Consider the following 60,948-nt stretch of genomic DNA (forward strand, 5'->3'; position numbering starts at 1 on the left):
TTGCAATAGGCTGACCTACACCCAAGAAAGGAAATTTGCAGCCCTGTGGATCTTAACGATGCAAGAAAATTCATACGTTTGCCTGCAGTAAGCAAGTTACCTTCTTAGCACCCGGCTAGCACAAATCAAGTTCACAGTGCAGCTGTATTAGGAAAAAAAAGAAAATCCTGTTAATACAGACAGGGCCAACGACGGGTAGCGATCCCACCAGGTCGCTTCCAACACGCAGTGTACTCGCAAGCACGGCGTACCATCGTTCAGCAGACGGAAAATCCTGCCCTCGGCGGGGCTCATCAGGTTACGCTCTGCGGCCGCGCTCGGGGGCTGCTCTCGGCAAGCCCCGGGCAGGGGTCCCCCCGCCAGAAGCAGCTCCAGGAGCGGAGGCCGTGCAGGAGCAGGGCCCCACGCTGTCAGCTCCTCTCACAGCAATCTCGTCACACAGCCCGCTTGCACTACTTAAATGGGAACAACGTGAGGGTTTTGTCAAAGCGTTGGCCGTTCATCGACAACTAAACCCTCGGTTCAAGCTTACAGAAATGTTACGAAGGGGTTGGGTTTGGTATCTTGGAATTCTGATAAACGTGAAAAATAAATTAACCAGGGAAAATTAAGCTGCAAGAACAAATGGTGTATCCCCCGAGTTGATACAATTTCCAGGTCTGTGTGATAGTAAAAAGATACTCTCCAAATATTTTCCTTTTACTTTCAAACATTTTTCTACTTTAAGTCCCAACAGCCTGCAACATATTAACATTATTTAGTTAAGAAGTTTTGAAATAGAAAGAGATTTGCGTAGATGTTTCCTCGGTGGCACTTTTGAAGTGTTATGTCTGGAAGAACCGGTAAAACCCCTAGAAGTCTGTACACTGCCAACATAAACAGAAAGTATATTTAAGGATGGGGGATTATCCATCCCCTGACAGGGCTGTGCTACGTACCACTAGCTGTCATACCTAGTCTGCTGTCAGTTCCTAGCAGCAATTGTGTCTGAAGTTCAGTCCAGCACAAATAGTGCTCAGATAGGCTTTTCTCCTGGAAAACAAACCCTTCAGACCTTCAAAAGGAGCTGTAAGGACTCATACGCGACCATCATCTTGGATGTATCTCAGAAACAGCGTGAGCCAGCAGAGATTTTTGAAGCTTTAGAAAGTTTTGTTTTCTTTGTGGAAAACCTGTTATGGCATTCCTGTCATCTTCTGGCCTGTGCGTGCGTCCTCCAGATGGCCGAGAGTACCACAGGGAAGCTGAAACCGGCGTTAACGGTTAACGTGAAACACGATGCTGTGTTCCTACCTGCGAATTCACTGGAGAATGACATTTCTCTGCAAATAAGGCTCAGCTGTTCTACATCAGCAACCAGTCTTTGAAGTTGGAAAACCTATGCTGTGGGTCCAGCTCATTAACTATGTTTAAATAAACCTCTGCGTTTCACGGAAGCTTTTCCCATCCCACGGCTCCGATGGATGGAGGTGCTGAGCGCTCCTGGCAGGGATGCTGGGCACTTGTCTCCCGTGCGCTCCCATCTACGTGTTCAGTATCTTCCAGAAAATAACTACGCTCCCCACTGCGCTCTGAACCCCAGCCGTGCCCACGTGTTCTCTAGATGGCCCAGGTTACCCCGGGCACCACTTTTACACTAGGCTAAGATCCACGAGGGATAACGCGGGGGAGACAAGAGCCACGCAGGAATACCTGCCAGCAGATGCGATGCCGTGAAGCACAGTTACAGCTGAAACGGCAGCCGTCGGCAGTGCCGGCAGCTCCTTGCGCGCTGCTGCGGCCGTGCTGCAATCCAGAGCAGGGCTGCGTGGGATGTTACGCCCAGAAAAGCACCAGGCTGCGCCGGGGCCGTGCCAGCAGCGGGACAGAGCCGAACCCCCTGCTGCCCTTTGCTCCGACACCCTCCGTCCCGGCGTGTCCTAGGGGGTCACGCAGCGGAGACCCACAGGCGGCCGCTGCCCGAGGGACGCTTGTGTCCTTCCTCACCGCTCACAGGCATGGGGTCAGAGCGGCGCATGTCTACGGCATCTTGAAATTAGCAGCCTCCCCGTTTCAGATTTGTGAGTTAGCGAGCTCTAACAGAACTGCGTTAAGCAAAACTTTACCTTTTGCCAAACAGGGGGTGAGCTGAGGTGAGGTCCTACCTGACCAGGGCTGGTGCCTGCGTGGGTCATGGTGGGGCAGCAGCGGGGCAATGGTGGGGTGGCAGTAAAAAAAAAAAAAAAAAAAAAGGTTGTAAAAAACCCAGGGCCTTTTAAAGCATTTCCAAATGCTGTCCTGATACTCCTGCTGGGTGTCAGGTTATAGGAACTAGACAATCCACTCGAAGCAGCTGCGGAGCAACGTCTAAAACTGCATCACCTGCTTGACAGAAAGAGCTGACAATAGCATTAGCATGAAACTAAAATTAGAGGCCTAATTGAGCTCTGCAGTCACTGAAATTGATGACAGTTCAGCAATTCATATCCCTGATTTTTCTTGACTGAAACAATCATAAAATCAGCTCCCATTCATGCTTCTCCCTGCTCCGTGAGGAAAAGCCCTGGTAGGCTGGCGTGCCTCACACTCGGGGAGCCCGTCCGACACCTCTCGCCCTTTCCAGCAGTTACCATGGCAGGAACAGTCCTGGAAAGAGATTGTGTGTCTGCAAATCAGCATCGTTTTACAACAACGGGATGCTATATTCAATGCCAGGGCATGGGAACCATCATTAGCCATCACCAGTGCAGGAATACGTACAAGATACAGTACGTTAGAAATGGACAAATAAAAACACGTGCAGGATAATGACAGAAGACGAGCAGCGATAAGACAGAAACAGAAGAAGTAAAGCTGCCAGCTACACGCTGAATCTCCAGCGCACGCAAGAGAGATGCTGTTAGTGCTGAGTTTGCCTCGTCGTTTGAGACTGAACGAATAGCTCTTTCTTTTACTTGGGCCATTCAAAAATGAGAATTCAAGAATCAGAGAGAAGGACGGGGTTGCAGGACGCACACCCGTGAGCACGCTTATTAGGTGTGTACTGGACAGCATCATCAGCTGTCCTGCTGCCAGGGCTGAGACGGGTTTCCCACTCCAAGTGCTCTGCTCTGCAGGACAGCTAGCTCAGTGCTGCATGTTCTTTCTCAAGCAGCAACTCGGATCATATGCTAGCTCTGGAAGTGACTTCCTTTTTTTGCATTAATATTTTTGGGATGCAGTTCTGGTCCACTGGCATTGAGTGAAAATTGATGAAAAATTTCAGATTGCTGTGGTTCTTGGATAATTTCATTAAACTAGTTCTTCACAAAATAAAGAGTTAAATAACATATAGTCTGAGAGACAATGAGTATAGGTTTACATTAATATTATTAAGACTACTTCCTTCACAAAAAGCAGGTCCTGCCTAGATCTAGGCAAGTTTCCTGTGTTGTTGCTACCACTTTCTCATGTGGTCTCCACAGCCGCAGGGTAAGAGAGCAGCAAGGACCCGATGGTGAGATGCAGTTCTGCGGCATCACTTGGTCCTACGTGCATGTGAATCTGGAAGCGATGTCAGGTTTGTGCTGCTGCTGCTCCTAACAAAACAGGGGGATGCTAATACTAACTAAGGAAGTGAAAGCTTCTCCTGCTAAACACCAGATCAGGGGGTCAGAGAGCCCAGCCTCTACGAACGCATCTTGTAAATACATCAGATCTTTTAAGGAGTACAATAAAATCTAATTAAAGGAACAGGAGCCTCTCCCTTGACCTCACTAGGGTATGTCACACATCTTAGGCAGAGGAAAATGCACCCCATTTAATTGTATATGTTATTTACAAGTTGAGGGAGTTGTTCTTTAAGATCCAGAACAAGAGACCTGTAGTTCCCAACATATTGCCATTACAGCTGCAAAGTCATAGCACTGAAGAAGAAAACAATTGCTCTGTTCCTATCTCAGAGAGAAAATGCGTTGAAGACCTGCTGTGAAGTGTATGGCAACATGCAGACTCTTGCAGGCTTTCAACGCAAGTACTCTGCGTACGCCCTGCCCGTGGTGTGCTCACCTGCAATTTGTGCGAGATTGCTACGGTTTTATTTTCACTTCATTGTTCTGTACAACATTTAGAGTTTCTGATCCATAAATACGTCTCCTCATGGTGGTACATCTGGAAAAGCCACAGGGTGCTCCCGCCTCCGCTCGCACCTGAAGTCTCTGATCACTGACAGCGCTGAGCTTCCGAACCAGTCCCTCTTCTGTTCTTTCCTCAGCATCTGGCTTGCTTTTGGTCTGGCCAGTAGTTTTATTATTTGAATCCTCTAGTCCAGATGCTGCCCATGGCTTTTCGTAAGAATCTCCCAATGCTGCTGTGACCCGTGTGGAAGGAAGGAGCGTGGTGCGAGGCCTGTTCTTCACTTCGACCGTGATAAGGACCTGCCTGCACAGCCAGGCCAGCATGGCTGAGCCGCCCCGGTGCTGCTCCTGCTCCGACGAGCAGCCGTGTAATTCAGTGCAATCACCAGGCAGCTCACTGCAGCTGGTCGGTCGTCTCTCCTCCTCCCTTCTTCCTACACTTGCTGCAGGCACAAAATGTTCCCAGGCTCCCGCAGTCATCCCCTGGGGTACGCCAAGTCCATATGTTGCTGTCCCCTTTTTTCACATGCATTTCCAAAGAGCCAAAAAATGCAGTCCGTGGAGATACGCTTCTTTGTGCACAGTCCATCAGGCAGAATGAAGAAACCTAGCCAAGACGGCCACAAAACCAGGTCATTGCTTAGTAAGACATCACTTGACATTCAGAGATATTATTTTGGGGTAAGGTAATATAACCAGCCCTATTTCCAACGTAACATGCCTAACTTTTTCTTAAGTAAAACCTTTTTATATTCTTTTTGAGAATTTTAAAGCAGTTTGACAGGAATAGAAATGTCCTTCCATATTATACTGCAGACATCCGTTCGTTCCACCATTTTTATCAGCGTTTAGGGCTATGATCAGAGGACTCTGACTTTACACTAGAAATTGTCCGTGTGTATTAGGAGCAATCAGGTCTCCATTTATTAAAAGTCTACAGTTTACGGCTTTCCTTGGCTGCCCCAGGTCCGGGCACGTGGAGGGGAACACGATGTCTCCCTGCCGCTGCCAACCGGTGGAGCAATGCTGGGGTCCATAACTCTCCCAGGGCCCGCTCCCCCTCTGCGGGCAGCACGGGTCCAGCAGCCGCTGAGCCCAGCTCTTCAGATGACTCTGTCCCTGAGGAGAGCATCGTCAAGTGGACCGAGGCTTTACTTAAAGCTGGCTGCAAAATATAGATCACTGATCATTTTAAGTGCCAGACTTTTTTTGACTGGCACTCCCAACTGATGGGTATGTTCACATTTTAAGGTAACATCACATTCGTCAGCGTCACAAATGATTGCTGCTTTAAACGTCATCAAAATATTTCCCTTTGTTAAGTTTCATCTGCAGAGTCCCCACATGCAGGAAGATGTCTGACACAATTCTGGAGGCATAATCAGCATACAGAACTGTGGTTTGAATGAAAGCTTAGACTTTGGGCTGGAAACGTCTTCTCCTGAGCAGCAGCAATTGCAGCTCACGTCACAACATTCTCGGCAACAACAGCTGAAGATCTCCATTTCAGAAGTGTCTGAATGTTATAATGCAAAGCTAAACACTCGCAGTCACGGCTGTGACAGCCTCATGGGGCTCATCTCCCTTTTGGTCTCTTAATGTATGTGAATTATCCTCCCAAATAGCTCCTTTTCTATCAGCAACATGCACCACACCTTTCCAAAGGCAAAGTGGAAATCCCTGCAAGTATTTCTGGTGCTGCTTCCAGCCAGAAATAACAGTAATCTGATCCATGAGCGAATTCCGTTTCTGTTGCTGAATTCCTTTGTAGAAAATATCTTGGAAAAGGTTTGGCAACAGCAAGAAACAGGCTAATTTTACTTATAAGGTGTGAACCAAAGAAGATTTGCAAATTTCTGAATCACAGAAAGGAAGCGTCTGTGGCCTCTCTTACCACTTCTAACTGTCGAGAGAAAACATCACAGTTCAGCTATTTTAGATGCAACTTGCTGCAGCCCTGCAGATCCCCACTTCCCGCCGCCCTCTCGCTCCCCCAAGCACAGCAACGTGGCCCAGTCCAGTGTCTTGTCTCGGTACCTGGGAAAATTCCAGCCTTACTCAAACCCTCTGTCATTAACAGGCTGCTTTACGATGTGCAAAATTTAGTCTGCAGTGTTAGAGAGTTGAGTAAACTATTAATTCAGGAGAACGCAGCAGACACTTGGTGAGAGAAATGGGTGACCAAGGAAAGGGTGAGCTACCTCCCTGCTGCATGGCACCCAGAGCCCTGGGAAGCTCAGGGACTAAGCTACAAACGCTGCTGCAGCAGAAGCACGGACTGGGTAGTGCCTATGGCCGGACCCCACTGCAATGTAAACGAAGGCCTACCATCAATTAACACCTTCTGTGCTCCCCTGCTGCAGAGAGAGCTCCCATCCAAGGCAAGGTTGTTCCGAGGACGGGGACAGCTCTGCCGCACTGGCTCCATCAGCCTCAGGGAACACGTACGGCCATTTGGCTCCGCTTCCTCCAGTCCCAAAGTTTTCACAACTTCCGAGACATCGTTCATGGCCACTTTTAGTCAACAGCTCAGCTGCAGGGGTCAGTAGCAAAACCCGAAACAATGGGAGTTTATTTCTGCCCAAGCTATTTGCCCGGCCAGCTTGCTTCTGCAGTCCCCGGGAAAAAGGCGCTGCCACCCCTCATGGTCGGGCAGGGTGCTGGGGCCAGAGCTGCTGCAAGCGCTCCTCTAACGCTTCCTCCCTTCATCCACTGCTTACGACAGACTTGATCTCCTCTGGCCCTGCAGGGACAACGCCGAGGGCCGGGAGGCTTTGACCTGCCTTTCCAGCACCGCTGCTCATTGCTCTCCAGCCTCTAACACACCATTTCACTGCCCTGCCCCAGCTCACGGCTGAACGACACCGCATCTTCTTTCTTAAAGCAGGTCCTGAGGTCTGTAGGTGACAGGCACAGTATAAAAATTAACCAGCATTGTTTACAGGAGTGGAGGGTCCTCCATCTCCCAGCAGTCTGTGGGATCTTGCATTGAATATATGGGCAAATTCTCCCATAGAAAAACAGTATCAGGCATGCTTAATCTTGCTTAATTATTTTTGTACACTGCCGCGCTGCAGCCTGACAGTTCATCTTCCGCACAGCTCCATGGCAGATCACAGCCATTTGTCAAACCAAATTGTTCCCTGACAGGCTGCAGAGACATGTATTTACCATCTGCAATCTATTCCTCGGTTTCTGGCGCATATTTTCAGTGCTTTCTTTTGAAAGCTGTTTCAGATTTCCATGGGCTTCTTCATAACCTCTACTAGGAAAGCCAAACACAGTTTAATTGTTGACAGCTGTGTCACAAGCAGTACTTTATGTTTCTTTTGTTGTGCCTCTTACTGCATACATACGAGTTGCTATGTTCAGGACTGCTTGGCTGTGTAACACGCACCAGGATGCCAAAAGCTGAGGATGACTTCTGAGAGTTTTATTGAGGGGTTTGTTACAATTTTACAGAGATAGTTGCAGCTCCGTACATTAAAAGACTGACAAGTAAAAGGCACTTGAGCAAACAGGTGTGAAGCTCTGAAATTACAGGTTATTGATAAGCAACTACAGAGTTAATTAGTCTGAGCACGTTACCTACAGTCATTAGACAGCTACGGGTCATTTCACAAGGGAAAATCCAGTGCTAGTGACACATTCATCAGTCAGGAAAACTTGCAAAGTTACCTTTTCCTGCGGAAGCTCCGTGGACCAGCGGGGTCCATCTGCCTGACAAAGGCGCTGCGGCACGCTGCGGCACGCTGGCTGTGCACAGCAGGCAGCTGGTACTGGGGGTAAGCCAAGCAAGGCTACAGGACCTCTGCTCGCACCTAACTGTGCCGCAGGCAGAAGAAAGGGGCCACAGCCATATTTCCAGCCCAGAAGCAGAAGAGCCTGGTACGGGCAGCATCTGTGCCTCTCGGGCCTGAAGCCGAGCCGCACCGTGACTCGTGCTGTCCTTGATGCTTCCTGTACCTGCAGAAAGTCTCGCTCCAAAGCAGTCAGACACGCACCGAGATGCAAAAAGCTCCATGTGTGTAGCAAATATCAGCATTAATAAAACGTTCGGGTCCTGGCCCCTGTGACTCTTAGGACACTCAACACCCTCTACCCACACATGTTACTCAGTAGTGTCACATGAGAAGTACGAGGCTGGATAAAAGTGAATCTCTCTTTCCCTTCAAAGACTTTGCATTTCAGATTCATGGTAAAGAAAAATCTAGTTAAAAAAAGTCACTGCTGATTCCACACCCCACCCCACCCCCCCAGCAGAAAAGGGGGTGCAAATATCTGCAGAAGATGTGGTATCTGAGAGCGTATCTAGGAGATGTGAGGTTGTGGTAATACTACAAAAGGATGGAAAATGCTGGGGACTAGACTGTTCTCTCTTTTCTGCCAGGCTGAACTCAAATCTGAAACATCTGTTCCCATAGCTTGACATGAGCTCTCACAGTCAAGTAACATAAGCACAAATTCTTCCTGACATCACTGCAGAACAATTATCAGTTAGCTTTCCGTGGAAATCTAACAATCCAGACACTTCTGATGTTCCCTACAAGCACAGAATAACAGTATGTTTTCACAACCAGCAAATCACTTGCAGAGAAAAATTAGCACTGTTTACAAGCATTCTAAATCCTGATATCTCTGTTTTTTTCCTCAAGCTAAGTAGTACACATTGTCCTTTAGGAGCTATTCAAACTGACCAGTAACAGCTATATATAACATATCTCAGCCCAGCACAATTGGCACTTGAACAGTGGGCCTTAATTCAGCCTATTACAAATATAAAAGGTCAGTGGAAAATACTCAGTTTTGAACATGTACTACCTCTATTAAAAGCACAGTCCAAAGGGCAGAGAGTAGGATTTTAGCTGAAAGTCTTGAGGACAGAATTTACATGCAGAATTTGCCACCAGCCCTCGGTTCAGGGCTCACATCCCTCATCGCATCCTCAGGCTTGGTAGAAGAGGGATCCAGGTTTTACGCAGGGCTCCATTCTCATATAAACGCCTGTGTATACTTACACAAGAGATACTTCTCTAGCTATCTAAGATAAAGTTCAGAAACGGCACAGTGGCAAATCAAGACAAAGACGTATAACCATGTGCTATCTAGAGCTTTTACCTGCTTCTGCAGCTCCAAAAGCAAGCATTGCCTGCAGCCCTCTGCCTTCAACGTGTTTTGGTGAATGAACCTCCTCCTGCCAGGGAAAGGGACTAGAAATCAGGGTCAGCATCTGTCTGGTTCTGCTCCTGATTCTATATGTGCATCTCAAATCCTTTGTCTGCCTCGCCTGCTTCACGATGGCGAAGTGGGGACTGTCCCCAGCTATGTACCTGCACAGTATCCAAGGCAAGGAACTGGATTTGAACTGGAGGGCTCTAAAAGCCACAGGAAAAAAAAAAAAGAAAAAAAGAAAAAGAAAAAAAAAAAGTAGTACATGGTATCCAGTAGCTTTTCAGTGTGTGTGTGCAGGAAGGCCCTTCTAGTTATTTTTGCCTTCTCTTTGTACAACAGTAGATGGAGCTCTCCTTTCACCAGCTTCATGAGTCCATTAATGCCTGCAGTATTACGAATTCGAGCACTGTAATTATTCTGTCAGCACCTGCTAGGGCTGCTGCATGTGACATATCTGTGGTGGTTACAAAGGAGGGATCTCGGGCTCCACGGCTGCCTGCTTGACATCATTCAGCAGCATGAAATTTTCCAAAACTTGTAAATGACAAAAGCGTTTGATTAACCACAGTATTGCCTTTCCTTCCAGTTAAACATTGTGTAATATTCTTCCTTTCTTTTGTAAATTGTTACCAGGATTACATGGAATTCAGCACAATTTGGGAAATAAGGCATCTTTTGCAGAACATGGCAAGAAAAGTTTGTCATTTCTTATTTAGAGAGAACATATATGAAAATAGTTTCATGTCCGTGAGCACCAAAAACTACGTTATCCAGAGGATTTTACAGGAACTAAAAGTCAAGGGATCTGTGGCCAATTTCTCAACCACTGCCTGCAGATCTAACGCCTGCAATCCGTATATAACAGCAGGACAGAGGAGGAGGGATGAGGGGGAACACTGGCATTTACTCACATCTCTGCAAGCTGGGAAAAATTACATATGCGTATGTTGATTTTCTCTCCTTCCCCGTCTTCATGTGCTACTGCAAGTGACTGCAGGAGGATGCTGCATGGACGCAACGTCGTGCATCACAGGACCAGAACCACAGGCTGCAGTTTAGGACGTGTTAGGCAGCTCTTCTGCAACAACAGGTGACCAGTTAAATACTTCAGAGAAGTGGGAGCAAAATTAGGCTGGGGTTTTCTGGGTTTGTTTTTTTTATTTGATAATGCACCATTCACAACCTGCTTCATTCTGCTGCACATCCAAGTGCAGGCTTGACTTCAAACAAGAATAATCACATGCTACTGACTGCCAGGGAAGGCCATCTTCAAAGCCAGTGTACAACTTGTTATTCTCTGGAAACATGTACTGCTATATAAGCAGTATATAAAAACATATTTTGACTTTTTTTTTTTAGATTCTTTGAAGAAAATTTCATATTATGCGTGTAAAAAACCTGAGAATATTGTAGAGTTACACGAGATGCTGGAAATTATATTTGCCAGTAAGGTAATTCAATATACATCTATTCTGGCATTCAATAATTAAAGAGAGGCCCCCAGCAGTGAATAGCTGGGTGATTATCTCACAGCAGCAGCTATCCTCAGCCACCAGAGAAGTGCCAGCACCTGCAGACAGGCACTGGCAACTGCACACCCCATCTTCACAGTCAGGCACTGAAATGCAAGCGGGCAGGACTTCTAGCAGAGCTGATTTTTCCTTTCTATTAACTTTTATTCAGAGAAAAAGAGAGACTAGACACCCATCTCTGCAGACAGGGGTTTTCTACTGATTAGCCTAGTAGCAACTGACTTTCTGGATTTAAGACTTTATCTGGACTCTGATTCTATGTAGATATAATAGCCTGTTCAGATCTGTGCTTCAAGCTTAATGGAGCAAAAATCTAGGTAAGGACTTCGAGGTTTGGTCTTTAATGAATAGAAGCCAACAGCTGACAAATTAAATACTTCAGAGAAGTGAAAATTAAACAGTCCTGCAGTCACGAGTGTTGGCATATGGAAAGCTGCCACTGAGCTAATAATAGAAGCGTCTACCGCAGCAGAGAGGGAGGTCCCGGCGTCCTAGAGCAAGCCATACATCTGGGCACTGGGAAGACAGCCATTAGGCAATATATGTTTAAGTAGCACATACTTGCTACCTTCCTGCCAGCTATTCATCTTTTGCAACCACAGGCCGAGGGCAGCAGTCCACAAGCAATAATGCTGCACTGGGGACAAAAACCAGCTTGGGCTCTGCCCACCAGGCTCTCATTTTAGCAGAAGAGTTTCCTGTAGACACAGAAACACAGGAGGGTCCTTCACCAGCACACTGCCTGGTTGAGTACAACTGTTCTACTTAATTCACCAAAAAAACCAGACAGCTGGTTCATTTGTCACACACTTGCATTGGTGTATTCTGGACACCAGCCACTTTCTCTGGTTACTTCAGGTATCTATGAAGAGCATAAAACCACCCAGGGACAGAGTCTTCCTTGCTCACTCCAGCCTGACCCCTGCATAATTTCCTTACGCACAACAGAGCCACGCTGCTGAGAAATGGGAGAACAACCAGGGTCATTACGTGGAAGATAAACAAAGCATGCAGATATTACTTATAACCAGAAATGGAAAATGATTTACAGACAGGTGGTTATGAACCTAATCAATAGTGCTTGCACGAGGCATTCGCCCGTTAATGAGTGATAGAGAAAAGCAAATCAGGATGGCGGAACTGCAGACAGACAGCAGCCAGGCTACTTAGCTTTAGTTGTCTACAAAAAGCCACCCAAGTAGATATGGAAAGACTAAAGTATGTGACGTGCTACGGTAGCCAGCAGCAAGACCATGTATATATTATACTGCTCTAGGAGAAGCACACTCATGTGAAACATGCATCACCCACACATGCGTAGCTCTCCGAGATGACAGACAAGGTTGATTCACAGCACTCCTCCTAAATACTGTCCTTACACTCTGTAATGCAGATAGTTGACAAGAGATAATGGGCACTAAAGAGCTGAACAGAGATAAAGCACTAAAGAGAAGAGGGAGATAAAGTGCTGAAGGAGATATGCATGAGTACACGTACACACAGAGGAACAAGCTCTAGTATAAAGTACAGGCAGGCTCTGCCAGCTTCACCATTGAATCACTACTTCTCTTCCTAGAGTATCTGGCCCGTGTACTTTAGAAGACTTTGAAAGGTACCAAGCTGCAGAAGCTTTTGGCTGCATCACTACTGAGCAAGCTGGATAAAGAGGGGCAAACTGAGCGGAGAGAGAGCACCTCTGCTGATGTTAAGGACCCGTCAGTCTAGGGAAGAGCAGGTCTTGGTGGCCAAGGGCAGCAAGGAAGCCAAAGGGAAGGGAACTCTCCAGCAAGTTTCTTGGCTGTCTCGTTCCGTACCCACTGACATCCGCTGCAAGGGGCACTTGCTGGCTCAAGATGCTGCACCATCAGTTGGGTGATGACTACAGAAGGGATAATCAGGCCATCTTCCCTCTTTGACAGGAAAAGAGGCCTGAGTATCTCAGATACACTAAAGGGGATTTCTGTCCAACTGTCCCTTTCAGAACATCTGTGAAAACAGCAGCCCTAGGAGCTATCAGCACCTTGTTCTCCAAGTTTGCGCACAAAACGCCTGGTGCACACACACACACAAGCTGCTTTTCAGTGAAGCCCAATAGTGATTGCCCATAACGATGGGAGATGCACCCAGGAATATTCTCCAGAAAAATCCAGTCCTCTTTGCCTCCGATTGTAGCAAGAAAAAAAATAACCTCAAAACAAACCTGCAAGTTCTTCTATTTAATGTTTCAGCACTTCCTGGTCAGAGCTGTTCGGATCAGAAGCAAAGAGACTGTCTGACAGTTCTGCATCTTCTAGCTGCTTCTAGCATCTATAGGTGCCATCTTCCACACGTGTAAGGCTTCCACAAGCAGAATTTAGCTGACAATTTCGTCCTTACAGAGACTTCACCTATCAGTACTGCATCACCCATCAGTAGAATAAGGCTTTTATGTCATGCCTGATTGGAAACAAGAGCTCCGAAAAGCTCAGAGCTTCATTAGGTGAGTTTATTGCTAGTCTTTTGCTAATGTCCCTTCAAGCTTGCCAGAGCAGGTTTGACTCCTGCAGTACTGACTACAGGGAATGCACCTGGGATGGATTTCTTCAGGGCTGGCCAGGTTCCTCCACCCACGAGGAGGAAAGGACAGCTCTTTCTCCTTGCTCAGTGTACAGACCACTGTGGCCAGGTTTGTCACCAGCCAGGAAGGATAGGGAATACTTCTGAAGGCCCTTCATCCCTCAGCACAGGGTGCTGACCACAGCCACAGAAAGATTTTTGTCACCAAGGATGGTGCCCTGGCCTTCTCTACCTACTGCTCCCATCCCTTTGGTCCCTTTATGCCCTCCTCTTCTGCTGCCTCCTTCAGTCTCTGTGCTCGCCTGCCCCTGCTTTGGCTTGAGCCACGTGCAATACAGCAAAGCATGAAGAGCAGGAGGCAGACGGAGGGAGTACTGGGAGGGCTCGTGCCCTCTTACTCCCTTCATGCCTCTCCAGGGAAGGTGACACTTGACCACGCATAGCAATGGTGTTTATGCCACACAGGGCAGCGACTCACAAATTAAAATAGCAGCAACACTGACAGTACTCACAGGTGTCAGAAAAGAAAGGTGATGTGGAATTGGCTTGTTCATCTTTTCCATGACAGGAAACATTTCAACCCGTTACCAGCACAAACATTGTCTGCTTCAACCATTCTTTGAAACTCACAATACTCTGCATCAGGACCACACAAATAAGGAAAACCACAGTACTCTTTCTGCTTTCTACAGAAAGAGCTCAAAATGCAATAAAAATCCAACCTCTGTGCTGTTCTTTGTATGCTCTGAAGCATTCAGCTACTTTTCACTTATTGTGTTACATCCTATGGATGTACCAACCTTCTAAGTAAAGCAAGCTGGTCACCCAGCCGTCAGCTGCTGCGGTGACTGAGGGACAGGCAGTCTGTCTGTCCAGGAGCCAGAAGCTGATGGGCCAGCAGAGGCTGCCAGTGACAGCGCCAAGAGGAGCTGTCAGCCAGCCTGCCTCAGCGAAACAAGAATCTTCCGTTTTCTATCCAAATCCATTAATGGCAGAGTAAAGAGGCAAGAAGGAGGAAGGGTAACCAGCTCTCTCAAGTACATACACAGTACTGTCTTAAGCTACCACTTTTCAATTACTTTTCTGCTTTATGGCCCTTAGCACAAGAGGAGAAATGGAGGCAAAACGCAGATAGCAATCAGTTTCTTTCAGCTACTCATACATTCCCACGAAACTGGAGCTTGGATCAGGGGCACCCCCAAGAAGTACTGGAAACATGTTCAAAGCTTTGTGAAAAATTGTTTTTACAGGACACAGGTAATTTTGGAAATTACAAGCAAAGGGCACTAAAGCATAACAACTTTTTGAAAGGTACCCTCATCAGAAAACTCCTATGGCATTTCAGACACCCAAAATAAAAGTTTATGACTTCATAATGTTAATCAGAATACCTTAAAGAAGCCTTACTGGAAGTCACAAGTGAATCCTGGGGACTTTGATATAAACTGTAATTTGGCTGTTTCAAGACTTGCTGCAGAAAGGCTCATAATCCTGAAAACAACAGAAAGGACATAGCAATGAAGCATGTGAAAGAATAAGATCCATAAAGGGGGCAGGGGGAGATCTGGTTTAGTAAAACCGTGTCGGAATAGGACTTAACCTTTTTTTAAATGATTCTGAGCTGCAAAGCCCCTTCATGTGTTGCTCCGAGGCAGCCTGCCTGCATTTTGCTTTGCCCTGAAGGACCGTGGCCCAGACACCCCGAAAGGGAGGGCAACGTCGACTTTCCCAGCGCTGCCCGAAATCCCCTGCCTGCCACCTCCAGCAAGCTGCGGGGCACACACAGCAGCAGTGCTACTCTCCCACCCCTTCTAAATTCTCTGGGGGGTGTGTGGGGGAGATCAATCAATCTTCAGACCCCAGTTATAGCAGACCCCCAAATGCCGCTGCACTGACCCAGCAGCCAGGTCCGTGCAGCAGCCTGCCAGCACCCCGAGGGATGGCCAGGCGCTGGCTTCCTCCCCTGCGGCTGCAGGCCCAGCACAGGGAGCATGGCACGGACCCCATCCCTGCATGTATAGGCTGCGCAGAGCTTTCCATCCGCTCCATCCCCGGGACAGGGGGGCAGAAGCATGGCTGCTGCCAGGCACACCTGCAGCCCCTTGCCCCAGCCCCTGTTCTGCACAGCCATTGAGACAGGGACCCTTGGAGAGGTGGCTCCCTGCCATTGTGCCTGACTGAGCCTGACCCCCCAGCAGCACGAGACCAATCTCCGAGGCATGCTCCCAGCCATCCCTTCCACGACCTTGGTTACGAAAGCACGAGGAGCAAACGTGAACGCGAGGCCGCTGCACCAGCCACAGCTCCCTGAGGGGCCTGATGCCCTGGCCCAAGACAGGCCTGGGAGAAAGCACGGCAGCTTGGATGAACAGGAGGGTCTTGCCTCCAACACATCCTGCGCTGTCACCGTGGTGCTCGTCCCCATGACCTGCCCGGCAGCATCACAGCCAACGTCCTGGGAAGGCCGCTGGTGACGCAGGGCCCTGCTGCGCTTGGGCCACCTCCCCCAGGCACAGCCCACAGCGGGTCACAGCGTGACGCAGAGGCAAAGCAGCCTCTTGGCTCACTGCATTCGGAGATTCCTGCGTGCGCCCCAGGCAGCCCGAGGGGAGGGTGGAGAGGCTCCAGATGTACAAGCCACGGGCCCTGAGGCCAGCTGCTCAAGTGCAGATGGCCAGGACATGCTCGGACCAGTCCACGCGGGTACCCTCTCACAGGGGACAGCTACCAGGCCGATGTGTGCCAACGTACCCCATGCCCAAGGCAAGGGAACAGTTTCCTAAAGCCCACGCAGGTGCCGAGAAACACGTAGAGTAGTCCAGAACCCTCTGCTGTGCAAAACAGCGAGCCAAAGTAGCAGAGTGCTCCAAAGCCTGTGCCCAGCTTCAGGAGGTCTGCAGCACCCCATGGGCCCTGGTGTCAGCTCCTCGCCTTCCCAGGCCTTCCATGGGAAGGCCAGGAGGGGACAGACAGCTCCAAGACAGAAAGCGTGCTGCCAGCACCACGACACACACGTGCAGATCTCCTCTGGAGACCCCTCCCTCAAGCCACGCTGCCTGTTACCACCCCCGAGAGCCAGCGGGACCCCACCACTGCGAGCAGTCAGTGGGCTGCTTGCCTCCCACACACCTCAGCACTCCATGCTCCAGTTTAAAAAGTCTTTGTTAAGTACTGAAATACCCCATTTTTTCCTGGGTGCATGATGCACACACAGTCCTGGATGCTATTGGGAATACTAAGGAGGAAGCAGCGGTAAAGGCCATTTCCCTTCCCACAAATGGCTTGAACTTCCTTTTTTGCATTAGCTTTTGGTTCATTTGGCTGTACTCTAAATTCAGACAATTAAGTAGATTTTTTTAATGATCAAATTCTTTGTATTTCTCATTAAAAGTTGGCTCAAACAGCATTGTCTTTAGTGACTGCATACATGGCTTTTTGGCCGTTACGTACCTGCGTTTGGCCAAATGGCTTAGCTTGCCTCTTTACTGCAAGCGAAGGTTTTCCAGAGGGAAACAGCATTTGCAGTAACAGGCTGTCTCTTAGGGCCCAACAGCACAAACTGTAGTTTACTGTAACGTACCAGCTGTTCCAGATTTCTTTCTAACCTACATTATATACAGCACGGAGGTTTCAGCAGCTGTAATTTTACTTCATGCAGAATGTGATTTTCTTTCACGCATCAAGCACCAGCTTGCACGATAACCCAGCAGCCCCATAACTGGGCTCCTGATTTCACAGGTTAGAGTGACGTCTCCAGCCCCAGTCCCAGGGCGTCACAAGAATCAGATATTTGTGTATATGACTGTGGTGCATAGTTACCCCAAAGCTGGTACATGCCTGTGCAGCCTGGAAAAACAAAATGCAGAGTTTTGATAAAAACTTGGCCATCAAAACATGAAAGAAGGAGAATATACGAGTAGAAATCTAATTTCAGATCACAGTAAATGCGTGTTAGTTTTATGGGTATTAGTTATCTGCGTGGGCCTTGAAAAACACTTGTATGGAATAAAGCAGCAAAGAGGTCCCATAGTTTTCCTTACCACCCAAAGACTAGTTGTGAAGCAAGTGTAAAGCAGCAGCTTTGGTGATTTACTTTCCCAAATTCCTTAGATTATTACATAGGGAGACGAGAGACAACCACGACAGACATCTCACTACCTGCCTCTCCTCCTCTCTGTACTCTGGCCCTCTCTCAGCTGAGCGCTTCCTTTCTCTTTCCTCCAGCCCTGACTTCACGTTACTGCCAGTTCTGGTTTTCCTCCCAGATGGCAAACATTCATCTCCTGGCTGCATTTGCTTGCAAGAAGAAACAAGCCTTCTGCCTTGCTCTGCACAGTATTAAAACAAGTGACAGCAGACTAAACTTCACTGCTATCCATAAATGCATCTAAGCCACTAAAGAGCTGAGGGACCATGTTTGCAGGGCAGGCTGCTCTCAGAAGCCTGTGGGTAAAATGCAGAGCACCAGTTTTAAGAGTATTTTATGTGGTACATGGAGGCTGCTCATTCAGCATACTAGAGGTAGACAAACACTGAAGCAGCATTAGCAGCTGATCATTTCCACAATGGGAGAGATTTATCCTGTACCACTAGATTAAAGTCTTTACATAGTATGCCACCTACTCAATAAACCCAAGATCAGCACCAAGATCAGAAGATGCTGGCACACATGTAGAGATGACAATAAAAAGACATCCTTAACTCCCATCACGAGAGCCAGACAAGGATGGAGGCTGGAAGCGCTCTGTTCAGTGTGCATGCCCCCCCCCCCCCCAGTCACCACTATGCTCCCTCCTTTGGGGGGTTCTCACCTGGGTAAACACCACCCATCTGAGTGAAAGCAGGGAGCTCTCTCATAAGAGGCAACAGCAAAGGCCAGCACAAGAGCATGCAAGCCTAAAGCCACGAGTCTAAAGTTAGTTGAAGACACGAGCATATACGGAAAAAGCTTCTGGTTTAAAACATGGGTTATAAACGCCAAACAGTTGTGCCCAGTACTGCGATCAAATGCCATCCTTATTCCATCGGAGCTTAAAATAGGTTGAGTAACAAGGCAAACAACTGTAAAAATCCCGAGCTGCTGCCAAGGGACACGCAGCAGGCAGCGGCTTCGTACTGTTTTGCTTCACTTCCAACGACCATGGTGTTCATAGAAGGAAAGCCTCCATTATGATTCAGGAACACGTTGAGCTGAGTGTTGATACGACAAGAACTTCATCAGTATACTACACACTGCAGAGGATCCACAGACCACAGCATTAAACCAAGCCAGCCCCAGCGTTACAGGCAGTGCGTGCACACGCAGCGTGGCTAGCCTCTCGAGAGCACCCTTAGCTGCCAGCACACAGGAGCCCCCTCATTTCATTTACCCAATCCACAGGACAAAAACTGGGTTCAAGTTCATGATCTTCCCAGATCCTCCAAATTCCCTCTGCCAAGCCCAGGTAGTTTTCATATTTTAGCTATTGACTGCACAGGCTTTGTTAGTGCTGGAGGCTGAGGCTTTGTAACAAGCCCCGGGAGTTCGGTACATTCTGTTCAGAGTGCCAAAGGCTCTGAATAACCACTTACATTTGCATTTGCCTAAACATAGCCTAAACGTACTGCAAGCAAATAGCAGGAATAGGTTTAGCACTCGAGAGCACAATTAAAAGCAAAAAACCACCCATCAATAATTTGGTACTTTTCCAGAAAGACCAGAAAAAGCCAATATGAATCAGAATCATTGAAATGGTATTTTTGTACTGCAGCAAAAAACCCAAAGAATATGAAGTTCGACATGTTTGCCAAGAACTTTAAAACCTATTTTTAACCAGTCAGTACATTTTATGAGCTTATCTGTAGATAAGATAAACTGCTAAATACTGTTTCTGGGGTTTAGACTTTTTGCTACAGACGTATGCAATCTCCGTTGCTGCCTCAGCCTGACTGCTTTTCTCTGCAGCAGCAGCTCACAGAGAGGTAGCCAGCCTTACAGCAGAACTGCTGCATTATGAATCAGATCATGCTCACCAGGAAAAAGGCAGGCTGTAATGTTTAGGGTGGGCTAGAGACAGCCAAGAGACTTGGGGTGCTATTCTTGGCATTGCCAGTGATTCGCCATCTGACCTTGTGAAAGTGACTTAATCGTTGCATACATCAGCTTCTCAGCCTCGTCACGTTAAACATCCGTAGTACTGCAAAACACCCCAGAGGCTGCTCGCTTTAAGAAGAAAGGGAGAAAAACAATTAGACTATTTGAAAAAGAAAGGAAATAATGTGGTGCACATCTGGGTGCAGACACATTTCTGATTTCAAAGGCAGTTTGGACTGTGTTTGGAACAAAGGCTCTAACCCAAGCAATAAAAGAGAAATTAAGTGTTAAAAAAGGAACAGCATCCCCTTACAATTATTTTGTCCCTCTGCGTGTTTGATGAGGCAGACGTTACTATAATCAAATGCCTGTGAGGTGTCTGGATGCTGTGGAAGTAGATGCCTCTGATATACCTGACTAGATTCATCCTCACAGCATCCCCGTGCGAGGGAAGTAGGATGCCGAGCACTATTTGGTGTGGAGATGGTTAGAGAATACTCCCATAGTTAAAGATAGCCCGTGTCACTGGATCTGGTGATGGATGCCAGAGATTTTTTTAAAGAAGCTCTGCCTGGTAACAGCACGGGATGCAACCTACCGGCAGCAGAGAGAATTCCCACTCAGAAGTGATGTTACACCAAGCCCTGGGCAGCAGCTCAGGGAGCGCGCTGGTGCTGACACAGCCCTTGCCAACAGGCATATCAGCCAGCCCATGGCGCGGTATGATGTCAGCTGAAGTGTCTCATCAACCGGAGTTTCACTGAAACTCTCTCAGCTGTGCCAGACAGCACGTCATTTGATCCGGCACGCCCTGTACCGGCCTGCAATGATCTGTGCTATAGACATGCAACAGCCTCCACAAGGAAGCACCAGATTATGTCGAAACCTGAAAGGTCCTTAGTTCACACAAGCCTTCAGCAGGTAGTTTGTGGAAGAAGGTTAAAAGAAAAAAGGATACATACACCACGAGCATCAGAAACCTTCGTGTTTCCTCTCCTGAGGCTTCCAAAGCAGCAAACGCCCAGAAAATACCAGAAGAAAGTTCTGCCGCAGCTGGTGTAGGCAAGGCAGGGAGAAGCCCAGGAGAAGGCTCTGCACCAGCACCCCCCACAGCACAGCAGGCTCTGTGGGACTGCCCTGCCTGAAATGCAGGCCTCAGCCTCCACTGCGATAAACGGGGAGCCTCCGCAGCAGAGAAACAAGAGTCCATCTGCTGTCTTCAGGGGTGGGTTTTTTGGTCCTTTAACTACATTCATGAACCCATTGTCATCAGATACATATGTCTGTGGTAAAGCCCTTTTCCAAAATACTGGCAGCAGACAACACGACTACTGTCCAATTACCACATACACTGTTACAGCTCAGGCAGATCCTGGATTGCATCCTGCAGACCAGATTCGCAGCTCCACCTCAACATGCCACCTCATGGTTTATCGGGACGAGCTGCCGCCTCTTTCTGCACACCACACAATCTCACACTTACTGTTTTCACTCCTTTACTTCTGGGTTAGCTGTACCTTTGCCGAACAGAAATACTGTGATTCCCAAGAAAGGAATTGTGACAAATTGCTTCAGACAGCAGCTCTGACTGCTAACACATGGTATGGTGAGGCTTCCGGACGGGGACTGTTGTTCCCATTTTACAGACAGGAAAATAAGCTCCTCCTGAAGGCAAAGATGCAAAATGGCAGTTTCTCAATCACCAGATCAGCTGCTTTTGAATGTTAATAATCACTTGTGTTTGTTCTGCATTTACCCCACAGGAACACAAGCCACTGACTCTCTCCCCCTCTCTGCTCCTTAACAGCCACAGTTCCCACCTCACCCCTTGCTCAGTCACCAGACACCCCTTTCATTGGACACCCTCTCTAACAAGTCAATTACATGATTAACTCAATTCAGATAAACTCAGAGCAATTACTGTACCTATACCCAGCTTGAAGTCCTCTGCTGCTTCTCCAGAGGGCTTTGTGTGCCTCCTACGCTCTTTTTTTCCCCCCTAACTGTATCAGTAGAGCAAATAGAAAACAGCGTCTCAAAGCATCTCTGCAGTGGAGCAGCGACCACAAGTTACAACGGTCCCACCACCGCAGTATTTCATCATTGCCAAAGATATTTATAAAAACCCAGAGCTGCAGATTACACAAAACCTAATGTAAAGAAAACCGCTTGTGCCACTGGACTGGCATGTCTGATGGCATCCCCACTGCCGCAGAGTGATCTGGCATGGGGCTTGGAGCCAGCCTGCCTGAAGAAGTCAGCTCACAGTGAGCTACAGCATAAAAAGACAGCAGAGAAATTCCTCACACAGACATCCTCAGCATGCGCTGGGTGAAAGGCAGCTTACTCCACCATCAGACACTGTCCATAGACAACTTAGGATAACTTGTGAGCTACATGTTCATGTTCTGGCATCCTGCACATGAAGTTATCCATGTGGAGATACTCTGAGGATCCTGGCTGTGCTTGCAGAGCTGGCAGAAAGAGATGAGGAAAAAAAAATCCAAACCAAAAGAAACCCAACCCTGCTAAACCTTTCCGCTGCCCCCCAAAACCGTGCCTCACAATGCAACACAGCCTCTGCACAGCCAAGCTAGCTCACGTCTTTATGTGCTCTCCTCCAGCTGCCTGCCCCACCAGTGCGCTAACATGGACATGGCAGTCATCAAAAGGTCATACATCGGGGACTCCACCGGGCCCTCGTGACAAAACGACTTCCCAGAATAGAGCTACGCTTGCTGGAACCTGGTCAAGATCAATGAGCAAGGGGAAGATTAAGACAAGGACTGAAACCCTTCTGATTTACACTACTCAATTCTGGCCACCACACACAAACCCCTATTTTAGTTTTGCTACTTCTCCCATTTAGAGAAGCCTCTTTGACCAGTGCACGCTGTGGTTCCTCCAAACCCATAATAACCTCAGCTGTTTGTGAGACAAGTTCTCTATCTACAGATGGATCAAATGGGTGCTAACTTCACCACCACAGCCAGAAGCAGGATTTTTTTTTTTTCCTCTAGGATTTCCTAAATCTTTTAATCTTCTACCTCTGAAATCTGTAATTCTACTTTTTAAAGTCTATGTTCATGAAGGGAGATTGAAGTGACCAACCTGCTGGTACCAGGGAGAGAAGAAATCCTATTTTTCATTCTTCGGCTGCAGTTCATGACATCTCATTTCAGTCACCAGCCAGGAAAAGGCTTACATAAGAGTTAATACAGAGAGTGAAGTGACTTACAGAGCATTTCCCTACAAGAAAAACACCCTGCAAAGCACCAAGAACTGTATTTGTGTACGTTACTCTTGTTAGGGAACAGAACAGCAGTTGGGACTGGTGTGATCTCAAGATTTGGCAATATTAAACATCACTTAGTACCAGAGAGACTTGGACATACCAGATGGAGTCCAACGAAAGGATGATGAAGGGACAGAAGTACATGACATACGGGGAGAGGCTGAGAGAGCTGGGAGCATGCAGGCTTGAGAAGAGAAGGCTCAGGGGGATTTTATTAATGTATAAGTACTGATGGGGGGAGTAAACGGGACAGAGCCAAACTCTTCTCAGTGGTGTGCAGCATCAGAACAACAGGTTACCAGGGAGGCTGTGCAAGTCTCCATGCTCGGGAGATACTCTGCATAACCTGCTGTAGATATCCCTGCTTTGAAGGGAAGAGTTGGACTAGATGATCTCCAGAGGTCCCTTCCAACCTCAGCTGTCCTTCAGTTTTGTGAGAAACAGGAAGGATGTGACTTGTTTAGTCTAGAATGAGAAAGCCGAGGGTGGGCATAACAGATCCTTTTGAAGAAGACAGCAATCCATGTTTCTTCTTCCCAGTACAGCTCAAGAAGTTACAGGCTAGTTTTGAGGAAGAGATGTAGGTTGAGTTTCTACAGGTAGGACTATCCAAGTGCTGGAACAGACCATGGCATTCTAACAGCAGCAGATTTAAAGAAGAAAACAGGTGAACAGCTATCCAGATTGCGTAGGTATTACTGATCTTGCTTCAGAGGGGACCCGACTTCCTATCATATTTCAGGGATTTAAATGACATCTACCCCTCTGCCCCAATCTGCTGCTCCCCCACAACCCCAAACTTCTGTGCTCCAACCTTTTTTTTTTTTTTGTATCTGTAGCATGTGAAAAGCTCCGAAATGGCTTTGTAAAGGCTCAGAAGAACAATGCATCTTTAGAAAAACTATTCCAGTTGCATTGGTAGATTTCATTATTTCAGAGCTAGAAAAGCTGATTAAAAAAAAAAAACAGTGTAAGTCACAACCTTCTGAAAGCTGGAAACTCACATTTTCCCAATTTATACCCTACGGTCAATGAAGACATAATTCAATCCAGTCTATGAATGCCTCAAAAACTGCTTGGAGTTTTAAAAAATTAGTTTTCAGTTCATTTAGTTAAAACTAAAATCTACAGAAGCATGGCTTTGTTATATGCTGTTCAAATATGTGTGGTTTATTATAACCCAAGGTAAGCTTTGGTTATCTGAATCACACCTACTGGCTTCTCGCTCTTTGGCACTTAGGCCAGTATCTTCCTGCCTGGTTCCACAAAACTGTGCAAATCACGGAACAGAATTGACAAACCCTCCCGCTTGTGACGTGTTTCTGCAAATCAGCCTGTGGGCAGGCTGGCCACAATAGCACTGCTTTTGCATTTGAGCAATACTCAACCAATAGTCACTGTAGCTAGACCACAGAATCCCAGACTGGTTTGGGTTGGAAGGGACCTCACAGCCCACCCAGTGCCACCCCTGCCATGGGCAGGGACACCCTCCACTAGCCCAGCTTGCCCAAAGCCCCATCCAGTCTGGCCTTGAACACTGCCAGGGAGCCAGGGGCAGCCACAGCTTCTCTGGGCACCCTGTGCCAGGGCCTCAGCACCCTCAGCATAAAAAAAATTTCTTCTTTATATCTAGTCTGAATCTCCCCTCTTTTAGTCTAAAACCATTACCCCTTGTCCTATTGCTACAGGCCCTACTAAAAAGTCTGTGCCCATCTTCTTATAAGTGCCCTTTAAGTACTGAAAGGCTGCAATAAAGTGTCCCCGCAGCCTTCTCTTCTCCCGGCTGAACAACCCCAACTCTCTCAGCCTGTCGTCATAGGAGCTGTAGGATGTTGCTTACTAGCTCGCCCTCTTCTTCCCTCTGATCAACCGAGTTTAGTCGTTATGATCCTACCTGGCATGAGCAGGTTGTGGCATAGTATGTCTATGGTTAAGGAAAAGACAGTCAAGGTGAAGCTCTAGTGCATGCTGCCAGATGGACCACCTAAGTGAACGGGAAGCTTCGCCTCCTTGCTCAAGCTCACACCGCTGCTGCCTGTGACTTAAGCCCAGCCCTAGATAGCACACTAACAGTGAAACAAATCTCTGCTGCAAACATAGCAGGAATCACAGCAAGAGCATAGAAATATTTCATCAACCTTGTAAGCAAAACACTGTTGGGCTTAAAGGCTTCAGTGGCAAACACGAGATAAGTATCTGGTAGCACGTACCAGCAGCCAGTTCACTGACGTACCTGACATGTCACCGCTGTCGAAGGCATTACTGCAGGCCCCTGCACACCTGATGATTATTATAGTACGAAGGCTTACTTTCACCATTTCCGTAGTGTAACAGGAACGCATTACTGTAGGTAAAGTCACTTTCTCATCACTTCATTCAATACGCCGAGCACAAATTTTCTGAGTCCATGGATTTGTGTCTTGGCCTCAGTAGTAGCAGTTTCATATAGTAAGAGAAGCAAAAGCAACATCAAAAACTAAGTGCAAGCGATTTCTTTTTTTGAAGCAAGAGTTTGGGCCCCATTCTTTGCTGAACTAGAGCTCCTCTGCTTCTCATTGGACTTCAGCCCCTGCTTCAGTCCTTCCCGCTGCCTCAGGATGCAGAACGACTGCAAAGCTTCCCCAAGTGATGAGCTGAGGATTGCTTTGTAGACAAGGCCACCAGCAGCACCTAGTCACTCTCTGCTCTCGGCTTGGCTCCACCCTATACCAAGAGAGCTCAGAAAAACACTGACCATGAACACATCCAGAGCCCTGCTGCTCCTCAGAGCTGCCAGTCCACATTGACGCACAGGAAAGCTCAGCTCGGAGCAGACAGTGGCTTCAGCAAAGCAGCCCACACCATTTGGATGATAGAGCAGAGAATGGGTGGCTTCAGCCTAGACATCTTCAGTGAGTCCTTGCTCAGGTGGAGCCACCACCGCAAGGAGCTGGCAGAGGGGGGCAGGAAGAAGGATCTGCAGACAGTGGTTCTCAAAGGAAGGTGTACACAGACAGATGGAGAGCTGCCGGAGTCAGAGGGCGTAGTCATTCTGTCTGGTCATCAGCAGGCCACAAGCCAAAGTGACAATGCTCCTTAAAGTGACAGATGAGAAGAGTGGGTAACTGGGGAGGGGGAAGCCACCATGACCTTCTTCCTGCCAGCAAACTAGCTGGTTTGAGTCTTGGCAGCAGAAAGCAGCACAACTTTTTTTTTTTTTTTTCCCATCCCCTGGGAAAAATCTTAATTCTGTAGGAAGGGTTTGCAATTTTAAAGAAAGCTCAATGGAAGAGACAGATTAAAAAAAAAATCTAATCTCAAGACTCTGATGAATTTAACTTTCTAGTATAAATGTGCATAGTGCACATCTAAGCAAAAATCAAATACCCTAAGAACACCCCAAATACAGCCTGAGAACTGAAGACTGTTGCCTAGCCAAATACTACCTTCATTCCAACTAATGCCTGCTTTTTTCAGTTACATTGCAAATGGTGAATTTGCTTTCAAAAGTTTAGAGCTTTCAAACTCTAAAGTACACTAGCAAAACCCAGTGCATTTAATTATCTAGAAGCCAAATCTAGATGAGTAGGTTGTGCAAAGGGACCACCTTCTTGAAGCCCTGCCCTGACACACACTATTCACAGGATCCACCTTTGTGTGCTTTTTAATATTTTTTAAGTATTCCTTTACTTTAGTCTGCATTTGTCTTACGAAATTTATCTTCAATATTGGAAGTAGTGTTTCTGATAACACCATGTCTACTGTTGTACTGAAGCCGTGAAGAAATACGGACTAACACGTCCTCTTGAGTGCGTTACAAACACCCAGCCTCACCTTGTCCTCTAGAAGGCACCTGACAAGTGACTTTAGTTGATGTTGCTATAATGCTCCATCACCTCATTTTGTAAGAAAGCTGGAATGCTCCCTGCACAATATGAGATATAGTAGTGCAGCAGTCACTAGGGAAGGAGATTAAATTAACATGCAAGCCTGCATCTGCCTAGCTGGTTGGAGATCCATTTGTGCAAGGTTTTTTAGAAACAGCAGATAAACCCGTGGCTACAAATAGAAAACTAGCTTTTGCAGGTGGCAGCTTTTAGGGAACTGGCAACGAGACACAGCCTGTTTCAGTAGCTGACACCTGCCTGCAAACAACCGAAAGGCACAGCCAGATGCAGGGACATCCCGGGTCCTCCTGGCAGGACCACGACTCCCGCTGGGCCGGCGCAGGGCGACAGGAGTGTCTTGGAAGCGAGGGGTTTTGGAAAGCCCCGTGGCAACGCAGCAGCGCAATAAAGCCTGCTCCACCTCACAAAGAGGAGCCAAAGCTCACGCCTCACAGGTGCAAGGTAATGTCCTTTACTCTCCTTCACCGAATCACAGAATGGTTTGGGTTGGAGGGGACCTAAAGATCATCTAGTTCCAACCCCCTGCTGCAGGCAGGGACACCTCCAGTAGACCACGTTGCCCATGATCACGTGGAGCTTGCGTTCGATTTATACTTAGGTCTTGGGCAATGAAGATAAGTGAGAAGCCTCAGAGGGGCATAATATGAATTCCCTTTACACTGCAAGCTTTAATCCTGGTGTGACTTCCTATAAGGCAATAAAAAAAATCTGCTACCATCTTTTTTTGTTGTTGCTTATATGCCATTGTAAATGGGGAAAACACAGAATTATATGTAATATTGTTAGCATTTTTTTCCACCAAACTAACTTTTTAAACAGATAGTGACTTATGTACAAAACAAACAAAACCTCCCTACTGAATAATGTATTGGATTTCTTTGCCATTGTAAGAGGCTTTACTTTCATACAGCAGACCAGTAAATTGGGGTTGAAACTACTCAGAGGTAGAAAATAAACAGATAAAGCCAGCTTAAAAACAAGTTATCTTTTCCTTTTAAAAGATACGTTGCTTCCACTAACGTGGCTAACAACAGCTAGCCTGTCTCTAAGCAAGGGCTACCCCCGCGTCCTGCCAAGACCAGCCTAGCAAACCAGGGGCTGCTTGGTGCTGCAGACTGACTCGTAGTTGAGAGCGAGCAGAGATCTTAATGCCTGTTTGGTATTCCGCGATTCAAATCCTCACCGGGCTTCATTTCATGTTACGGGCCAAAATCCACGCTTCACGTTAGCAGGTGAAACTTGTGCCAGCCCGGGAGGAACATTACAATCACGCAGCTGAGCCCCAGGGCTCATGGGGCTGCTTCCATCCCCCTCCCTCTGCCCGCGCAGCGCTGACAGCGAAGCAGGACAGCACCCGTTCCGGGGTGGAACGGCAGCACGGGGGCTTCGGACATACCCAGAGGTGATACAACTCTACATAGGTCGGTATAACGAGTACGTATTTGCTTCTGTTACAACCCACGTTGTCTGAAGACCCAAGTTGTTGCCGAGATGCAGGTTCAAATGAACTCGAAGCAAAAATAATTTAAAAAAAATAATAAATCAGTCACTGCTTTACAATTCAAATCCATGTGAAGAAACTAACCTGTGACTGCAAAATTATATCAGCCCAAATTTACAACCAGATTTTGTATCTGAACAGATCAGGCTTGTTCAATTTTGGATTTGTCCCATTTTCAGTATTTTTCTAGTTTGCCATGTTCTTCCTAAACTGTGGACCCAGGAGTGTAATATTTTAGATGCGTTACAATCACACACGTCCTGTAGCATTCCCCTTGTATTTTCTGTTATCTCTCCCCGTACGTACAGGGATACGTACTTGCAGATACGCCTTTTGCAGTAGCTCTACCTACCGTCAAGGCTTCACATCACAACTCTTTCCAAAGTTCATAGCATTGCCAGACTACAACCGTTCCACCTGGATTTTCCATGCCAAGTTTGTGTCAAATTGAAGCCTTTCGATTTGCAAAACCCAAACCAGGTATTTTCGGGAACAGCAGACAATATAGTACTTTAAGCACAAAAACATTAACAACTGCAGCCTCAGAGGAGGGTTTGACAGGCAGGCAGGGGAGGAACCAGTAGGCTACAGATAAACAAAACAGAGAAAGCAAGTAGTGCATAACTACAGCGCTGCATACACAATGCAAATTCTTCCCCAAGGAATTATGTCAAAACAAGGTTAAATATTTCACAGGAACTAATATTTTCATTTAATTTATTTTTATAAATCAATCTGCATAATGTAAGCTGGCATCCTTCGTGTTTCAATTTTGCTTACAGTAATAAAACTAACTCTGCAAATCATCCCCAGCTATATGTTATTTTTATATCTAAGAGCACCGAGTGATAGAAGCTTGGCAGGACAGATCTGACTAAGAGAGAAAAAAATGTTCTAGTTCCCAAACATACCAGAACAAGACCATGTTCCATAGCCTGATTTTAAAGCAGTAGGATGAAAATGACTCAGCCTACATTAAAATTAGAGGTATGACGAGATTGAGACGGCAAGATAAGTACTGAATTAAATGCATTTTTACTTGAATTAAAGAAGCTTTTTTGTTAATGCCTGGTAAAGGAAATATTGGAAACCTAACAACTTTAAAAGTCTGTGAAATAGTCAAACCTACAAGGTGTTTTATGGAGCTAAGAGTGCCACCTGCCATCATCGCCGCTGTAGGAAAGCCAGAGGTGACCGCACAGGAGCGGTACGGGGTCTCGCTCCCTGCACCGCTGCAGTCGGGCGTCCCCAGCCTCGAGCTGCTGGCGCAGGAGGACCGGCGAGGACAGGATACAACAGGCAGCGGTTGCACCACGCCACGTGCGTGCCCATTGGCAGCAGCATCCCAACAGCAAGGGCTCCTGCCAAAAGCCTCTACAGCCACCTTTGACCCCTCCAGACCCTGTTTCCCGGGATCCTCGCAGTGGTTTCCCCAAGCCCAGCTCTTCTCCTCCCCGCCTGCCAGGAACCAGCTGCAGCCCCGGCACCCACGCCCCCGGCACCGGGAGATGCTGCAGGCAGGCAAACGTTCACCTCCCCGCTCTCTGCGGCGCTCCAGCAGCAACCTGGAACGTGTGGCACCACCGCTCACCAACAAAAGCTCTTCTCAAATCAAATACTGACACAGCTCAGACAGCTGTAAGTTATTTAGCTCAGAGTAACCCTGACAAGTTTTTCTGTATCTTCTATTGCTTCTCTTTGTGCTCAGAGACAGGAGCACAGTGTTTCTGGAGCCTTTATAATGAAAATTTACTCAAACTCACCCTATATATATACACACACTTTATATATATATTAAAAAATACAAATCCCTCCAGCATTTTGAATGCTAGATGAAAAAAAGCATTAACTGGAAGAGTTCACTAGGACAAATTACCAAATCAAGATATTCCCATTCCCTTCCTTCCAGATACACTACTCGCAGCCAGGAAGAACGCATCACAGCTCAGTGTCTCTGCCTGCTGCCTCCCCAGGCTTTTCCATTCTCTTACAGGAAATCCTCCAGCTGGCCCTGTTTTTTCCTGCAGTGCATTTTAAATTCAGCTTCTCTGCATCAATTGAATTCAGGTGCATGCAGGCATTTGGTACCTGCACGTGGGTGTTGCTCCTGGTGAGATTTCCTTACTTTCTTCATTGCCTAGGTTTCCTCTAACAAATCCCTAATGACCAAATTAGAAGCAGAAAAAGAAAAGAGTAATTCTTTCAATTATTTTCTGCCTTTCTGTAATATACACACACACATTCTTTAAAGAAATGTGAGAAACCATCTGCCACCAAAGGACTCTGCGTCTCCCAACATGGATTAACAAAGTCCTGTTTAAGTTCCTGTTGAATGGTTTGCACAAATAACTGTTGCAGTTTCCTCCTTAACAGGAGGACACGGAGGCCAATACTGTCATAAATTACTGTTCCATCCCTACGGCCAGCGCTGGCTGCCTCCCTGCATCTCTAGTACAAGAGTCACCGAGCTGCCCGTGAGCGGCACTGGCACTGTCCTCTGGAGGTCAGGACGACAGGCAGAGCCTGGGTGACCAGATTTTTAGGCACGGGTCGTTTTTTACTAACCCAACACCGAATGGTTGTGGTGTATAAGCAAGGATGAGAAATCATAGGCCGCCAGCATTTTGATACTAACAATTTTTAAAAATCAACAAGACCAAATCACAAAGAATGTGTTACTGACTGAACAATACAGAGTCTTGTTTATCTGGATGGATGTGCGTGAAATAAAGGTACTACTATAAAAATAAGTTGCACCAGCTGCTTGTGAACTGTGTTGCAGCCTGAATATGCTCTGCGGGCAGTTCATCACCATCACATCTCACACTGTATGGCATGGGGGATCTAGCTTTGCTCCGTCTGGAGCACTGGAAGTTTTTATTTCCCCAAACCTTTATGCTTAGAAGCAAAATTATTTACAAGTTGGTGTCACAAAATACCATGGGCCAAATTTTACCCTGGACATTAATTCTGTGGAGACTTAAGCAAGTGCATATCGTGTCTTTCTAAAGTTTTCTTGGGGAAGGGTCATGTCCATAACGGGCACTAAGCTCTCAGAGATAAGAGGATGTAGCACATGTAACCAGGTGTCGTGCTGATTACTGTGACTGGGGGTGCTTGTGGAAGGCGACACTTGGGTTTGATGCCAGTACTGACGTGGAGTTCAGTATCACTTAAAACGTCTGAGCCTTGTGTAACACAAGAGGAGGGGGCAGAACTTCTTGCAAAATGCTTGGCTGAAAGCATTGCTTGTAGGAAAACTAATAATGATTGAGAGACAAAAGGAATTTTCAGAAAGGAGGAAATTCTCCATTCCTTGGCTGAATACTATGTTCCCATTTTTCTGCAGGAAAGTGCTTTTTGTGTTTGATAAGGGAACATTTTATGTATCAGTTTCTATCCATCATCTACTGGAGATCAAACTCCATCATCAGTCCTTGCCCTGAGTAATACTTTGCTTTACTGAAATGCAAATGTTTGTGCAGTAAAGTACTGTAATGTTTAAATAACGCCCATGGGATATCACCACTCCAACCCCCGCGGTGTTAGAAAGGGGTGCTCTCCCTGCGGTCTGGGGGGGAAGGCAGGGACCAGACGGGAACGGAGCATGCAGAGCTGTAACCACGCGGTGTGAGATGGCCTGAAGCTGCCAGCCCTGCCAGCGCCCGGGCACTCCTGCCGCCATCTGCACCCAGGATTTCTGACAGCAGAGTGATGGAAAAATATACTGAAAACACAGTACAAATGTGAGTGAGCAATTTCAATACACAGCTGGATCGCCATACCAGTGTGATTCCCATTGCCAGTCTCCGTAATACGCTCACTGCCATGACACTGGTTGCCGGGAAGGAATATGTGGGTTGACGCCAGCTCAAGCCCGTTGCCCTCTTTGAAATTCCCCTGCTAGTTGTTTAGATGTTTTACTCTAGGTTGGGCTGAGCCACGTAACCCCTCTCCGTCCTCCCCCCCACCAGTCTGGCTAACTCAGGGAGACATTTACACCCCGGGTTGATCCACTCAGCTGTTGATAGCTGGTCACCTAAGACAAAGGCCACCCTCGGGTCCCCTTCACGATGAGATAAAGTCGGCTTCTTTGCATTGCTCTCTGAGCATCCTGTCCCCCCTTGCCCATCCCCACCAAGCGCTCTTCCCCTCTGGCGTTTATTCAGAGAGCCGTCGTCCACCCCGCGGGGTTTGCTCAGTCACACGCTTTCTGGAAAACCCGCCCGTTGTATCGACCTGTCCAAGGGGGAGGCTACAAGTCGGGAACGACCTGCAGGCTGTGTGGCACGGCCTCTCCCAAAGGGATGCCAGTGTAAATGCCAGGTGTGGGTTTGTGGCAAAGCTTTACACCCTGACCCCTCATTCTTCAGCAGGCCGAAGGGGGCTGCGTTCTTGGCAGGCCCCGTATTCACCCCGTGCGGTAGCGTGGGGGCACGACTCCCCCCTCGGTGCTGCGGAGCCGGGCCGGAGCTGCGTCACTCAGCAGAAGGGCCGGCCGGTCGCCCAGGAGCGGCGTGAGGAGCTTCTGAGCATCCCGGCCCAGCCCTCCCACCCGCATGGCGGCGAGGAGCGCAGCAGGGCTTACCGGGCAAGGCGCCGCGGGGACGCGCCTCGCCGCTCCGGCCTCCCAGCGAGGCCATGGCAGTTCCTACAGAAAAGTCTCGGGGAGAAAGAAAATGCAGCTCAATTACTTGATGTGACCTATTCACAGACACTGCATTTTGGGAGGCAAAGCCCCTCGGGTTCTGTTCATCCAGCCAGTCCTTGCTTTCATGAGGCCGTGTGGCCTGCAGAAAGCATCGATTACGCACATTTCATAGCACGGCACTGTAAGAGGGTGAACAGGAAAACCAGACCCTAGGAGGCTGGGTGCTGGTACAGCTGGAGGGGTTGAATCACTCCCGTTTCAGCAGCAGTGTCCTTAGCCTGGAGCTAAAAGAAGCAAAATAGGGAGTAGGGTAGGGCACTGGCTACGAAGAATATCCTCGGTTGTTTGGTTTTTTTCTTTGCTTGTTTTGTTGTGGGTTTTTTTGATGCTCGACAGCTATTACCACTAAATAGCAGAACCTGTGACAATACAGAGAATATAATTGTTTTGCTCGGAGAATACCAGGCAGCATTTTTGCCAAACAAGAATGGACGTGTTGGGATGTTTTAATTCCTGGCATACCTGGGCATGTCTTATCTCCGGCTCGAAAAAACGGTAGTGCATAATGAAGGCAGCCAGTTGTCTTTTTAGGTAACTACACACAACTCTCACCACAGGATAGGAATTGTTGGCAAGATGCGGTATCAGTATGGAGAAACTTACTATTGCCAGCCGAATAGATCTGTCACATTTCTTTCTGCAAATGTTATGTCTACTACTACTACAAATAGCACAGCTGAGTGATAAAACTTAAAAAACGTGAAAAAATATTTTCTCTATTTTCAAGTCTATTTGCCTTGTGAATCTGACAGCATTTTGCTTTGTCAAAGTCATGTTTCAGGCCCAGAGGGCCAGCACTCCTCCGACCTTTACACCCGTGCTCGTCATTAACAGCAGCAGAGCTTAAAGAGACTTTGCAGCAACTCATACGGGATGGAGAAGGCAGTCTTGTTAGGTATTTTTTAACTAGAAGGAAATAGGAATGAGATGACCTTATACAAGAATATTGCCCTTAAAACACTGAAACGTGCTCTTTAGTGCCTGCTGGCTAAGGCCTGGCCCTACAGAGAGTGAATGAATTTCACATTGTCAGAACCTTCCTTCCACAAATAGCCACACTGGTTCATGTACGTCTTTAGGATCAGGTCTTAGCTGACACTATTTTTAACTACATGAAGAACAAGCAAGTCTAAACCACCTTAACCCTCCAGCTGAGTCTATATATATTTTAAAGCCATTCTAATATGCGTATAATTAACATGTATATTACTCAGCAAAGAGTAAACAGCAAGTGCTGCAGTAAGTCTCATGTCACTAATTCCATTACTGTACAGAAATATGCTACTGTAAATTAACCAGTACATTATGGTGTGTTATAATAATTAAAACTAAAACTGCAATTGACAAAATGAATGAAGCAAGAACGTTCTGTAACCCAGTGTTCTTCTTACCCTACTTAATGATTCCCTAATTTGAGTAAAACACTAAATCTGAGTCTGTTTAAGCACAGGAAGGAATTTGTTAGTATCACTTATTAATTTGGAAACCACCTCAGTCGCAAAAAAATTAAAACATGTTAAAGCCACTCTCAGACAAAACATCAATCCGCATGCCACACAAAATAAACTGGACCTTTGCCGTCTTTCATAGGTCTCCGAGGAGAAGCCCGAGGGAGCACATCACAGAAGTGGTGACCCACCCAGGACAGAGCTTTGCTGCTGACTGTGGGGCATCACGACCTAAGAACGAACACATCCTACCTGATCTCAGAGGACGAGGGAAAGAGATGGGCCTCTCCAGTCATCCCAGTTGACACCACTTGATGCTCAAGGAGGTGAACAGGAACTGTGTGTCTCTCATCAGCCAGGCTCTTCTACAGCAATATCTGCTTTACAGCATTGCAGGCAAGACTGACAGCTGAGTGCAGGGCACAGAGACAGGACAAATAGGTGCTGCTTTGGCATGTGAATTCAGAGTGGTTCAGCTTTTGAGACCTAGAGATGAGAAGAGACAGACAGGTGAACAGCATATGAGTAGTATCACTGTATCTTTTAGGGGGATTTTTAAAGCAGATCGAAGATGCCTTTAGAACTCTGTGTGCTCCATTACTTCAATCAACAGCAAGTGTCAAATTGTTTTTGCAGAGGCTTTCTGGTGGTTTTTTTTAAAAATTTTTATTCTTTAGTTTCACTAAAATAGCACATCTCTTTTTTCAGATAGACATAAAAGGGGCTGACAAACCCTGCTGCTTCTTTATCTCCAGGTGAATTCCGTATTCTGCTCCTTCACTCCTCTCAGCTTCCTGCTCCGTCTTCTCTGAAGTACCACAGAGCTTTCCACCTGCCTCTTTCTGTTTTTAATTTGCTGGTGTTTATTTACTTATTTATTCTTCTACTGTTTTTGCTGTCTGAGTTAGCATCAGAACGGAGAACAAACCCTACTGACAAGTTAGGGCCAGACCCTGCACTGCTTCCTTGCAGTGCAGCACCATGGAGGCGAGCGTCATTGCCTGCCTTCCCCTCTAAAGCAGCAGGTGGGATGCTGAGGGATGGTGTTCCCAGGATGAACCCTCAGGGAGAACTCCCCACGTGGAGAGGGCTCTGACCCTGTTTCTGTAGCCTCCAAGAAGAGGGTTCCTGTATCTCTGGAGTCCACCAAGCACGGAAGGCTCCTTGGTGGTGCTGGCCCAGGTGGGTCCACAGGCGTCCCTGGGCTGCCGGCTGGACAGCAGACTGCACCCACCTCCCCATCAGCGTGAAAGGGGAGAGGCAGAGGGAAAAGCTTTAAATATCTGCATAACCTTGACTTGTGCAGTTACATGGGAGCAGATGGCAGTCGTAAGGGACAGGAATCCTCTTGCTTCACAGTGTAAGGCAGCTTCCACCTGGCAGAGTGGGGCATGAACAGCAAGTGAGAACGGCCCAGGGGAAAAACTCATTTGTAACTGCCCTCTGACAGCGGGAAAAAGGATCCTCCACCCATCTGTTACTGCCTACACTCGCTATGGCACCCTGATGTGGAGGCTGAGCAGAGGACCCGACTGCCTGTTCTGGTACAAGACACCCCACAGGCTACCCCAGGGAGTCTCTGGACCACATGAGGAGATTCGTCAGGCACTGGGAGATGCTGGGAGAGAACGGGATGCTCCTGCAGGGATGCACTTCCCCAGGAGACCTTGACTTCTGGACAAAGCCTTGTAGCCGAGAGCAGAAGCCTGTAATGCCATCCTGCCATGGATGAGGAGACCAGTGGGTTTGCACTGGGTATAAGCAAGGGCAGTTTATAATTCTCACTTTTTTATAATAATGACAGATTAGTCCTGTCTTTGCTAATCCACCGGGACAGAACAGCGGGCATAAGACGCCTCCAAGCTGCAATGGGTGCTCACAGCTGTATGAGCCAGAGATTGTTAAGCACACAGTTAACTCCCACAGCCTGATTATTTCCTTCTTTTTTTATAACCATTTCTTTAGGCAAGTCTCTCCTGGTATTTTAAAAATTCATTTTAATCAATTTAAAATTAATAAAGAAACAGTGAAATCCTTAGGGCCTGAAAGCTCCGATCTCTGCCATGCTGGAAGTGATGAGTCAGCTCCAGCACTGCCTGCCACGGAGCCTGCCGAGGGACGCCTCCGAAGAGCTGCTGCTGTGCCGAATTAGGTCACTTGGTTTGCTATTTACAGAGAGGCAACCGTCTCTGCGATTGGATGTTTCCTTCTTTCTGATGTGAAAGAGCTGCTCTGCTCCGAGGGCACAACCGCCGGCAGATGCTGTGGCTCTGTCCTGTGCATTTACTGGGCAGGAGCACGACCGAGCCTCTCGGGGAGGAGGGCAAGGGCTGCAGCCGCTGGCAGCAGGGCACAGCGACACGCAGGTCCCGTCCCACTCCTGCAGTGCCGGGCGGCGTCTCCTCAGGGCGACGCCGGACTCCTGCCCTGGTGACTGACCCGTGCTCTGCTCGGCCAGGAGCGGAAACCAGCCACCCTGGGAGCCGTCCTCTGGCTCGTGCCTCCGCCCAAAGCCAGGACTGATGCCCAGGCCCAGCTCCGCTTGCTTCACAAGAGAACACGCGCTCCCTCGGCGCTGGAGCGGAGCCGCAGCGTTCCCTCACTAATCACCCGGGTCTAATTGCTGTGCCACGGTCCTCACAGGCAGCTCCTACAGCAGCTCCTACAGCAGCTCTCCAGGGGATTAACATTAAGCCTCCGCTTTGTATACTAATGCGGCACGTGAGGAAAAGCAGTTCCCACCTCGTGTGCCCAGAGCACGTGAGCCGCACAGGCCGGTCACCCACGTGTCCGTGAGCCACAGCCCTTGGCCGGGCCGGCCTGGGGCAGCAGCGGGGGGCCGGCGTCCATGGGCTGTAGGCAAGAAGAAACGCTCTGCCCCGCTCCCCATGCCCAGTGCCAGGGGACGAGGGAGGCTGGGGAGCTCTTGCAGCGCTCTTGCAGCACGGAAGTTCCCAGTCTGTGGCAGGGGAGCAGGAACAGGACTAAGGGAAGGGCGGAAGCCCTCGTAGCCTGCCCACGACATCCCTGCGTTCGGTCCTCTCCACCTGCTGACCTGGCTCAGGCTTCTCCAGCGTGCCCCTTCTTGGGCACCCTAAGGAAGGGCACAGGGATCCCTGACAGCGAGGGCTGTTCCCTAAAGGTGTGCGATGCAACTGCTGTTCCCCTGGGCTGGGAGAAGGGGGACAGGAAAGCTATATGCCAGCCCTTTCGGGAACAGCCAGGCTCTGCTGGAAGCAGAAAGGCTGCCCATCAGCTGGCAGCTACGCTGAAAAACAGATCTGAATGACCACCACCTTACAGCACTTGCCTGAAAACGTCGGTGACCCACTTTGGAAAAAACAAGCATATAGCGTCCCATGGCAGCCGGCACCACCTCTGCCCAGCCCCGCTCCCACGCGGAAAGGACCGGTCAGATGGGGAAGCAGAGCAGTCATCTCCGCTCCCCTTGGCCGGCAGCTGCCCAGACGCTCCTCTCGCACCGCTCGATTTCGTTCCTAGGTGTGGCTCGCCTCACGTCAGTCATCCCTCTCCTGTGCTGGAGCACCAAGAGAATCGGATGCAGCGAGGGTCTCCCCTTGGCGAGCGAGGAACACGCAGGGCTCGGCTGGGCCGTGCAACGGGGAACAAAACAGTCAAAAAGAACAGCGTGCGCTTTCTCAAAAGCAGTTTCGCTTCCCCTGCAAGCAGTGGCTCCAAATAACAAGGTGCCTTGAGTAATTAACTGAATGTTCTTTGGGCAGAGCTTGTAAAAGGAGCTTATACATATTAAACAAGAAGAAAGATCTACTGTCTATAACTTGTTCTTTACTAACTCACAAAAGGTTTGGACTGAATCCATTTTAGAGCAAACTTTACAAGGGCCTTATGCTGAAATTATTCAATAGAAACAACTGAACAGAGTCCAGGGCATTTGTGAGGGGCTGACCACAAAAAAGCAAGGTTTGTGGTCGGTTTGTTTGTTTTTTTAAGAAAATCAAATACTCCCTCTTTTTTGGCATTAACATGATAGAGCTGGAAAGATTTAGCAGCAGCACTGCACTAGCCTCCAAGAAACACACAAAACAACTGCTCCCTTAGCTGGATCAGCTGCTAGGACAAGGGTTGTAGTTGCCGTATCAGAGCTGAAAGTGGAAAGGAATTCCTCATTAAGGTACTGAAGGACAAAGGATCTTCTCTGTGACGAGGGCCTGTACAGTGCTCAGAGCTGGGACTACAGAATCTTTGCATCCTGACGGATGCTTGCCCAATGTAGCCTGCTGTTCCATCAACAGAAGTAACACTTTGGTAGTAAAGCGAAAAAATTATACTCTATGAATTGCTATTTTTTACTTGCAACAAAACCCAAAAGCCAATGTTCTGCAGTCAAGATAAGGCAATCACGGCAACATGGAGCTCTTCTAGGTAGAAACACAACAGCTACTCAGCATCAGCATTACTGCGTAAGGCTCAGCCACTCCAGTGCATTTGGAATATATTGCAATAGCAGGCAGTTAATACTGCTGCGTGGTCTGTGAAAAATTTTGTGTAAAGGAAATATGGGGAAAATGTCGTAATTATTTAAATGGGTTTGCTTTGATGCCAGCAGAAAAAAACCTGCGTGAGTAAACCAGTATTTAGCCCTTTATTTTTACAAATGGCCTTTAAAGAATAAAAGCTGCTGCTTTCCTGTGCCTGTGCCCTGAATCTGATATGATCTTCACGTGGGAGCAGGCGAAAGCAGCCATGTGACGTAGCAGCAAGAGGCACCAGGAATTCCTCGGGAGGCCAGCAGCGGCAGAGCACACCAACTCCTGTCCCACACACGACCCAGCCCAAGAACGCCCAAAGGGGACACCCCCCCCCCAGCAATTGTATGAAGCCTGAGGAGATGGCTACTACAATCCTGCAATTCGGTATGCTTGCCCAACACACCTAGTTCGGCCAGTAAACCGTTAAAAGCAGCCGCATTCTTCTGCTAACAAGAGAAAGCTCCGATGATGCGACCTTTCCCAGCTGTTGGTAACTGGCTCGGTACAAAAGGTCAGGTTGGGAGTTATCCACAACTCGGGGCTTTCCGTATTCCTCGCAGGCTGCCTCATGCCAGCTATTCTGGAAGCCGACTCAAGCACAAGTGGTACGTGCCCTGGGAAGACACAGAGACAAAGCCTGCCGCAGAGAGAAGAGCCATCGGAGGCTGGAGGACTAGGCTCACTTCTGAGTCCAGTTCCTGATCTGGCAAATGTCCTCTTTCACCAACAGCCTTCAGAAGGGTCCAGCCACCTCAGGGAACCGGAGCTCTAACATTCCTGCTTACCAGCTGCCTAAACTCACACGTATCTGCATTTCTGAAGTTACAGGCTCCAGAGACCCAGAAAAAGATCTTCGGAATATACCGAGAATCACATCAGTCTTATCAGTCAGCAGAGCAGCCTAGCGTCTATTTTGTGCCTAAACCTTGAATTCAAGAAGTGGTTTTGTCTCTTCCAGAGAGGAGCAATGTGACAAAATTATTTCCTGCTCACCTATTAATATTCAGCTGTGACAGAGACAAAAGATTTTGGCTCGTGCCCCCATTTGCTCACTGAATAGAAATAAAGACGAACCAAAATGGTTGAACATGTTTCTTTTTTTAAATTAATACATGGGGGGCGGGGGGGGTTAATGGTAGAAATTGAAGCCTTGCTTCACCGGAAGGCTGCAGGGTATCGAAGACCCAGTGCAATGATAAATGATAGAATAAACCTGTGGTTTGTATGTGAGATTTCAAAAAGCTTTCCTCGAATGTCACAGACTGAGCATCACAGGCATTCCTGAGATAAATAACAGAATTATTTAAAGAAACAAAACCAGCTTTCTCTACCTATCAAAAAGAAGGTGAGAAGAGAACACAATGACAATCTCCTGTGCATTCTTTGCCGGTCATGTCTAAGTGCAAACGATTGCATGCCTTGCTGAGGGCTCCCGTGCCCCCCACCTGTCCTGTTCATACACTACTGGTCAAAGTCTCTGAAAAGGGGCCTGTAAGAAGACTGAAATTCAGGGCCAGAGTTTGTAGTGAAGCAACAAAAATATTCAGTGCTTTAATGACAACATTTGTTACGAGTGTCATCGTTTCAGTTCCCAACTTCTGGGTTTTTTCCTATTACTGAGATTAGGTCAGGGTAAAACACAAACATCAAAGCACTGTCGTCATCAAAGGACAGCTGTTTTGCTTCCTTTTCTTGGCCAATTAACGTAGCTTGCTGGGAGGAAAAAACCCACCCCATTAATACTCAAAGAGGAGCAACCTCAGCTTTAGGTCATAAGCTATGGTTTGGGTTGCCACAGTTACTACGGACCTGATTCTGTTGAATGAGGAACGATCTAGAGATGAGGAGTGACGGAACGCGATCAGGTTCAGGGCCTGGGTGGCTCCGGAACAGGCCGTCTGCCCTTTCCGCTGTCCTCCTGCCAGGCTGCTCACACAGCACAAGGAAAGAAATCCACCCAGCTTGTTTTGAAGCAGCATTCATAGAGTGTGTTGTCCTCAAGCGTCTGATGCATCCGATCCAAAAAGCATCTGCTACAGAAGGTAAATAAGACATTACAAGAATCAGATTTTAATAATAATTAATAACTGTCAGGAAGGCAGAGCTTCCCTCCCAGAGTACGCTAACACATACTGCTCCAGCACTCCGTTCAGGGTTGTAGTATTACTTTGGGTTTACATCAACAGAGGTAAGAGCATGGTCGCTACTTCCTTGCACGATTTCATTAGCCTGATCCCTGCAAGTAGTAAGGATCATTTTCAGTAGTTAAGTGATTTATTTTCACTTCCCTTTGTGACCAGTTTGAATTTATGACATTGCATATTCAGTAGTACAGTAGTGCAAAGTAGTCTTTAAAGGTGAAAAACCCTAAAGAGAACCTCATTAATTACACAGGAATATTTCCCCAGCATGCTGCAGAAAAAAAGATGGATTTCTTCCCCAATCAACTTTTACATTTCAAATGTAAACTGGAGATTTAGTCTTGTGCACAAAAGAATGCATACGGATAAAGAAGAAATAGCGTAGCCTAGTTCTCCCAAGCACGATGGACCGGGCTGTGGGAAGTCCCAGTCTGACCTATTGCTCTCCAGCAACTGGCTGTGCTGGAGCAAGTGCAACGTGGTAAGAAGGAACAGGGAGGTGATTTTAGATCTGCTTATGGCATCACCACGAACAACACTGGACTTGTGTCTAGTTTTGTATACTCACATTAGCCATGCAGACAAGAGCATGCTTGTCAAGAATTTCTTAAAGCAAGGGCATAAACCACACCTTGGGCGGTAATTAAGTGTACAACAGCAAAGCAGTGGGCAACATATATCTATATAAATATGGTCGTGCTGTCATATTCTGTATAAACTAATCGGTCCTTAGCCACCACAGATTCCTTTGTTCTGCATTCTCTGAACCCGCTTAGTTTCCTTGCCAAGATACTACCCAGACTTCAGGGGTTACAGTGGTTTATCTGAACATTCACATCTGATCTACAATCTAACCTCCACATTTACAAAGGGGAAACTTTACAGATCTTTAGTCAGAGGAAGCTTTGTGGGTAAATCCTGCACCCATCTTTGAAGATGTCGCATATGCATTTTCTCTTCCCCTTGCAAGGAAAAAGGAAGAGTTGCCCAGGCATGTTAATTGGTACATGGGACGATGAGAGAAAGAGCATCTAAAAAAGAAATAAAGAAAACAGTTTATGCACTGTGCAGATTTTACGACACTTATTTCTGTAGATATGCTTTCTGTATAACGAAGGTGGTGCCAAAGGACAGCTTACCAGCTACATCTACCCGTTTAATGAAACGGTGTTGACATACACAGCTGCAGAGGAGCTGCCAAAAATAACAAAGAACGCTCCAGCACGCTTTGATCCTCAGTAACTTTATGAGCTGCTTTTGTAAAATGAAATGAAAGTGTAAAGAAATAATGACATTTAACCTTTTTATGCCCTGTATCAGTGATGCCACCAGGAATTACAACTTCTTACTGCTCTCCACGTGCATTTGAGGAATCGGGTACCAGCGTATTCCAACTTACTTCTGCCTTCCAAGGGTGGCAAACTTGAAACCAGTGCTAATGAAACTTTACAGTCTGAGTGCAACTGGTGACAACCTCATCAGAACAAAGTCTTAAAAGGTACTTAAGCACCCAACTTCCATTGATTCGTATGGAAATTATGACTTTGAAGACACTTCATCTGGTCACAAGTAACAATCAAAATTTTTGCCAGGTCAACTATGAAACACCCTTCTAAAATTACTTTCTGGAGCAGGGTCTTTTTCTGAAAGCTGCCTGTGCTGTTTCCCTACTCAGTACGGCCAATGCTCTAATCAGATTGCCATATGCAAACGCCGTTGTCTAAAATACTGTGTGTACTCTTCCATATAGAATATAGTTCCTTAACAGTCTTGTAGTCTAGTAGAAATCATCCAGAAATGTGATTTTGCTCAGATGGCAATACTGCATTTATGTAAAGTTTTCTGCAAAGGTTTTCAGCCGGTGGTACGCGCGGAGTCCCTCAGTCCTGCTGATAAAAGGTGAAAGACGCTGAAGGATTAGACCTTGAGCAGGCGATGGGAGTGAGATGCAATACACAATCTTCTTCTTATCACCTCCAGTGTTCTGAGCACGGCGTGCCTTTTGATTTTTTCCCCAAGTATATATCTCCTGATTTACTATATTAAATCGTTTAATACAATAGCAGAGGGGCCATGAATAGAACCGATTACACAGTTTGCTACTTCAGTGCCTGGACAATGGTTTTGACTGAACCAGTCTCTTGCTGATAAGAACACAGGCACCCAAGAACAAAACTAAATCTACTTCCAGTTAGTTCTGTGGAAGGCAGAGATGGTCTTCAATTTCTGATATCTGCTGCGCAGCCTGTGAGACATGGTGCTTGCTAAATGAAAAGTATTAAGCACTACAGTTTCAAAGCTGTTTTTTATTTGTTTCTATTTGTTCAATATTTTCAAGGGTAACACATGGAGAAAAAATGAAAAAGTGACTGATAACAGATGATTCTGAATCGTTGGCTTTGGTAGCATGAAGTGAAAATGCAAATGCATTACTGAATGAGCAAACAGAAGGCTTGGTCACCCGCACCCCATCCTGAAATATAAACAGGAACTTTGTTCAGAAAATGGCATTACCTTTATTCAGCACAGCCTAGTTATTAGCTTAAATATGCAGCACATTTTCAGCATATCTAACTTACAGCAACTTCTCCCACAAGCCTGAGAGTACATTAAAGGGTGCTAGTAAGAGTGATTATAAAGCACCTACTGGATCAAGGAGATTCTGCTGCAATAATTTAATTTTCATTTAAATTAAATTATAATTTGCACCACTGCTAACAAAAGGGAAGAAGGGCACTGTAAATGTAGCAGCAGGCATACATACTGCCTTTTATTCTTCCCTGGTTTTAACTCGCGGTTAAACTAATAGACTTCTAAGTGCAAGTAGATTAAAGCTCCATCTAGTGCCAGGGTCTTGGAAGTTACTGAAAGGTTTGAAGTCCAAAAATAGCAAACATGCTCACAAAACTACCAAGCAGCAAGCCTAGCATCTCAAAGCTGTAGCACACAGACCACAGAACTCTGTTGGAATTACTCTTACAGTGTGTAAGGGCTTAACTTTACAGCCGCTGTATCTTGGACAAACCGGAGAACGTGGCACGGCCCAGGCAGGGACGGAGCGCTCGAAACACGCGCCTGCAACGGTGAGCGGAGCAGAGCCACGCGCGTACCCAGCACCTCTCTCCCCGGCACTGCTCTGTGACCAGCACCACAACGTTTCCCACTGCTCTTCCTTTTGGGATGCAGGGAGCTGGGGCGCAGGCGGAGAGGGAGGCAAGGCGGCGCGCCCCTCCCCAAAGCCAGCTGCTGGGAGCTCGGGCACTCTCAAGAGAAGGGGAAAACGTGTGACTTCTCAGGAAAAGAAGGGATTTGAATCCTGGCCTTCCCATTTCTTGCCAAGTGCTCTCAAAGGGTTCTGTGGAGAGGGCAATGGCACCCAGGCTCCCCCAGAACCAGGTGCCCCTTCCTTTTGCAGGGGGACCCCAGCACTGGTGCTTGCAAGCCATTCCCAAAGAGCAGCCTCCAGGTCACGCTCTCCAAGAAACCAAGCCGGCGGAGAGCTGCTCTGGCCGTCAGCGCTGCGGGGCAGGAATCCTGCGGCTCTGCCCTCAGAGCTGTGCTGCTTTCCCCGCAGCAGCACGAGCCACAGACCTCACACCAGGCTCTGTGCCCGCGTGGGGTCTGGTCACGTGAAGATCAGCCAGAGACAAAGCAGGTTTCAGGACTGAAACTTTGGAATTAAGCACTTGAATTCCTTTATTTGGATTTATGCCTGTCCTGGACTCAGCTGGGGTAGAGTTAATTTTCTTTCTAGCAGCACGTACAGTGCTGTGTTTTGGATTTAGGATGACAATAACGTTGATAACACACCGATGTTTTGGTTGTTGCTCAGCAACGTTTACACCAAGTCAGGGACTTTTCAGCTTGTCACCCTGCCCTGCCAGCAAGGAGCCTGGGGGTGCACGAGAGGCTGTGAGGGGACACGGCCAGGACAGCTGACCTCAACTGACCAAAGGGCTGTTCCATACCATACGACATCATGCTCGGCATGTAACTTGGGGGGAGCTGGGTGGGGGTTTAGACCACGGCTTGGGAACTAGCTGGGCATCAGTGGTCTGCGGGTGGGGAGTGATTGTGCTGTGCATCACTTGTTTTGTATATTCTTTTATCATTATTATTACTGTCTTCCTTTTCTGTCATATTATTATCTCAACCCACAAATTGTACTTTTTCCCCCTGATTCTCTCAGCCATCCCACCGGGGGGGAGTGAGGGAACAGCTGTGTGGTTGGTTTAGCTGCCTGCCAGGTTAAACCACGACAATGCCCCAGCTACATTCTCTTTTCCTTCAGCAGAAAATACTTTACAACACCAGCTGCCATCCTTGAAGCAGTGTGTAAATCAGATTGTTGTTTTAGTTCTGGAAAGGAACTTACTGTAGCCATATTTAATAGCAGCAGCAAAAAAAGGTATTCCTGACTAATACTGAAAATACTTCAAGAGTGGATTAAGTTTAACCATATTTTAATTATATTTTGAAAACTACCTGGGATATTTATTTATTTGTTTATTTTTACATCCTTCAGAAGAAACATCTTACAACTACCTGGAAATCAATTAATCAATTTTTTTTTATATACTCTGGAAGATGTTTGTACACACTAGGCTGCTCCTCTGAAAGACAGACAGAGCATGGGGAAGGGCCGTCAGGGAGGGGAAGGGAGAGGAAGGAGAGAGAAGTGAGCTGCAGTAGAGAAGGCAGAACCGCTCGATCGATCTTTCCTAAAGTCAAAGTACCGTTTTGCATGCTGTAAGGTGATCATGGTTATACTAAGGTTATGAACTTAACTCCTTTTGTGGTATATCTTTTCCTGTTACAGCATATAGTTTCTAAAATAGTAAAGATAGAAACAAAATTATTTAGTTATTTAAATCAAAAACAAACAGAAGGTACCACCAAAGCCAGTGCAGTTACAATGCCTTGAGCGTGGAGAGTGAAGCGCAATCTTATATTTCACCACAAAGTACTCAAAAAAAAAAAAATTGTTGGAACCACAGGAAAATATGTAAACACGAAGGAGAAACAACTGTGTCCAATCGAAAGGCGTTATAAATGGATGAAGTGGAAAAGTGTATAACCCAGCATTGAGGAGAAGTGCCATCTCCTCTCCTGCAGCCAACGTTTGGCTGATGACCGTCCCCAGGTCCACACCAACAGCAGGTTTTGAGAAACAAGTATACCTTTGCCTAAAAGCTGCCTCCAAGCTGTCCTATTTCAGTACAAGAGTTCAGTTTCCTCCCAGTCAAATAGTGTGCATTCCAGTTCACCCAACTAACCCGTATGTAAAACCAGGTTATCGATGGTTTTGAAAGGCTGGCACCCTTACTGTTTAATACACGGCGACCACCTGCCAGCAGTTTACCATTATCTTCTCCACAGACATCTACTAATGATAACACAAGAAAATGGGTGTCTATTAAAACGCACAAAAAAAATCCAGCTGGTGCTAATGTTCCCTTCCTCTGTTTTTCTGTGGTTTTTGGCAATGGCAACTGCTAAAACTGCACCTGTTTCTAGCTCTGTGACCAAAACCATGCTGTACGTCACGACTGCCTTATGCACGCTATTCTAACCTAATGAGGACAACGTTTGTATAGCAAAGGATAATTATTCCGATTGTTCAGTCAACACAGTAACATGTTAAGACCATTGAAATATGACATTTATATACTGAAGTCATGTATTTTCATTTAAAAAAGTGGTCCTCATTCTGCATTTTACATTTAAATTTCAAAGAAATCTGAAATAGGAGGAATCCTTTCACTTATAGATAAACATAATACACTTGAGTTACAAATCTTTAAAAAATCCTTTGCCAATTTGGCATTCATCTTCATCCAGAGTACAGACCAGCTGCATTAGATGTGTCTTTCCCATGTACGTCTTCACAAAACCTGAGCGTGCACTGGGAAACACACGGTTAGAAACACGTACAACTGAAAAGCAGGTGTGAGCAATTGTGGACGCTCTGAATGTGACCTGACAGCGTGGTGCAAGCTGCCTTGCTGGATGAGGACACCAGGCAGACAGACAGGAGAGCACGGGGAGACACGCAGCAGATGACTGGATTCTTCTTCCCCACAGTACCACCACCAGGAGTCCACTCCCAGTTGCTGTAAAGAATGATAATAAAACCCCAGCACCTGCTTCAAACCCACATACAATCTGAGATTCAGACGCTTGCCTCCGCTGGCACTTCCTATGTAGACATACCAGTTAAACCAGCGATGCTGGGGGGCACAATCCATCAACAAGACCGGTACCCGAGCAAAGCCATGACCTCCTGAAGCCATCTACCAGGTCTCCACGGATGCCAGCTTACCGCCGTGCTGAAGGAGACCTGCCTCTGCTCCACGGTCCTCTGCAACGCTTCTTCCCCGTAATATTTTCAGCACGTTCGCTTTTCATAATGAATAGCTGCTTGGTCGAGATACGGCATTACTTGTTTCCTTCAGTGAGATATTTAAAAAGAAGAGAAAATGTTCTAAATGAAAGCACACCATTTTTAGGCTGCTATCCCCTTTATTCAATTCCACTTTTACCCTGTTCCTCCCATTTTTAGATTCTTAATGCTTCCTTTCATCCATACCAGAGTGGCTGCTCTACAGTTCAGCAGTATTAGACTTTCAGGCTGAGTACACCTTTTCTAAGCACATAATTAATGTATTTTAAAACTTTTCTTTGATCTTCTTTTGTGATTACGTAGACAAATTTGAGCAGAATAATTTTCATATACTTTGTTTCTCAAAAATGTGATATTTGTTTGACTAGATGTAATTGATAGAAAAGCACTACAGCTATGGCAGAAATAATTATCTGGGTGCTAAGTAGTACCTCAACTATCCAAATTTCACAGAAAAATATTCGAAATATTAAATATACATATATTGGCTCTTTTCTGGTGAGCTGACAGCAGGCGGGTTGACTGCTTCTCATAGCTAGAATCAATTACTTCATGGATGGAGAGAAATTTGGTACTAAATTAAAAAAAGAATTGAAAAAAAAAGTTTAGCCATTTCCGCTTCATTCAAAAAATAATATATATTTGTAATTTTGCAGAGCATTATAAGGTTAGAACTGTATAATTTCTCTGGGAAAACATGGCTTTTTATACTTCAGAATTATTACTAAATGCTTTTGCAGACAGTGAATGTTTTGGGTAGAAATTATATATGACAGATAAATTTATGTATCTGTGATCCAAAAAATCCTTTGGACTTTTAACAAACAACAAGCATCAACAGCAAAATTATTTGTGATCAGAGGAGGAAGTATCACCCAGATAAACATATTTACAGATACTGTCACTGACAGAGAGAGCTTAATGAAGGAAATAATGTACTCAACAAAGCTTCAGAGTTCCCTGGCTAAACCACGTGGTGCATTGAAAAAGCAGCAGAAAGCGGTGCAAAAGCAATCACCTAAAGAAACCGTGAGCCAGAAAAACATGAAGGCCTGTCAGTTCAGTAACCAGAACGTGACCACCACAGGCAGCCAAGAACCAGACACCGATACGACATACGCGCGGAAGGCTACGACACGCTGCCAGGACGATGCTGCTGACCTTGTGGTCACGTTCGGCAGGAGAGTCCTGCTGTTACTGCAGGGCACCCCCAGTGCAATACAACGTCAGAAAAAGTTTGGGGGGTTTCTTAATGTATGCTAGCACAGTGCAAAAATGCAGATCAGCTATTAAAAAGGTAAAATTATAGTACCAGTCAACTTTGACAGAAGAAAAAAAAAACAAACCCACACACATGAAGCCTGGGAAAAGTTAAATGCTGCTCTCTTTCATCTAACATAATTTCTCAGAGCAGTCAGTGAAGTTTGTACAGAGATCAGAGGTATAGACCTCACGCAGTAATAAGACTGTTAGCTGGTCTCGTTTAACCACGCTGCACAAATATCCGTACAAAATGACTGTTGAGAGCCCATACTTGCTCTGCTCTGTTTTCTACCTTCCCGCTTTCCTGCCTCTAACTTCGTGCTTCTCCAACTCCCTTACCGCATTTCTCAGCCTTAGTTTTCCCTTCTCAGATTAACTTCTACGCAACCTTTCACCCACTGAAATAATCAGTTAACAAAGGCATGTGATGAGTCACCACTGAGCTTGGATAAAATAAAATCATAAAAGAGCTTGGATTGAAGAAGCTACCACCTTCCCTCCTCTGTGTCAAGCTATCTGTAAACTTACTGAATTTCACAGTACATACCCTTGTTTCATAATTGAGAAGTTAACAGACGGCTGCCTATTTGGGTTCTGTTTGCTTTTTTTAAAGGAAAACAAAATATTGCAGGATCCAAATACATGAGGAGCCTGTTTTATAAATCTGAATACACAGAAAGCTGGGTCGTATAGGCTTAATTCTGCACATCTCACTCGTACAGGGACTCTCACCAAGACACCGTTATGAACCAGAGACACCTGTCCAAGTAAGAATTTACATACAATACACATTAATTTCTAGGATTAAGGTTTATTTTTTGTTGGCCACTGGTGAAATCAAGAACTTACCTTAAAAATCCAAAAGCAGAGCAAAGTTCCATGATTTCAGACATTTTTTTTAGTGCTTTGGCCAGTCTATAAATCAGATCCACAAAGAACTGCCCTTCCTCAGATTTAAAGCATTTCTGGAAGCCACTGAAATGGAAACAATCTCATACCCTTATCCTCTGACATAGCAATACCCCTAAGCTTGCATCTGATTTTAAAAGTTACATTTTAGGTTTGTTATGTTTGAATTTGATGGTTAAATAAAGGATAAGGAAGGAAAATTCTTCTTAACTGCTCACCTATTTAATCCTTAGAAAGACGAAGGTTTTGCTGAGCTATGTGTACTGGTAAAACCATACCAGGCAAACCTCCTCTATGGAGACGAAACTCTCACCTACACGTGGACTTAAACCACCTTTCCGAACAATGTAGGATACAGCAGAAAATCATCTTTTTTCCAGAACTTTCTGGATGCTTTCGAGTGCTGTCGTACAGGGCTCTTCGTAGCACAACCACAGCTATGCTAGCACTGGGCAGGACCTTTTCCACGCGCAGGTGTGGCCACGCAACAAAACTTCGCGTTGTGGTCTGAATCTAATGATTGTTGCATTTTGTATCACCGGATTTGTTAAACCTAGCTTCAGGTTTTCAGCTCATTAATATGTCATTTTCACAATTTATTTCTAGCTAACACTCATCCCAGCCTTTGGTGGCTTCCTCATTTTTCGGCCAAGTCACTTAAGTAGCTGTGGAAGGACCCTGCAAACCCCATTTTCTAGTCGTCACCACGAGGCTATGAGACAGACTGCTCCTCGCTTCTTGGCTTTTAATCAGCAGAAGTGAATCTGCTAACTTATAACACTTCTACATTGGTTTTACCCTCTGCACTTCCGAAAGCACTTGTGGTAAAGAGAAAGCCTGCCACAGGAAATCCAATATGGTCTGGAGAGAAAGTCACCAGAGCAGCACTGCAAACCGACGTGAGCGGCGCTAACGCCGGAGACGAATGATGCATCGAGTACGCTTTGGCTCTGTAAAGTTTAATTTTCGCAAAGAGGTCCAGCCACATTCTGCTGATGGTCACTTGCCCTTCCTGCCGACACATAAATGCTGTTAAAGTCACTCCAAACGGGCCAATTTGGTGAAAACCAGGAAGAACCTGGGACATCGTAAGAAATCTTACCTTTGGCTGCCCAACCATTTTGAGCACAGCAGCAGCTCTGGTAATTAGAAAGCCTGACAGAAAACTGCGAGTTATTTTACTAACAAAATACATGCCCTCCTTCAACTTTTTCGCCAATTTCAACTTTTATGGTACTAACGTAAAAGCAGTCAAGTTTCTCACAAAGCCATAAATAGCACACTCTGGCTAAGCACGGCTGGTACTTTGAAATTCTTTCAAATTACTATTTTTCTTAGATGTGATCCAACATAAATTTTAGACAAAGTTCTGAACCAAAGGAAAAAGACTGGTAATTGTTACAAGCTGCTTAAGATTTAGCAACTGTTTATTGTACATGTAAAGCTTATGTTCAGACAGCTCCATTTCATACATCAGTCCAGGTACTGATGTTAAAATGACCCACTACATCTATCAATTTTAACAACAATATTTTTGTTTATATATAAATCCTTCATTTAGCAAATGTCTCAGATTCCAAATAAGACTCATAACAAAAAATAAAACTGGAACTCCTTTCTCTTACAATCTTCAACATACAGAGCATATCCTTATTTTCTTAAACAGTCTCAAAGGTGCTGTTGCAGTAGTGTCTATGCAAATAGCATTGTAACGATTGTATAACATAGAACACGACCAAATGAGTCAACTAATAGTGAAAATAGAATTAAAGGATTATGATTTTTAGAAAAAGCACTGGTGACTGCTGAATCTGCAAGTTATACAAGCTACCTGGTAGTTTCATAACATTAAATAACGGTAACCCAATTTAGACTTCGCTTTCTAACTATATTACTAGAGTTACTTCACAAATAACACGACTAAAAGCCGAGCTACCAAGCAGGTGGCAAATCCTCTACCTTCACCCATCCGTTCACACTCAGGAGATCCCAGACTTCCAGGCAGTTATTTCCAATTTAAGTCATTAAAAGCAGACAACTGTGTTCCCGGTATTGCTAGCACAATCTGCTCAGCAAAACAGCACTCGCACTACTGATCACCTGGGTTATGCAGCTATTCAAAAAAGGCGATATTCCCCAAAAGCAGTGGTAACGTTCTCACACCCGCTCTGCATTCTGTGACATCCAAGTGAAACGACTGGTGCATCAAAGAGGCGAAGCACTGAACCCATCACACGTTAAACTGGCAAGGCTCTTGGATCCCGGAGACTGCCGTGGTGCCTCGCGCACCGGTTTGGCGGCTGCTAAAGTAACAGCGTTTGCCCCCAGACCCAGCCCAGCTCCTCGCTGGCAGCGGCTGTTGGGTCTCTGCCTCCCGCGAAACAAGGCTGGACATTAGGTCGCGAGGGCTCGGAAATGCATGCTCGGTCCTCAGGCAGAAAGAACGAACAAATGCACGGCAGGGTGCAAGCAGCAAGGTGAGATACCGCCAGGCAAGAGGTGGCGCAGCCTTTGGCTAAAGCCACGGAAACCCCCAGGCTCTTGCGTGAGGTACCTCCATGTTTGTGCAGTCCATGCAAAGCCCACTTCTCATTAATCAAAGGACTGGCAGCGCTGAAATTCCCAAGGCCTGCCTCTGGGTTCAGGGTGCTAAGATGTCTGCCTCTCTAGTTATTAAATCCACTTACTAAAGTGAAACAATTTGGAATCCGTATGGCAGCTTGCAAAAATGAACTAGTATAGACAAAAACCAAACACATTTTGGTTGAACTCTAAAAATAATGAACCCATGAGTCTCCTGTTCATTTAAGACGGATGCGTTCCATTCTGTGCAAGTAATAGTGTTAAACCGGGACCTCCTAGAGAAGAGCATTAAAAAGGAGAAGCGCCCCTCAACAGTAGCTTCAGGCAGAAGAGAACTTTTTCTCCTTCACATGGAAGGAATCTGTGGAGAGAGGATGAAGAAGGCAATCCAAACTTCACAAAAAGTTTTCGCTATTTAAAAAGCCAAAAGCAAATTTAAAGCCTGTAACTCATTGGTAGAGACAATGACACGAGGACGTTTTTGGTATACATGGATGGCAGGAAAAGGATAAAGCAAAGTTCTGGTTCTGTCCAAATTCAGAGGGGGAAAGGCACTGTGAAAATAAAACAGAGAAAATACTTATGGAATTAAGCTAAAAGATGCAAATAAGCTCTTTTGTAAGTATCTAGTAATCTAAGCAATCTCTATTAGTATCTAAACAACAGTCAATCCTGTGACAACTGAACTAGGTTTTAAAAGGACTAAGAATACCCTGAAGTATACTGTAGGGATATTCATTATAAATACTTGGTGAATATTCTTCCTGGGGGATATAACCTCAAGAAAAGGCAGATTCAATGATTGTACACTATGCCTTGGCGTATTCAGGTGTAAGATCTAGCTTCTTGAATTAAAGCTTCAAAGTTAATGACACGGACAGCCACTTCACATCCCACCTGTCTCCATTCCCCAGAGAATCACAACAGATACCAAGTAAGGCAAAACCACCCTGCTCAAATGGAAGGTGACACACCCCCCCTACCCCCAAAATTCAATGTTAAGCAAGACCGAGCCATTGCCCTAAAACATGGCAACATGCCTGCAACGTGTAGTAGGACAGTCCTCGGAGCAGTGATCCTGCCCAGGGCCAAATATCAATGCGGCAAAATACTGGTATCAGAAGACCTAGACCTCTTATAAAGGAACAAAGAAACTAAATTATTTTAACAGAAACTTGGTGGAACCTGGAAGAATAAAACCTGAAATCACCACTTACAAAACCATGGAGAAATAAAATATAACAGATGCTAGCGTGTAAGGTGGGGAGTCCACCAGCTCAATACAAAACCAGCTATTTGATACAGAAATCATCTTACTACATTGACGGCACGTTGGTTCAGCTCACCCAGGCAAGCAGGGCAGCAGAGTATGGCCAACTACCAGCGGTGTCACCAACAGCGCTTCCCTGAAGGATACTCACAGCTGCCGAGTTACACAAAAGAAGACATGAAACGCATAAAAAAACCCCCAAACCCATAAATGCAACCAGCTGAGCTAACATTGCCTCCCAAGAGACAGACTGGGGGGAGCGGAGCAGGCCCCCCCGGGCACTTTCAGGAGAAGGCTCTGCTCTGCTCCAGCAAACTACAGCTATGAATCGGCATGATCAGTCTTGAATAGTAACAGGGGGTTACCCAAGCAACGACCGTGCTTCCAGAAGCGGAGAACAGCGCAGTTTGTTGGATCTCAGAGCCACGTTCGAGCGTCCCCAGCCCAGGGCTGAGGGGAGGTGGCACAGCACACAGGCGGCACCGCAGCCGGTACTCACCCCCAGCCCGGCCGCTCTCGGCGCTCCGGGCAGAGCAGGCAGAGGCATCGGGGGTCGGCGGGCAGCAGCGCCCGGACAGGCGGCACCGTCGACGGCCGCGCCGGGGCTCAGGGCGGCGGCCCGGGGGGGGGCGAGGCGGCGGCCGGCTGCGCCGCAGCGGGGGAGGGGGGCACGAACCGCCGGGCTCCGCCGCGCCTCTTCCCCACGCGAGTCCGAGCCAGCGCAGGGAGCTCCGCTCTGCTCCGCTCTGCTCTCGGGCCGGGCCGGGCCGGGCGTGCCCGCCGCAGCCCCGGGCGCCGCCGCACCTGCCTGCCGAGGGCTGGGCGGGACCGGCACCGGGACCCCACCGCCCGGCTCCCCGCCCGCACCGCGCTCCTCCGCCCGGCGCAAAGCGCCGCGGCCCCGCCGTTCCCCCCTCGGCCGCGCGGAGCCGGGCGGCGCGGGGGGCGGCGCCGGGCCGCGCCCCTCCTCCCCTCCGCCCCTCGGCGCCGGCAGCGCGGAGGGCTGGGCTGGGCCGCGCCGCTCGCTGCAGCGCTCGGCTCCGCTCCGCCGTCGAGGAGGGAGAGGAGAGGAGAGAGAGGAGAGGGACGGGACAGCCTCGCCCAGCCCCGCCGCCCGCCGCCCGGCCCGCGCCTCGCCGCCCGCCCCGCTCGCCCCCACCGCCGCCCGCGCGAAGATGGCCGGCTGGCAGAGCTACGTGGACAACCTGATGTGCGATGGCTGCTGCCAGGAGGCCGCCATTGTGGGCTACTGCGACGCCAAGTACGTCTGGGCAGCCACGGCCGGCGGCATCTTCCAGAGCATCACGGTGAGGGCGGCGGCGGGGCAGGCGGGGAGGGAGCGGGGAAGGGCGAGCCCGCCTGCGGCGCCGGCTCGGGCCCGCGGGAGCGCGGCGCGGCCGTTAGCGGCGGGGCGAGGCGGCGGCGCCCGGCGGACGGGGGCACCTTGCGGTGCGCCGGGGGAAGGCGGTGGCGGGCCCGGCGGCGGGGGAAGCGAGCCCGCGCCGCCGAGGGGCCAGGCCGGCCGCGCCGCCTTTTTTGTCTGCGGCCGGCGGCGGCGGCGCCGCGGGAGAAGGGGCCCTTCCCGCCGGCGGGGGCGGGGGCCGCGGCCCGATGCGGCGGGGCCCGCCCGTGGGGCCGCTGGTGCCGCCGCGCGGGGGCCGCGGGAGCCGGCGGGGCGGCGGGAGAGGCCGCGCGGGGCGTGCGCGGCGGGGCTTGCGTAGGGCCGCCCGGGCCCGGCGCTGCGGCGAGGCTTACGTGCGCGGCGTAGGAGGCGTTCGTGAATGCCCACCTCGCCGCTGGCTCCATGTTTTTCACCGCCAAGATGGCGCACTGCCATTGATTCCTTCCTCCCTCCCCTCCCCCGCCCCTGCCCGTCCTTCGCCCCCGCCGCCGCCCCGCTCCGCTCCCGCCGGCCCCGCTCCCGCCGCCCGCCCGGCCGTGCGGGCACCCGCACCGCCGTTACATAAGGGCCGCGCGGGGCGGGCAGCGCGCTGTAGCGCGGCCTGCCCCGGCCGACCCGCCGACCAGCACCGCGCCCCACCCCGGGCGCGGCAGGGCCCCGTCTCCGGGCCGGGGCAGAGCGGGGCCGGCCAGGGCCCGCGGCGGCCGGGCGGGCCGGCGGCGGCGGCGCAGTGCCGGGCCGTGATTGGGGCGGCCGGGCCCGCCGTGACGCTGCACTTTGAGGCCGCCGCGTCGCGGCCGGGCCCGCGGTCCGCCCCCCCCCCCCCCTCCCGCGCCTCACCGGGCCGCGCTCCCCGCCCGGGCCCTTGTGCTCTCCCTCACGCAGCGATGAATGGCGGCGCGGCGCGCCCGCCCTCCGCCACACAGCCCGGGCCCACCGCCGCCACTGCGGCGCGGTCGAGCGCCGTGCCGTGCCGTGCCGTGCCGTGCCGTGCCGTGCCGCCGAGGGGGCACGCCGCTGCGGAGGGCGGCTGGGCCACCGCATGTCGGGAAGTGCCCCCAGCTCTGCGGAGGCCGCCGCAGCTGCTCTGCGAGCGCTGAGCTCATGCCCCGTCGATGCAGGCGGACGCGGTCGGGTGGCATCCGAGCTGATCTCCCAGGACAGGTGCTGGCAGGCTTTTCGCTTCTGCAAAGTTAGCGTCTAACCCGGCGCGTTCGGTCACCGAGACGCGTATATCCTGCGCTTCGCTAGTCCCAGTCGTGCAGTGCCTCCTTTAATGAGAACTTGGACCGGAGGAGTACTGCAGACTTGGGCCGTGCTGCTTACAGTGGCAATAAACCAGTGCAATATAAACTGTGACTAACAAAGCCCTGTATTATGGAGCACTTCCTGGTGGGAGCAAGGGGAGATTTACTGTCTCATCCTCTCGACGTGAGTCAGGACGCTTTCTAAATAGAAATTAAGCAATAAAATACTGCCCTGCTAACTCTGGACTTTTTTCTTTGACAGCCAGTAGAAATAGATATGATTGTAGGAAAAGACCGAGAGGGTTTCTTCACCAATGGTCTGACCCTTGGTGCAAAGAAGTGCTCTGTGATCAGAGATAGCCTGTATGTCGATGGTGACTGCACAATGGACATCAGGACAAAGAGTCAAGGTGGTGAGCCAACATACAATGTTGCTGTAGGCAGAGCTGGCCGAGGTAAGCATGATTTTCTTTGCTTTCAGATCACTGAATTAAGAATGCGACCCTGAGCATAGACTCCAGCTCTTAAGAAAACCAGACTCCTGTATTTAATGGTTAGTTTCAGGAAGTGACATAAGGGGGGTGGACGGCAGTGGTCTGGCTGACTAACTAGATTTCTGCCTAGGAATCACGCTTGTCCCTGTTCCTGTGATTGCAGCTGGGCGCTAGGTGTGAAATGGTTAAACAGATCTCTGACAAGCAGGAAGGAGCAGGCTACGGCCCAAAGTCAGCTTGCCAAGTATAAGATAACTTGGTATCTAAGCTTACAGTAGGATACCACAGGGATCTATTAATGATTGGTAGTGAAACTAGCTTTTTCATTGTAAACTTCTCAACGGAGAGTTTATTCTGCAAAGACGTGAATTCCTTGTGTGAGCTACTCCTACTTGCCTTTTAACAAGTTCTACACTAACTCTTCTTGCACTTCCTATTGAGCTCTCTGAAGTCTGTCTTCAGGCAAAAACGCCCGTCCAATTTGGTATCATCGAGAAACTTGCTTCATGCTAGTACACCTACTCCTTGTGCTCCTCATTTAACTTCTAGTCAAACATATTGTGGGGAAGGCACTAAATTGGGAAATAAAAAATGTGCCTCAAAGTACTGGCTACGAGTAGTATGCTTTGTGTTCAGAATACCTGGCCTAGCACGTTTGGCTGGCTGTAGAACAAATTGGTGAGCAACAGACTTTTGCTTATAAGTATAAAAATAAAACTAGAGCAAAATTTGTAGGTTGAAGCCGGGTAGCAATGATACAGGAAGAATGCTTGTAGCACTGAAGCGAAACAACAAGAGTTCTGACTCTGCTGCAAATTGTGAAATGCCAACGAGAACTGTCGTGTCTGAAACTTTTTGTGCCCAAATTGCTATGGGGATGTACAATCACCTGTAGGGTAGGCTGACTGCAGTATTTCCAATTACAGTATTCCTAGCTTGGGAAACAATTACTGTGCTCGTGGAAGCAGGGTGCTTATTGTGTCTGTGTACCTGCTGGTGACATCTGCTGGCAACTCGCAAGTGGTGGTTACTGGTGGAGGAGCCTTAGGACGTTCTTGTTCACAAGACAATTGGGACGCTTCACCAAAATTGTGGGATTAGAGAGGGGGGTCAGCATTAAAATCTTCCTTGCGACTTGTCTTGTTGTGTTGTTGCATGAAAAGTCTTAGCCCAAGTCTGACCCCGTGGGTTTTTTTGCTAGTATGAATACAGTTACTCCAGTTCTTACACCAGTAGTGACCACTACAGATAAGAATATAAGAAAATTCCCTCTGCTGCTTTTCAGAGTCACAGTTCTACATATACTACTACTTTTGTCCCTGACACCACTTCTTTTTTTCCCCCCTTGTTTTTTTTAAGATGCAGCCAGGGTTTCCTGGCTGGGTGATGACGGGTGGTGCTGATGGTGGAGAGGCTCTGATGCTTTTTTGAGATAGTTGGTAGCATTTTTCTTAGCAATGAACTCTTAGGACTTACATAGTTGTGTAATATCGCTGAGGATAGCTCATGCCTTCTCCCAGCCCTGTCTGCATCTGTATTTTTACAAAACTCCTGTTAAACTAGCTTAATACCCAAATACTAAATCTTGAATTTGAGTGTGTTTATTGCGCTGCCTGAAACTTGCATTATTTCCTTGTCTAACACACTCTTTTTAAAACTTTTTTTCTTTTCTCTTTCAGTCTTGGTCTTTGTAATGGGCAAAGAAGGGGTCCATGGAGGCGGATTGAATAAGAAGGCATACTCAATGGCAAAATACTTGAGAGACTCTGGGTTCTAGTTGCTAGGCAGACTGTTAAGTATTAGGGGAAGATTGCTATTAAACTTTCCTGGCGGTGAGCTTTAAACCTTACATTCTGGAAACTTTATTAGCAATGCAGGGTGATGGGGTATGAACCTGTGTCTCCTTTGTATCCCTTTGTTGGTGGGGAAAGGTGTTATTTTTTTTTTTCTTTAATTCTGTTCATTTCTGTTTTGTTTCCTTGTGTACTCCAGCATTGGTTATAGTCATGGGAAAGGAAGGTGTCCATGGAGGGACACTCAACAAGAAAGCATATGAACTGGCTTTATACCTGAGGAGGTCTGACGTCTAAGCAGCCTCTCCCCATCCACCTAGCAACTGTCTTCACCACCACCCAGTTGTGTTCAGTGCTACCAGACTGTAGATGGTAGTTTGTGTTTTTTATTTACCCATTTCCTAATGTCATAATTCCAGTTACCCTTTGTTCATTTATATGTTAACCACTGTATGTAACCAAGTCCCATACCTGGCACCATTACTGCACCACAAAGATGATATGCATGATACCTTGAAAAACTCTTGGGAGGGGAATATGCCAAGTGTAGGCTTTGCTTTGTCTTAGCAATTAGTGTGATATTGACAACTAAAACAACTTAAATACTAAACAAGGTGCCGATTGTACAATCTAATTTGATCAATGCCTCTTCAGCACTTTGAGCAATTACACAGCTCACTAGTCTTCCTTTCATAGAGCATGGTTGGGAGGAAAAAAGTGCATGCATATCTTTACTTCTCTCCCTTTTTTTTTTTTTTTAAAATCCACATTTGTTTGCTTACACCCATTTTTATAGTGCCTGGTTTGTTTAACCAATTTGCCACTCAAACGCTATTAACGTTACACTAGTTTTGTCATTGCACTTCACTGTAGGGTTAAGTCTTTTATTTTTTTCTTCATGATGTCTGAAGCTTGTACTGCTTAACAAGTGCAATCACAAAACTATGAAAGGGTACAGATGCACTTCCTCCCATGACCTTAAAAACCACCGTCCCGAACGAATCCCCAGAGACATTCCATCATTGCAATAGCTCAGGCACTTTTTTTTTTTTTTTTTTTTTTTGCCAGCTCCTGTTCTGTAGTTGAATTGTAAAAGGCTGCCATTATGGACATTAGATATCCCAATATAACCATCTGGAGTGTGTCTGGTTTCAGTTTTTCATAGGACCAATTTTAATTTGCAGCTTGGGGGTCGTGGGGGGTTTTTTTGTTGTTTTGGGTTTTTAATATGAAACTGCAATGTCATTGTGGAAAACTGCCACCTTCAGCTATACTGGGAGCTCTGACTGACTCCAGTCTTTCTGCCAGATCACTTACTGGTAAAGAGTTTTGCTGCTCTGAAGCCACTGTTTGGATGAAGGTCGGTAGTTTGAAAGCTAAACTGTCAAAATGATGCCATTTCAAATTTAAAAAAAATCTTCATTTGGCCTGTCACGCCCTTGCTGCAGAAATCATGGAGTGAACTGCCTTGTGCACTAGTCATCTGAAATGTCTGTAACCAAACTCTCAGTTCAGGCACGGTACTAACTTGTATGTCCATTTAAAGAGAACTGCAGAACTCTGTATACAAAAGAATAAATGGGAGATGGTATTGGTTGGAATAACTGACTTGGCTGTCTTGTGATGAATTTTTTAATATGTATTCTGTGCCATACTATTGTTTAAAAAAAAAAAAATGAACTGTTGCTATTGTGAGATGGATTTTAACTGACTACGAGGGTTTCTTTCGAATGGCACTACTTTAGGGACATTCTAGTATTTGCTTCTATTGTTGGGCCTTGTGGATAATGTACAGATTTAAACAAATTCTTGTTGCTGATTTGTCCATTTCTTTCCCTGCACTTTGTTACATCTGGGATACAGTCTAACTCATCTGATTTAATATGCATTTCAAAAAATGCCATAACTATTAAAAACACCTTGTTTACAGACAGATGAAATAAATTTATTCCAACCAAACAAAAAATCAGACTGTTGGTAATTTTTTTCCCTCCACAGGAGTCTTCCGAGGCCCTTCTTCATTGCATGGCTGACTACACCAACACTAGATACAAGTGCAGTTGTAAGTTTAGTATGATAATATAACTTCAGTCAAAGTGAAACCACGGGCCCTGCAGTGCTTGTTAAATGGCACTGGGGAGCTGTGTGGTGAACAATGGGGGGTGGGGGGAAAGAAAGAAAAGCCCAGAGCATAGAAGGTTAATCTTTAGCTAAGGCTCTGCTTTTCTTGGTCCTCTGCTGCTGGTTGTGCGCTGCTCGGGCATTGCCATTAAAACGCCTTTCTTCTCCCCATCTTCCTCTACGTTTCAGGGTAGGTGTTGCATCTGCTCCTTTGCTTGTCGCTAGCTCCCCATCTAACTGAAACCTTTACATACAAAGCGTTTATCTTCGACCGCTTGAGTTGCTTACTGCCTAAACTTGTATCTATTTAGTGCTAAAGTTAGAACAGCCCAGAACAAGCCCACAGCCCTAAGCAAGTTTACATTTCGTAGTGAATAGTACAGAGGATGCAAACCTCTCACTTCCCCCCCGTAATTGTTACCATGTGAATCTGTGTTTTGCTCTGTACCAAAACTTTGTCTAAATCCAGTTCAAAAATTGCACTCACAGTCTGACTGCAGGATTTTTTTATTTTTTTTTCTGGCTGGGGGAGTGGTGTCCAT

General features: G+C 47.4%; 1 protein-coding gene across 2 annotated transcripts; it reads left to right on the forward strand.

The window, feature by feature from the left end:
- The first annotated feature begins 54,326 nt into the window (after positions 1–54,326).
- Positions 54,327–60,251, forward strand: PFN2 (profilin 2). Of its 2 annotated transcripts, none has more exons than XM_054835497.1 (3): positions 54,327–54,656; positions 56,261–56,453; positions 58,172–60,251. In XM_054835497.1, the coding sequence occupies exons 1-3, from the start codon at positions 54,525–54,527 to the stop codon at positions 58,267–58,269; spliced, it is 423 nt and encodes a 140-aa protein (XP_054691472.1). In that variant the 5' UTR covers positions 54,327–54,524; the 3' UTR covers positions 58,270–60,251. The 2 variants fall into 2 exon arrangements, with proteins under 2 accessions (XP_054691472.1, XP_054691473.1); XM_054835498.1 differs by having other exon boundaries at positions 54,331–54,656; positions 58,485–60,251.
- The last annotated feature ends 697 nt before the right edge of the window (positions 60,252–60,948 follow it).

The sequence above is a fragment of the Grus americana genome, chromosome 9 (assembly GCF_028858705.1).
Source record: "Grus americana isolate bGruAme1 chromosome 9, bGruAme1.mat, whole genome shotgun sequence".
NCBI classification, from domain to species: Eukaryota; Metazoa; Chordata; class Aves; order Gruiformes; family Gruidae; genus Grus; species Grus americana.

Coding starts and splice junctions, on each gene's coding strand:
- PFN2 (XM_054835497.1), top strand. CDS start 54,525: ATGGCCGGCTGGCAGAGCTACGTGGACAACCTGATGTGCGATGGCTGC. Junction 54,657..56,260: donor GCATCTTCCAGAGCATCACG/GTGAGGGCGGCG, acceptor TTTCTTTGACAG/CCAGTAGAAATAGATATGAT. Junction 56,454..58,171: donor TGTAGGCAGAGCTGGCCGAG/GTAAGCATGATT, acceptor TTTCTCTTTCAG/TCTTGGTCTTTGTAATGGGC.